This window comes from Saimiri boliviensis, chromosome 7 (assembly GCF_048565385.1).
Source record: "Saimiri boliviensis isolate mSaiBol1 chromosome 7, mSaiBol1.pri, whole genome shotgun sequence".
In the NCBI taxonomy this organism is placed as follows: Eukaryota; Metazoa; Chordata; class Mammalia; order Primates; family Cebidae; genus Saimiri; species Saimiri boliviensis.
Genome location: NC_133455.1, coordinates 40,484,873 through 40,556,961, shown reverse-complemented (window position 1 = coordinate 40,556,961; position 72,089 = coordinate 40,484,873). Strand labels below are relative to the sequence as shown.

Here is a 72,089-nt window from a genome sequence, read left to right as displayed (position 1 = left end):
TTTAAATGTTAAACCATTTACAAAATTTTAATCATATGTTACTTGTTTTTATTTATTTTTGTTTTTCACACTCTACAACACAACACTAGGCACAGAGTACATACTCATTAAATGCTTGTTAAATGAATATGAACATCATCCTCTATAGTATGTAGTGAGATCACTCAGAACTGGTCCAATTTTGCTAAAAACGATGGTGAGGCTCCAAAGGAGTTATGAAATTTGCCCTCATTCTGTAGATTGTGTATACTTGGTAAAAGATTCCATAAAATTTGTATCACTGCTTCCTTTTGAGGTTCCAATGTTACTAATTCAACATAATTGTAAGAGAACTCCAAAAATTTTTATTTTCTTATCTTGTAGTTAACAATCCATTTAAAATAGTGAGAATTACTACAATGAATTACTTTGGGATCTGAATAACATTGGACTGATTAATTCTCTCTGTTGCAATGACTATTTGAGCATTCAGACCTTAGAGTCATGACTATTGAAGTACAGAAGCCCAAATTATTACATGATGATTAAAGTGACTTTGCAGATATACTGTTCAATAAAATTAACACTGAGATCTGAAACACCATGTTCAAAAGTCAAATGATTTTTCCAAGACGAAGAGGGGAGCTTCATTTCAGCAGATAAAAATTGCAATAGTTCTATCTCTGAGTAAGGATTAGTTAATGTAGTTATTGAAAATTAGTGATCTGACTCTATTGCATTTATTTAATGTAGGAAGAAGCCTTTATAAGTGTTGGATGAGTCATGTTATAAGACTAAAGCCAAGCAAAATTAGAGCACTCCTGATTGAAGGTATTTTTATTGCAATGAGAAAGTTTCTTTCTGAGTATAAGACACACAAGTGTGGTCTAACTTCAGCATGGAAAGTAAGTCATGAATTCTAAGGCAAAAGCTCTTAATATCTTGAATATGCAATGCCATAGACATATTTAGACACATTTACTATAAGAAGCCAAAAACATATGCAATTAAGTAGAGGCAGTTAAATATATTTTTCCTTTACCTTCTGCTTGTCAATGATCTCAAGGACCAAATACCTGTTCCTTATATAAAGGGCATATATTTTTTTCTATTTTATAGAGAAATAACCTTATAAAAAACTACTATGAGTTACTCTTTAGTCTCTAGTGAGTTTTCTATTTTGTAGGTCATAGATTTAATAGGCTATAATGCTATTCAAACAACACAGATACTTAATACATCATAAAAAGCCTATAAGCTATGGGAAATTCTGAAAATACCTCAATGCTGTGGTCACAAACATGAACAATCTTCTTAACAGGAACTTCAAAGGTAAAATGAAATTACATTTCCCACTTATTTCCATTGACCAGTAACCTTAGTGTCCTGTGATTTCACCCATGCTTCTCATACAGATAATCTTCTATCTAGCCAGCCAACAATTCTCCAGTGGAGTGGCTCTAGAAACACAGCTCTTGAAAACATCATGGAGCTTTATCAATGATAAGGCCGAGAGGTTACAACTACTTTTATCATTGGACACACAAAAGAATCACCTGGTGCAGGTCAGAGATCACTTTTCTGGTGTTCTCGGTGTCAGTATAATGTGCCATTTAGTTAGGAGTCTGGTTTAAAGAGTGCACCTGGCAACAAAGCAATCAAGTGGCAGAACACATTATTGTGATTAATTTTGATAAATACAAATAACAGATTTTTCATTGTCATCTAATAATTATATCAATGTTCATTTTCATTTTAGAATTTGAAAAATAAGCAAAAAGATATAAAGAATAAAATATGACAGAATTCAGGAGGAGGTTGTACAAACACGAATGAAGGAAGCTTCTGTTCTGTCTTTATATTTCTTCTTATTTTTATATTTTTTTAAAGGAAAGGGAAAGTTTAAGAAATTTTACTTGTTAGAAATCTAAAATTTTATACTTTCTCTACTAAAAGTGACAAGTCAATTATCTTCTCCAAATAAATCATGACCACCAGTTGATAAAGGGGATGAGATGTTCACTCTGAATTTTTGGTGATTATAGACAGGCACTGATTGCATCAAATTCAACAACTGGCTTTTAAACGTGATGTTCCCTGTAATCACTCTTGAAAACAGGGTAACAAGATAGCATGCATTCTGAATTATTAAATGGGCTCTCTGCAAACCAGGGTGTTCTCTACCCTGCCTTACCCTAGGTTCGAACAGCTCTGAACAGCCAACTTTCCTTTCTCCTCACCATTGTTTACATTCTATGCATGAATAAGAAATGCTCCTATTCCCTTTTCTTTCTTTCCTTATTCTTTTGTTTCATTCTTCCAGTCTTCCTTTCCTTCTTCAAATATTTTCAAACTAGTAGTACATTTTTTGAAAGGCAGTTTAGTATAGTGGTTAGTATAAAGGCTTGGAGCTAAAGAGCCCTGGGTTTCAGACTGAGGTCTGAGACTTACTAATGGTACTCCCCTGGGCAAGTGATTATAGTTAACTCCAAGCAGGAGATTTTTCATCCGTAAAATAGTGATATCCATAATTACTTCCAGGGTTATTGTGATGACTAACTGAGATAATATAATTAAGGGACTGAATGGAGTAAAGCCTGAGTCATAGATACTATTATTGAAAAAAAATTGACAATAAAAAGAAACATTAAAATTATTTCATAGAAATAATATTTGTAATATTCTACGAAATAATTATTTCCTAGAAATAATAAATAATAATGGAGCCATTAACACACTGCAAAATTAGCTCAAGACATTAATAGGAATGGAATACAGACCTTTGTCACTCAACTCTAGGCAAACCTCATTTAGCACAGACACCCGGAAAAGACTGAGATAGGAAAAACAAAAACAAAAACAAAAAAAAACCAACCAAACAGACAGCTGCTAACCTGGCATTTAAAAATTGTATGTTTTTGCTTTTCATTTGTTCCAAGAGCATATATTAGAGAGAATATTCAGCCTAACAAGCTGAGAATTGATGGTATGGATCAATTGAGGTTATAAAATAACACAAAGAATAAATCCTCATCAGATCTTTCTGCTTTACAATGGATGAAAAAGCAAAGAAAGATTTAATCAGCTTACATGGGCCTGGGTGTCTCTTCCTTACTCTTAGAAGAAGGAATCTTGCTTTATTCCAGCTATTTCCTGAAGAGAGCCCTTCTCCCTCCCTCAAGTATTCAGGCTAATTACAACTGGTGAGGTAGTTTCTAGGCTGAATAAGAAATCAAAAGGGAAGGGAAGGGGGAGGGGGCAGTGGTGTGGATTTCAGAGAAAAAAAAAATAACTTAAGAAAAAGTATGTTCTCAGAGGGGGAGAAATTAGAGAATTAGGTCACTGATTTGGAGCCAGGAAAAATCCACATGAGTGGAAATTGGAGCAATGAAAGTATTTCATGTTAACACATGCAAAGGCTGAATGTGCCTGGCCCAGGGGATGTTCTTTTCCCTCCTGGACAGTGGCTGGAGGCTAAAGACCTCTAGGCTTTTCTATATCTTATTCATTCACTAATCAGCACCATTCAGCCAACAGCCACGTGGTCATATATGCGGTGCCCTGGAAAACTTGAGGTCCACATAGCAACGATTATAATCAAAACCACTAGAGATGCTCATTTCAGCTTCTAGAATATCAAGCTTCAAAGGCAGACATGCCTCCAATGAAAACCAGCACTTTCTTTTTTCTTTCTTTTCTTTTTTTAAGTTCTGTTAAGTCTAGAGTTTTAGATTCAAGTATTTGACAATTATGTATCAACAGAGACAGAATGCATTCTGCCTAATGCAGAGATATGAATGGTTAAAAGGGCAGGCAAAGTGTCATATGTCAGTAGACATTAGTTGAGGTTAAACTCTGCTGATGTGACTAGAATATTGACATCTCAGTTAAAGTCAATATCTGGAAATTGGTGGTGTGGCTTGGAATATGTATCTCCTTAATGACTTTCCATTATAATACGAAAATACCAAATAGCACTCCGCACATCTGAGAATCATAAACTCCTTTCCCTCATGCTTCCACCAAAAACTGTCAAACCTATTGTTATCCAAATTTTAGTTGAAAATGGAATGAAGCACAAAATACAATCCTAACATGCTTGCTCCCCACCAAGAAAGGCTACTTGTAAGGCTAATTAGGTTGCAACTGAGGAATTACTGGGCCAAAATTTCAGGGTGAAGTCCTATTATACTGCACAGGAAGAACAACATGAGTGCTGTTTTATTTGCCTGTTTACCTGTTGTCTCTGACTGCTGTGTTCTTCTTTATTTACCTTTCTGCAGCTTACCCAACCTAATATGGCATGTTGTAGTTGACTGGTAAGGAGCAATTTTCATTTTCTTTTGTTTATCTCATTAATCTGGGATATTAATGGCTTGCTAAAGTCTTATTAATCTGTTTTAGCTCACTTTGACTTTCTAATTTGGTGTATAGCACTTACAATTCTGGCTAGATCAGTGATTCTGAACCCTAGTTCTATGTGACAATTTAAGGAAGAGCTTTTCAACTACACGAATCCCTGGGCTCAATCTCTGACCAATCGAGTAATATTATCTGGACCAGGGGTATGGGAGCTAACCAGTACCCTTTAATACAAAAACGGCAAAACTCTGTCCCATCTACTGTGTTAGCTGTTTATTGCTGTGTAACAAACTGTCCCAATACTAATGGCTTGAAACAACGATGATTTACTATTTTTCCATCACTCTGTGAGTCAGGAATTTGGGCAGGGCTTAGCTGGCTCATTCCATATGATGTCACCTAGAGTCATTCAGCTGCATTCAACCAGTAACTGAATTGGGCCTGAAGGTCCAATGAGGCTTCACTCACCTGACTGGCACCTCAGTGATCTTCCACCTCCATTCCACATGACTATGCTGGGCTTCCTTACAGGATGGTGACCTCAGGTTAGAAAGACATTTTAGATGGCAGCTGGCTTCCAAAGAAAGGATGTAAAAACTGCTGTCCCCTTCCAAGGCATAGCTTGAGAAAATCCTAAATCATTTCTGCCAATCTCTATTTGCCAAAGCAGGTCCTGAGGCTAGCCCAGACTCAGGAGGAGGGGAAATAAACTCTTCCTCTTGATGTGAGGAGTAGCATACACATACAAGTTCTGAGGAATTGCTGGTCACCATACTTAAGAGACTATGGAACATATAGCCTCTTATGAGCCACCAGTTCCTGATCTCAAAGCCACGGCAGACATTTCTAACCCATCATGGTGGTTTCCCGTGTTGGTCCTGGGTATAGTCTGAGTTCTTCTCAATAGTGCATGATATGGTTTGACTGTGTCTTCACCCAAATCTCATCTTGAATTATAGCTTCCATAATCCCCACATGTTTTGGGAGGGACTTGGTGGGAGATAATTGAATCACGGGGGTAAGTTTTTCCCATGCCATTCTGGTGATAGTGAATAAATCTCATGTGATCTGATGGTTTTACAAAGGGCGGTTCCCCTGCACATGCTCTGTTGCCTGTCACCATGTAAGAAGTGACTTCGCTCCTCCTTTGCCTTGTGCCATGATTGTGAGGCCTCCCCAAGCCATGTGGAACTGTGAGTCCATTAAACTTCTTTTTCTTTATAACTTACCCAGTCTTGTATTTCTTTATTAGCAGCGTGAAAACAGACCAATACACTGCACCTCAACGGTCACTGCCAGTAGATTGGAGTTGCAATGTAGGTTAAAATGTTTGACAAACCTGCTGTATTGGAAAGAACTGAAGTTCTAATCTCTCCCTGCTGTGGTTTATGAAACAGAGTATTGGTGTTCCTCTGAAAGACCAGTGAGGTGCCAGTAGGACTCACAGCCCTGCCTGTGAAGAAAGTCAGGCTCATGACTTTTCACAGTAATCCTGTGAAGTAGGAATGGCAAGTTAAAAAAAAAAAACAAATTTCCTGGTTAGGAGGTGGAGAAATTGAAGTGTATTATACTCATGGCACCATTTTAGGTGCTGCAAAGGGCACAAAACTTACTTAGACGTTGTTGCAATTCCTAGTATCATCTTCTCGCAGAAGAAAGGCATTTAAACAACTAGCTCTAACACCTGACATAATGAAATGAAGGTTGTCAGAGAGGTGTGGACAAAATGCTCCTGAAGTCAAACACAGGAAAAATTAACTCCAGCTGGAGGATCTGGCTGCATTTCATGGGGAACAAGGATGATAGCAGGATAGATTCTTCAGAAAAAAATGGTCTGAACATTAGAGAATTAAGAGAAACATTGGGAAAACAGAGCAAATCATAATTTTCTTTGTAAAAACATTTCCCTTATGATTATACTATTTTTTAAAATGTCATTTCATGCCATTATATATTTTGGTTGCAAAAATTATTCTCCACCCCGCAGAAAAAAAAATTCTGTGTTAATTTATTCCTTGTTAGTGCTAAGCTTTAATGCATAATTATACATCTATACTATATATATATATATAAAATATGTAAATATGTGTGTGTGTGTGTGTGTGTGTTTGTGTGTGTGTGTGTGTGTGTGTGTGTATTAGTCTTTCTCTGTTGCCCAGGCTAGAGTTCAGTGGCATGATTATAGCTCACCACAGCCTTGACCTCCCAGGCTCAAGCAATCTTCCCACCTCAGCCTCCCAAGTAGCTGGGACCAGGTGCATGCCACCACACCCATCTAATTAAAAAAAAAATCATAGAGACAGGGACTTACTATATTGTCCAGGCTGGTCTCAAACTCTTGAGCTAAAGCCATTTTCCTGCCTCAGCCTCCCAAAGTCCAAAGTCCTGGAATTACAGCTGTGAGCACTGTGCTCAGTTGAAAAAATTCTATATTTTAATAAAGTCAGTTTCACAAGTTTTCTTTTTCAAAATGAACATCCAATTAAACCCATTATATTTCACAACTTCACTATAAAACTTAAGACCCTGCTTTTAGTTGATTTACAAGTGATATTTTTCTGGTATCAGTTTTTTCTGGGTAATAAAATTAACATATGAGAATTTACCATCATAGTGTGAATGCTTAATAAATATTCATCATTTATTATTATTTTAAGCAAAGTTTGTGTTTTAGAACAGTTTTAGATTTACAGAAAAATTATGAAGGTAATATAGATTAATCATATGTAGTAGACCTCTCTAATCTGCTGGGGGATACATTCTGAGACCCCCTCAGTGAATGCCTGAAACTGTGGATAGTACCAAACCCCATACATAGTTTTTTCCTGTACATACATATCTATGATAATATTGAATTTATAAATTAGACACAGTAGGAAATCAACAATAATGAAATAAAACAATTATAACAATATACTGTCATAAAAGTTATGTGAATGTGCTCTCTGTCTCTCTCTCTCTGTCAAAATACTTAATATTAATGTTTTTGGACCACAGTTGACTGTAGATAACTGAAACCATAGAGAGTGAAATCACAGATAAGAGGGGAATTACTGTATCCCAGGTTCAGTTTCCCCTGTTTGATCTTAAATCTGTATGGTACATTGTGTAGTACATTGGTTACAGTTAATGAACCCATGTTGATACATCATTAATAATGAATGTCCATACTTTGTTCAGATGGTCTTAGTTTTTAAGGTTTTTCCTGTTCCAGGATTCCATGGAAGATGCCACACTACATTTAATAGTCGTGTTGCCTTAGGCTCTCTTTTTGGCTATGACAGTTACAGACTTTGTTTTCATGACATTTGCAGCTTTACGGAATACTGGTCAGATATTAGGTATTTTGTAGAATATCCCTCAACTGGGATGTGTCTGATGCTTTTCTTATGATTACACTGGGATTATGGATTTTGGGAGGAAGAGTACAGAGATAAAGTGTCAGTTTCATCACATCATATCAAAATTACATGCTATCAACATGGCATTCTTGATGTTAACCTTGATTACCTGGCTAAGGTGGTATTTGTCAGTTATTTCCATTATACCTTTACTCCTTTTTCTCCCTTTCCAAACTTTACTCTTTGGAAAGCAGTCACTATGCATGGCCCGCACTTAAGGAGGAGGGAATGATGTTCCACTTCCTTAAGGTCAGAATGACTACATAAGTCATTTGGAAATCATTTTCATGGAAGATTTGTCTATTTGCTGCTGCTGCTTCTCCTCCACCTCCCTGTTTGTTTTCCTTATTTATAACAGTATCGGCTCATGGATATTTATTTTATATTTTGGGCTATTGTCCAATACTGCTTCGTTTTAATTGCTCAAATTGTTTCAGCTTTGGCCACTGGGAGCTCTTTCAGTTGATTCTTCTTTCCTTTCAACACATTCTCATTCATGTAAGGATGCTTCTTGTTGGTATGGCACTTTTTGTTTGTTTTGAGCACTTCCTTACTTTCTGGCACATTGAGATGCTTCAAGCTCAGCTTGTACATGTCCTGCCCCCATCCTAGACCATTTCTTCAAGGACCTTTGGTTCTTTGTGTTGGAGAATGGCATCAGAAACCAAGATCTAGGTGCAAGATGTGCTCATTCCTACCTGTACTGTTGCCTCTAGGCCTTCTCAGCTGACAGAACAAGAAGATATGTGTGTCTGCAAGCCCATGTATATTTACATATCTATAAACATTTATATATGTAACTATCTATATCAATATTAAGCTAAACATGAGTTCACACAGATGTCTCCAACTCTAAATCTATTACTACATAGATCAGTCTAGCCTCCTCCTCTTGCCCTTCTGTAATCCCCCAATTTAACAGTGAGAAAAGTAGCTCCAACTACCTGTCATCCATTTCCTTGTTTCATTCATGTATACATGTATAGTGGTATCAGAATTGTTAACCAATACCTAACTATCTAATAGAGCTTACGTACAATTTCTTTTGCTTTAATCTTACAGACTTCACTCATTTCCAAAATCACTCAGTTCAGCATCTTTCCCCCAACCCCCTTCAGTGAGGTTATTTCATGCATTGTAATACAGCTAAGTTGTTTTCTCATATTCTGCATTCTATTCAGCCTTCTAAATTATTTTTGTAATTTGCATACATTAAGGGTCTTTCTTTATCCTCTAAATTTCCATGAGTTTTGGCAAATGCATGGGGTTATATATTCATATTCAGTATGCCATTATTATTTTTGTTTAGCAAAGATGTATATGGTATTTACTATGTGATGGACCCTAGTCATTTGATTTCTATAGCAACCTTATTAGACAGACACCTTTATTGCATAATTTCTGCTTTAGGTATGAAAATTAAAGCATAGAGAGTTTAGGTAACTTCCTTAAGATCAAAAAGCTAGCATGGGTAGATCTGGGTTGAAAACCTAGGGCATTTGTGCTCCTAAGCACTGTAGTGCCCTACCTCCCTGGAGTCATGATTATTTCCTCTCCTAAATTTGATCTCATGGTTTTCTTCCATTCTTTTTTTTCCCTCCTGAAAAAATGTTCACCCAACAAAAGCTGACAGTTACTGTGAAGCTACTAGCATGCTGTTCATGTGAGTGGATGCAGATGACTGGCCTTTTCTGCTTTGGAATCAAAGGTGATTAAGTATCAAACTTGAAATCTAAAGGAAAGCCGATTTAATACAGCCTTTCAGTCTTTTGCAAATGGTCTTCCTTTCCCTGTCATTCTCAGAAAAAAAAAAAAGAAAAGAAAAAGAAAGACTCAAAAGCAGCCTATCTCTTTTAGAAATTCTAGGAGCTACTGAAAAGTGGATCATATTTTGGAGAATTGGATTCTTTTTGGGAAAAGAGGGTGCCTATGTTGGAAATATTCGTAAAAGCTTTCAAGGAGATACAAGATCGGGATAAGAAGCTTTCCCTATTCTCTTCTCAATGGATTTAGAGTAAAAACACAAGTGAAAAGAGTTGGCAAATTTATCCAAGCAAATATCACATGGGTATTAAGAAAGAAGGTCATCCAATTAACTAATTACTTCTTGCATATCCTGGAGTACTAATCAAAATCAGTTGCAATCAGAAATCTGGGCTCAGCGAAAGCAGGCAATCCAAGTTTGAAATTCACTTGGCTTTTAAAATCTCAAAGGCATAATTTACAGGTGATGGCTATGGTACAATTAAATATTGGCATGCGATATTTCTTGGAATTTGAAGACATTTTGCTTTTCATTGTATTCCCTATCCATTTCCCTGTTTCATTCCTGTGTTCATGTATAGTGGTATCAGAATTGTTAACCAATACCAAACTCGATCAGATACAGCACAGTGCTTATGTACAGTTTCTTTTGCTTTACTCTTATAGACTCCACTCATTTTCAGAATTACTCAGTTCAGCATCCTTCCTCCATCCCCTTCAGTGAGATTGTTTCATGCCTTTGTAATACAGAAATGTGTGCTGGATTTTTTTTTATAATTTTTGTAATACCTTTGTAATACAGAAAATTATGCTGCCAATCCCTGGATATTTTTCTGAAACTTCAGAAAAAAGTTCTACTGGATAAAAAGGTGAAGGGAATTAATGTTATTGAGTATTTATTACATACTCAACACTTTTTATGTATTTTTCATTTAAACCTCACAACAACCTCATCATATAGATCTTGCAGACCAAGAAAGGAACTTATTTTTAATGTAAAAGGAGGCTATTAGATGTGAAAAGCATGAGACTATGGGAGATATTCAGTCTCTTTCCCATACCAGCAGGTGGTAGAGTTAGGACTGGAACTCAGTTTTAAGTATTTTAGCTTCATGTTCTTTTATTTCACAACATCTGTCATTAACCTCTGAGGTCCTGCACCAGGTCTCACCGGATCCTCCCACTGGCAAGCTGGGTGGAAAGCGGTATAACTAGTGAGAAGGCAGTTATATGGAAGAACAGTAAGGGAGAGAAGAGGAGGGTACAAGGTAATGAAGTCTAAGCAGGGCACTGGCAGGCCAGGGAAGACTTGAAGAGCAGCCCATGTATGGTTTGGTGGACTTAAGGTCTCAAGTGTGATTCCAAATTGCTCTTTTAGATCCAGTTCATGGGAAGTTTCCAACAGCCCAGTAGGAGGTACCTCCCTTCCACTGGAGGAATCATGCTAACCAGAGAGCTGAGGTGTTCCAGACTTTATTCAGCATGGCAATATTTCCTGTCTTTGGCCTGTTTTCCTTGGTCCAAGCTCCTGAAAGATCTTGGCTTCTCTCTGCCAAAGGGACCTGGATCATCAGGCAATAATCCTCCCATTTATTGCCCCTGTTCTACATTTCTGACCTGTGACGATTTGCAGACCTTTGGACCAGCTTTCCAAAACCCAACATAGCTGCTTTAATTTTATCATTGTCCTATAATTTCATGGAAATGACTGCTGCAAAGCCAACAAATGACTAATAAAATCCCTCAGCCCACTCATTTTTAATGTCATTCTGGAACTCCAGAACAGAGACCATCTGGTCACAGTGCTTACTTTAATATAAAAGAGGAGCTGAATTGAAAATCACATTTCTGAGAGAACATTGAAAAGAGTCATCTGCTTGTAAACCCAAAGCACAGCACAAGCTGTGTTTCCTTGAGCAATGATAAAATACTCTAGGTGCTATTCAGCTTTGCACACACACACACACACACACACACACACACACACATACACACACACGGTAGACAAAGATCAGTCCACTTTCTACTATTAATAACTGTTCCATTTATTGAGTACTATCCTTGTGCCAGGCAATGTAAAAAACACCCAGATTAATTTTGCAAGAGTACTATTATTATACTCATTTTATAGGTGAAATAAATAGAAGTTAAGTAAATTTGCTCCAAGTCACACAGCTAGTAAATAACAGGCCAGGCTTAGGACTAAGGTCCATCAGTTTAGTTTAGTTTCTACACACGTGCCCTGATCAACAGATTTATTTGACTGTGTGTGTGTGTGTGTGTGTGTGTGTGCGCGTGTGAAAGCTACTCCAAGCAATAACTAATTTTTCAACTAGATAAAATAAGTTGTTTTTAATTTTAAATTTTTAAAAATTGTGGAACAATTTTATTTGTTTATCTTTATTTCCACAGGTTATTGGGGAACAGTTTTGGTTACATGAGTCCGATCTTCAGTGGTGATTTGTGAGATTTTGGTGTACCCGCAACCAGAGCAGTATACTCTGTACCATATTTGTAGTTTTTTTTTTTCTCACCCTCTTCCCACCGTTTCCTCCTGAGTCCCCAAAGTCCATTTTGTCATTCTTATGCTTTTGCATCCTCATAGCTTACCTCCCACTTATGAGTGAGAAGATAATGATGTTTGGTTTTCCATTCCCAAGTTACTTCACTTAGAGTAATAGTCTTTAATCACATCCAAGTTGCTGCAAATGCCATTAATTCATTTCTTTTTACAGTTGAGTTGTATTTCATTGTATACGTATACCAGTTTCTTCATGCACTTGTTGATTGATGGGCATTTGGGTTGGTTTCACTTTTTTGCAATTGCGAATTGTGCTGCTATAAACATGTGTGTACAAGTATCTTTTGTATAATGACTTCTTTTCTTCTGGGTAGATACCCAGTAGTGGGATTGCTGGATCAAATGGTAGTTCCACTTTTAGTTCTTCAAGGATTCTCCACACTGTTTTTCATAGTGACTGTACTAGTTTACATTCCCACCAGCAGTGTAGAAGTGTTCCCTGTTCGCTGCATCCATGCCAACATCTACTATTTTCTTTAAAATTTTTTGATTATGGCCATTCTTGCAGGAGTAAGGTAGTGTCAAATTATGGTTTTGATTTGTATTTCCCTGATTATTAGTGATGTTGACCATTTTTTCATATGTTTGTTGGTCATTTGCACATCTTCTTTTGAGAACTGTCTATTCATGTCCTTAGTCCACTTTGTGATGGAATTGTTTGTTTTTCGCTTGTTGATTTGAGTTCATTTTAGATTCTGGGGATATTAGTCCTTTTTTCAGATGTATAGATTGTGAAGAGTTTTTTCCCACTCTGTGGGTTGTCTGTTTACTCTGCTGACTGTTCATTTTGCCATGCAAAAGCTCTTTAGTTTAATTAAGTCCCAGCTATTTATCTTTGTTTTTATTGCATTTGTTTTTGGTTTCTTGGTTATGAACTCCTTGCCTAAGCCAATGTCTACAAAAGTTTATCCAACATTATCTTCTAGGATTTTTATAGTTTCAGGTCTTAGATTTAAGTCCATAATCCATCTCGAGTTGATTTTTGCATAAGGTGAGAGATAAGGTTCTTGTTCCATTCTCCTACATATGGCTAGCCAATTATTCCAGCACCATTTGTTGAAAAGGGTGTCCTTTCCTCACTTTATGTTTTTGTTTGCTTTGTGGAAAATCAGTTGGCTATAAATATTTGGTTTTATTTCTGGGTTCTCTACTCTGTTCCATTGGTCTATGTGCCTATTTTTATAACAGTACCATGCTGTTTTGGTGACTATGGCTTTATATTATAGTTGGGTAATGTGATGCCTCTAGCTTTGTTCTTTTTGCTTAGTCTTGCTTTGGCTATGGGGGCTCTTTTTTGAATGCATATGAATTTTAGAATTGTTTTTTCTAATTGTGTGAAGAATTTGTAGATTGCTTTTGCCAGTATGGTCATTTTCACAGTATTGATTCTACCTATCCATGAGCATGGGATGTGTTCCCATTTGTTTGCTACTTCTGTGATTTCTTTCAGCAGTGTTTTGTAGTTTTCCGTGTAGTGAGTGGTCTTTTACCTCCTTGGTTAGGTATATTCCTAAGTATTTAATTTTTTTGCAGCTATTGTAAAAGGGGTTGAGTTGTTGATTGATTCTCAGCTTGGTCGCTGTTGGTGTATAGAAGAGCAACTGACTTGTGTACATTAATTTTGTATCCAGAAACTTCCCTAAATTCTCGTATTGTTCTAGGAGCTTTCTGGAAGAGTATGTAGGGTTTTCTAGGTAAAAGATCATATCAACAGCAAACAGTGACAGTTTGACTTCCTCTTTATTGATTTGGATGCCTTTTATATCTTCTTCTTGTCTGATTGCTCTGGCTAGGACTTGAGTACTATGTTGAAGAGGAGTAGTGAGAGTGGGCATTCTTGTCTTGTGCCAGTTCTCAGAGGGAATGCTTTCAACTTTTCCCCATTCACTATTATGTTTGCTGTGGATTTGTCATAGAAGGCTTTTATTATATTGAGGTATGTCCCTTGTATGCCAATTTTACTGAGAGTTTTAATCATAAAGGGATGTTGGATTTTGTAGAATGCTTTTTCTGCATCTATTGAGAGGATCATGTGATTTTTGTTTTTACTTATTTTATGTGGCGTGTCATTTTTGTTGACTTGTGTATGTTAAACCATCTCTGCATCCTGGATATGAAACCCTCTTAATCATGGTGGATTATCTTTTTGATATGTTGTTGTATTTAGTTAGCTAGTATTCTGTCAAGGATTTAAGCATCTATGTTCATCAGAGATATTGGTCTGTAGTTTTCTTTCTTGGTTATGTCCATTCCTGGTTTTGATATTAGGGTAATGCTTCATAGAATGATTTAGGGAGAGTTTCCTCTTTCTCTATCTTCTGCAATAATGTCAATAGGATTGATAATAATTCTTCTTTGAATGACTGTTAGAATTCTGCTGTGAATCTATCTGGTCCTGGACTTTTTTTTGTTGGTAATTTTAAAATTACCATTTCAATCTTTCTGCTTGTTATTAGTCTGGTCAGGCTATCAAATTCTTTCTGATATAAGCTAGGAGAGTTGTATTTTTCCAGGAATTTATCCATATCTTCTAGGTTTTCTAGTTATGCACATAAAGGTGTTCATAATAGCCTTGAATGATCTTTTGTATTTCTGTGGTGTCAGATGAAATGAAACTCATTTCATTTCTTAGTGAGGTTATTTGAATTTTCTCTCTTCTTTTCTTGCTTAATGTTGCTAATAGTCTACCAATTTTATTTGTCTTTTCAAAGAATGAGCTTTTTGTTTCATTTATCTTTTGTATTTTTTGTATGTTTTTTTTCCATTTCATTTAGTTCTGCTCTGCTTTCCTTTCTTCTGCTGGGTTTGGGTTTGTTTTAGTTTTTCTAGTTCATTGAGGTATAACTGTCGATTTTTCATTTGTGTTCTTTCAGACTTTTTGATGTAGGCATTTAGGGCTATGAACTTTCCTCTTAGCACCACCCTTGTTGTGTCCCAGAGGTTTTGACAGGTTGTGTTACTATTGTTCAGTTTGAAGAATTTTTAAATTTCCATCTTGATTTCATTTTTGAGCCAATGATCATTTGGGAGCAGGTTATTTAACTTCCATATATATTTGCATGGTTTTGAAGATTCCTTTTAGAGTTGATTTCCAGTTTTATTTACTGTGGTCTGAGAGAGGGCTTGGTATAATTTCAGTTTTCTTAAATGTATTGAGGCTTGTTTTGTGGCCTATCATATGGTCTATCTTGGAGAAAGTTCCATGCACTGTTGAATAGAATGTATATTCTGCAGTTGTTGGATGGAATGTTCTGTACAGTATATAACTGTTAAGTCCTTTCGTTCCAGAGTATAGTTTAAATCCATTGTTTCTTTGTTGACTTTTTATCTTGATGACCTGCCAAGTGCTGTCAGTGGAGTACTGATGTCCCTGACTATTATTATGTTGCTTTCTATCTCATTTCTTAGGTCTATTAGTAATTGTTTTATAAATCTGGAAGCTCCAGTGTTAGGTGCATATATGTTTAGGATTGTGATCTTTTCCTGTTGGACAAGGCCTTTTATCATTATATAAAGTCCCTCTTTGTCTTTTTTGGGGGATGAGCAGAGGGCCATTTATTGACCTTGAGAGGGGTTCCCTCACTCTGCGTGGGAGGCCAGTAGGACCCCCTGGGACCCATGTTCCCTCCTTGCTTGGATTTAGGTGGCCCAGAACACTGAGGGGTTGGCCTTGGCTTCTCAGCAAGTTAGTGATAAGCAGGTTGGAGCTGGGGACTCCCGCCCTGGCCTGCAGTCTCGCTCTGACCCCAGGTCCTAGGCAGTCAGTGGTGGGGCCCAGGCTCGGAGACCCAGCTCTGAAAAAAAGCAGTGCTGCAAGGAGCCTGGGCTGGAGGGCCTGGGCCAGAGAACAGAGAGTTTAAGCAGAGATTCCCACAGGGACTTGCCTGGGGCCAGTGTCCCCTGACAGGGAAGCCCACACCTCTGCCCTGCCACATCCTTCCCCAATCTCGTGGCTGAAAAGCCACATCAGAATTCCTGTAACTCAGTGATGCATCTTTCCAGAACCGAGGAGCCAGTGACACACAGAGACAGAGGGGAGGGCTGCAGGAGAGGAGGCAGGAAAGGCCCTCACAGCAGGGCCCAGAGGAAGACCGACCCCAGGCTGAGCAGGTGCTCCACACACAGGGCCCAGGGGCTAATGGCCACCAGGACCGCTGCATTGCAGAGGTCTTCCTCGCACCAGGAGATCTTGGCGTTCATGAAGATGCTTAGAAATTTCCATGTCTGGAATCCGATGTCATTCTTTGGGCAGGATGGGAGGCAGAGCTTGTTCTCCTTTCTCACTTTATTGCAAAAGACATTCACTTTCTGGGAGATACAGACCCTATCTGGGAAGGGGCACAAGGTCACACTGCAGCAGTCCCCTTCCAAGACTGCCCAGCACTTGTAGCAGCACAGACCCTGAGCTCTCTCCATGCTTAGCACAGCCACCAGCAGGGACAAAGTCTTCACGGCATGGAGACTACGCATTCTAGGGTGCTGGTGCACAGACAAACCCCTGCGAATGGGAGCAGCCCTCAGCCACCTCACCCTCCTGGGGCTCACGTGAGTCCTACACAGCAGCAAAGCCAGAACATCTGGTTCTCCATCCCCCACCCTGTCCTCAACATGGCCACCCAAAGGAGAACTCTGTCTGCCTCACGCCCCCGCCCCAGTCCCCATTCCTCTCTCCTATCCTTGCCCTTCAATTCTCACCCAGAGTCCCACGCCTGCCCTCTTTATCTTTTTTAACCACTGTTTCTTTAAATGTTATTTTGTTTGAGAAAAGAAACAGCTACTCTTGCTCACTTTTGGTGTCCATTTGTCGGAAATGTCTTTTTCTATCCCTTTATCTTAAGTTTGTGTGAATCCTTGTGTGAAGTGAGTCTCTTAAAGGCGGCAGATAGTCGGTTGGTGAATTCTTATCCATTCTGCAAGTCTGTATCTTTTAAGTGGAGCATTCAGGCCATTTACACTCAATGTTAGTATTGAGATGTGAGGTACCACTCCATTCACCATGCTATTTGTTGCCTGTATACGCTGTTTGTTGTTGTTGTTCTTTGTTTTTTAAATTGTATTTTTATGTTTTAGGTCCTGGGAGATTTATACTTTAAAGTGGTTCTATTTTGATGTGTTTCCAGGATTTGTTTCAAGATTTAGAGCTCCTTTTAGCAGTTCTTATAGTGGTGGTTTGGTAGTGGCAAATTCTCTCAGCATTTGTTTGTCTGAAAAAGACTGTATCTTTCATGCTGGGATTACAGGCTCGAGCAACCATTCCTGGCCAAACTCACCGGATTTCTTTACGTAAATTTCAACCTTGTGATTCAACTTGGTTGCTCTGCCTCTGCTCTTAGCTGTTTCTTCTTACCAAAATTTGGTAGCCTGATTCAGAACTTAAAAGTTCTGAACTTCAGTTTCCACATGCCGCATCGGGTTTCCTTCAGGACACACTTTATGATATGGGAATTCAATTGTCCCTCCAGCTTGACTTTAAGGTTGTTGTGTTCTTATCATTAGATTATACTCTGGCTCTACTTATCTCAGTAATCACAGTTCATAGGAAGGACCCAAATCTCCTGCTCTGACAACTGATTTGGCCCACTTTATGGAGGATGTAGAAACCTAAAGTACTTGGTTCAGAATTACATAGCACATAACTGGAAAATTTAAAGACCCAGGGAATGAGAGAGAACTTCCTAAGTGTTCTTTAGTTATTAGGGCAAGTGCAGGTTAAAATAAAAATTAAACAGAAATCAAACATCATGGAAAGGTATGTTTTAGAAAGGAACTTAAAAGTCTTTTCCCTGCCAAATGTCAGAAACACTGTAATCCATTTTTGGAAAGGAATGCTGTCATTAGTGACAGTATGTCAGCTTGGATTTTGACCAGGTAAAACAAGTATTAAAATCAGACTTAACTTGTCTGAAACAAATTTATTTTCTTTCTCTTTTTCTCTTTTTCTTTCCTTTTTTCCTCTTTCTTTCTTTCCTTTCTCTTTTCTTTTTCTTTCTTTCTTTCTTTTCTTTCTTCTTTCTCTCTTTCTCTTTCCTTCCTTTTCTCCTTCCTTCCTTTCTTTTTCTTTCTTTCTCTTTCCCTCCCTCCCTCCCTCCCTCCCTCCCTCCCTCCCTTCCTTCCTTCCTTCCTTCCTTCCTTCCTTCCTTCCTTCCTTCCTTCCTTCCTTCCTTCCTTCCTTCCTTCCTAACAAGTCCCTTCTCTTACCTTCCTGGTTTATTACTGGATCTGCCATATTCCTAGGCACCCACCTAGGAAACTCATTGTCATCTTTTATTCTCTCCATATTGTCATGCAAACCAATGGCCAAATCCTGCCAGTCTTGCCTCTGCTACTCTCCTGTTTGCTCATGTCTTTCCATTTTCACTGTCATCATTTTTGTGCTTAGGCGATCTCACATACCTGTTGATCTATGTGCTTCTACTATAAGTGCAGGCAGATTAAGTTCTGACAGACAGTAACTGTCAGGTCTCTAATTCTCTTAAAAACTTCAATGACATTCCCATTCTTACTGGAATCAGATAGACTTCTTCCTCTGGCATTTGAGGTCCTCCATCCTCATGGCCCACTTTTCCAATTTTATCTTTTTGTGAGACAGAGTCTCACTCTGTTGCCCAAGCTGGAGTGCAGTGGCATGATCTTGACTCACTGTAACCTCCACCTCCTGGACTCAAGCCATCCTCCTACCTCTGCTTCCTGAGTATCTGGGACTACAAGCATGTATGCTATCTTGTCCAGCTACTTTGTGTATTTTTTGTAGAGATAGCATTTTGCCATATTGCCTAGGCTGGTCCTGAACTCCAATGTTCCACCCACCTTGGCCTCCCAAAGTGCTGGGATTACAGCTGTGCAGTACTGCACCTGGTTACAGTTTTAGCTGTTATTACTCCTTTACCATGCACACCATGAATCAACCATGCTAGCTTGTGTTTTTTCTTGAACATATACTGCCACCAGCATGTTAGCATGTGCTGTTTCTTATGCCTGGAAGGGCTCCTGTATTCCCACTTCTAATCTGCTCTTGATGGCATACAATATATCAAGGGTTGGCAAACTATAGCCTGAAGGCCAAATCTGGCCTGCCAGTCTGTTTTTGTAAATAAAGTCTTATTCGAACATAACTATGCCCATTCATTTAAGTATATAGTCCTTTAGGCTGAGCATGGTGGCTCACACTTGTAATCCTAGCACTTTGGGAAGCTGAGGCGGGTGGCCTAATATGGTGAAACTTCATCTCTACTAAAAATACAAAAAAATCGCTGGGCACAGTGATGAGCACCTGTAATCCTAGCTACTTAGGAGGCTGAAGCAAGAGAATTGCTTGAAACCGGAAGGTGAAGTTTGCAGTGAGCCGAGATCATGCCACTGCCCTCCAGACTGGGCCACAGAGCAAAACTCCATCTCAAAAAAAAGTATATAGTCCTTTATAGAACATGTGTGCTGAATTCTGCAATACATTCTTAGCCAATATTGATTACTCTGAGTATCCATTTCAACATGTTTCAGCAAAGATTGTTTGAGTTCCTACCACGTGCTAAATGTACAAAAGCAGAAAAGTTATGGCCCTTCACTCAAGGAGCTCACCACCTGAAAGTGATGACACAATTATAAAATTATATAATTTCTCTACCATATATCAAGTAGATGAACAGCAGTCCATGTAGGAGATAGATACCTGTTAGCACATAATAGTGGGTGGTGAACATTTTGGAGGGGCTGAAGTGCTAGGAAACAGAAGATTAAGAGCTGAGGGGCATTTGCAATTATGTATAGAAGTTGATCAAGGTGACAAAGGGTTAAAGTTACTCCAGAGGAACAGCAGGTACAAGGGGACGGACATAATCATGTGCTCTCTTTAGGAAACCTCAGGTAGGCCCTTAAAAGCAAAATGGAAAGAGAATGGGCTTTGGAGGCAGACTAACCTGGATTCGAATCCTGACTCTCATGCAGATTAACTGGCTGACTGAGCAAATCTTCAGATTCAATTAGCCCATTTTCTTATCTAGCAGTATTTAATGAATGAACCGAGACAACATAATTGAAAGTTTATGGCACATTGTTTGACACAGACTGTTAGGCGACAAAAAAAATTATTGGAGTTCTCATCAGTATGTAGCAAAACAAAAAAGTTTACATAGGTTAGCATGAGACAGAGTAGAGAAAGGCATGCAGGCCTCAAGATACAAAGACAGCTGTTTTTTCCACGGTATCTCTATTCTTCCAATAGTGCTCGTTCCTTCCTGTATTATACACAGTGGCATGCTGATCTAATCCTTTCTTTCCTGTGAATTCCTGGAGGGAAGGGACCTTTCCTTTTTCCTCTCTGTGTCTCTCAAAGTGCTTAGCACTGTGTCATATATAGAGCAGGTCTGATGAATATTTGTTGAATTTTTAAGCCTTAGATTATGAAAGGTACTTTCACAGTAATCAACCCATTTTTTTCTATGAAATTGAGACTAATGGGTTGTAAGAGGTTTCACGTGTTTGAGCTTTCCCAGATTGATGATTCCAGTTCTGACTTGCAGTTCCAAGAAGTGGTATTTGTTCTTGTTTCTTTTCTCTTTGCCTCACTCTCTCATTCAGGTTCACTTTTCCCTTTTAGAAACATCCTTCAGCCTCCCTCCAGGTGGTCGCTGCCTTTGTAGGCGTGGCTTCTATTTGTTGTTATAGTCACACCAAAATGCTCAGAGTTTGTATCAGACCTTTTTCTGATAGGTTCATGGGAAGGAAAATTAGAATAATCAGAAATGGATTATTTTAGGCCTTGAGAGGAAGCCAGTATGTTTTCAAATCCTTCCACAAAAGCAAACCTCATCTGCCATATATAAGGTCGGTGCTGTGGGTCACTGATGGTGACCATATATAAGGTCAGTGCTGTGGGTCAACTTGACTGGATTAAGGGATGACTAGATGGCCGGCGAGGCACTGTTTCTGGGTGTGTCTGGGAGGGTACTGCCACATCTTTGAGTCAGTGGACTGGGAGAGGAAGACCCACACTCAAAATGGGTGGGCACCAAACAATTGGCTGCTAACACAGCTAGAACAAAGCAGGTGGAAGCAGGGATCAGCACCTTGCTGAGTCTTCTCACTTTCTCTCTCTCTCTCTTCCCACGCCAGACCCTAGCATCTCTCCTTCTGTTCTTGGACATCAGAGTCCAGGTTCTTCAGCCTTTGGATTCTGGGACTTGCACCAGAGGCCTTCCCGGGATTCTTGGGCCTTTAGCCTCATACTGAGGGCTGCACCGTCAGCTTTTCTGGTTTGAGGCTTTTGGTCTTGGACTGAGCTAAGCTATGGGCTTCTCTCTTTCCCCAGCTTGCAGATGGCCTGTCCTGGGAATCTGCCTTGTAATCGTGTGAACCAAATCTCCCTATAAACTCCCTTTTACATACACATATATCCTATTGGTTCTACCCCTATGGAGAACGCTGACTAAAACAGGGTCCTAAAAAGAACACAACTCATAATTGTAGAATAATATTACAGCTAGCATATGCTGAAAACTTTCTATGTGGTAGACACTTTGTATAAGTTATGTTCATTGCTTATAACACCCATGCAAGTTACTATTCCACTTTACAGATGGCAAACTGAGGCACAGAAAGGTTAGGCAATTTTCACAAAGCCACACAGGCTAAGGGGCAGAGCCCAGCTCTGTTTACTTTGCTGGGGTTCCTGACAATGACCTTCAATTGCCCTGTAGCCAGGAAGGAAATTAACTTATCTTTTAGGTTTCAGCTTCAGCTCTCTGCTATATTTCTCCTTTCCAACATTTTCCGTGATGGTTTTCCTTGGAGTACTGAAAGCAAGGCTAACTACAAAATTTGCTGAGACCAGTGCAAAATAAAAACACAGCCCTTTGTTGAAAAAGGAGGAGGGAAAAAAAGTGCCCTTAAAGTTATTAAAATATAAAACCTTTTCCTTTCTTCTGTCTTCTCTCTTTACTTTTCATGGTTTATTATTTAATGTCATTCTAAGTAAAGAAAAATTAAAAATTTAAATTATTAGCATAAATTTTGCTGTTCATTTTTATATTGTGTGATGCCAGTTTTGAATGCAAATGTAAGAGCATATGCAGAATTACTGAAATGACACCATTTCTATTTTGCAGCTTGTATATGCATATGTATTTTGTTCTTTCCACAAGAGAAGAAAGGCTGGCCTGTTTTTATTTCCCTTCCTGATATATGCACATTCTACCAGTACTTTCTACCTGTGACTTATTGAGGAGTAAGGACTGAAAGGAGAAGAAACTATGGTTTGAGCTATCTTTCCCTTTCCTTCCATGTCATTTTCAGCAGAAGTAGCTAATACAGGGAAGTCACATAGGTAAGAAATTATACCATAGGATTCCTAAATTGCCAACATTTCTTAGAATTCCCTTGCCCTTTTTTTTGTTCAAAGCATACTCCGCTTCTGAAAGAAAGTGTGAGCTCTTGGGGCTGTCAGCATCCTCAGCTTATTCAGTTTTAAATGTTTTCTCATACTCACTTTCCATCTTGCTGATCTTGCCTGCTTCATGGGTCCACCAGAATTGTATTTATGGGACATCACAAACACTCAATGAAAGTAGAGTGGCCAGCAATGGCAGACACATATATTGTGCCTGTCTTCTCCGTTCATGTGCATTCTCCATTGTCTCATGGGACTCCATTTGCAAAACACGAATCGTACAATAAAATTATTGAGAGTTTCAAGTTGGTGGCACTAGAGCATTAAACCAAGCAAGTAGCCCCTTGAGCACAGGCCCTGGGTGACTGTGTAGGTCATATACCCATGAAGCTGGCCCTGCCTGGGTGATGTTAAGAGGTAGGCTCAAGGAGAAAGTTTCTACAAGCCAAACTGTGCAAACTTCCTCTGATCTCTTAGCACACTAAACCACTTACCAACTTTCTCCCACCACTGGGAACTTTCAACAGATCCCAGTTGAAAACTTTCAACTCAGTCAGGCTTTAAGAAGCAAAGGAAAGCCTGACATGGTGGCTCACACCTGTAATCCCAGCACTTTGGGAGCTGAGACAGGTGGTTTGCCTGAGGTCAGGAGTTTGAGACCACCCTGGCCAACGTGGCAAAATACCATCTCTATTAAAAATACAAAAATGAGCCAGATGTGGTGGCATGCACCTGTAATTCCAGCTAATTGGGAGGCTGAGGCAGAAGGATCACCTGAACTCGGGAGGCAGAGGTTGCAGTGAGCCAAGATTGCACCACTGCACCCAGCTTGGGCAGCAGAGCAAGACTCCATTTCAGAAAAAAAGAAGCAAAGGAAGAGAAACCTCAGGCCATTATCTCAGCTATTCAGAATCACACCTGACCTCAATAATTGTACAGATCTTTCCAGTGGCCATACATGTAATATATAGTGAGCAGATCAGGGTAGTTAGCAGATCCATCAGCTCAACTCCACACTCTGGTTTTATGCCCTGTTCTGGTCCATATGTAACTCTCATATCCCATCTGAGTCTATACCTTAGTGGAGGTACTTTCGGTAAAGTTCATACTTAAGCATAATACCCTAGAAAACAATTTTAATGATAGAAAGAAATCCAGTCTTAACTCTATTTCTAGCGTTGTGTGCATTTGCCTTTTGTTTTTATTCAGTATTCACCAAGCATTGGCCAAACAGCTTCTGCTATGAGGGAGATCTCTTTTAGGAGTGAGAGTATACAAAAGTAAAGATGTCATTCCTCTGACCTCGAGACAGCCATGGTGTGCTGCCTTTTGACACTGATACTTTGTACTAAATGTGTAATTTAAATTAAAAAATGTTCCAGGCAGCTCCCTCCTTTTGCTCCTTTTATCCCAGCAGTGTGGTTTCTGAGATAAATGTGAGGGCAGGTGCCCTGGGGTCATTTGCCTAGATTAGCCCTCTATGCTCTCTCTTTAAGAAGTGATTTTTAAACACAAACTGTACCCTATATTTAAGTAAATAAGGTACTCTCCTTAATCTTGAATGCTTGGCCAAAATTTTCAAAACTCTCTAACTATGGCTTTCTAACTGATTTCCAGATTTAACCTCAAGGAATTATACAAGGTTTCAAGTGTCCATGGCTTCTCCTATTTCCCTTAACTCCTAGTCAACCATTTCATTGCATTGAACTTCTCTTATCTTGCATTTTTAACTCCTTTTCTTAAGAGCATTCTTTCTTTTGTTTGTTCAGTAAACCCTTTATTTTTTAAATTGTTTTAACTCACACAGTAATTGTACATGTTTATGGGGCAGTGATGTTTCCATACATGTAATATATAGTGAGCAGATCAGGGTAGTTAGCAGATCCATCAGCTCCAATATTTATCACTTTCTTGTGTCAGGAATATTCGATACCCTCCTTTCATCTATTTGAAGCTGTATGTTACAGTTAACTATCATCATCCTACAGTGCTATAGAACACTAGCATTTACTCCTTCTGTCGTATAACTTTCTATCCTTTAACAAGTCTCTCCCCATTCCCCCGACTTTAGAGCATGTTTTTATCTCAGTGCCAAGGGTGACGAGCACTTCAACTTCTAAAATTTGAATTTGCAAAAGATCGGCCACAAATGGTTATAATCTGTAGACACTTTAATTTCGCTACTGAGATGACAAAAATGGTGAATTGAAAAATTATAGTTCAAATGACACTCTCTCCTGGAGTGGTGATGAAATGAGCGATGGGAGAGGGAAGAAATTACTCTTTGTTTAAAGTCACTTTGTCTGTGACTTGGGAAATTGGATTATCATCAGTTCTGCTTAACCATAGCCAAAGTTCTATTTATTTATTTATTTAGAGACAGAGTCTGGCTCTGTCACCCAGGCTGGAGAATAGTCACCTGAATGTCTGCTCCTTGACCTCTGCCTCCTGGGTTCAAGTGATTCTTCTGCCTCAGCCACCTGAGTCACTGGGACTACAGGTACATGCCACCATGTCCAGCTAATTTTTGTATTTTTTGATTGAGATGGGTTTTCACCATGTTGGTCTGGATGGTCTCAAACTCTTGGCCTGAAGCAATCTACCCGCCTCAGCCTCCCAAAGTGCTGGGATTACAGATGTGGTGTGAGCCACCATGCCTGGCCGCAAAGTTCTAAGTTATACTTATTAGTCATCCATTAATTCATTCATTCATCTGTTATTTCAACAGTTTCTTACGGTTTACCCTGTGTCAGTTACTGTACTAAATTCTGAGAATACAACAGTAAAAAAGACACAGCCCTGCCCTCTAGGCAGTCCTCACAATGCAAAGGTAATGTAATATAAGAAAAATAGGGGAAAGGCAGCAAATCCGTTCATGAGACAGATTAGGGAAGATATTTTCTTTCGGTTTTCTGTAGAGATAAGGTCTTGCCATGTTGCCCAAGTTGATGTAAACTCCTGGGCTCAAGCAATCCTCCTGCCTTGGCCTCTTAAAGTGCTGGGATGACAGGCATCAATCACTGCACTAGGCCTTAGGGAAGGTGTTCTGAAACAAAAAGTAGCTCCACATCTTGATCACTGGTTTTCAAATTTTAGGGAACCCTTTAATTCTGTAGCTGCAAGGCAGCTAAGAATCTTCATTTTACACAAGTATCACAGGTAGTTCTAATGCAGAGGTCTTAGGCATACTCTTCAAAAAAAATTCATCTTGGTTGCGTCGTATTCTTGTATGTGTTATTCTTGAAAACCAAAATGCAGTATTAATTATTTTCTTTTTGCAATGAGAAGCATACTTTAATAAATTGCATTACACAGAAAACCATCACTCACTTTTGTTTTTCTCCTGTAAAAAGAGTGTGAGATTTTTGTCATGATGTTCAACAATCATTTGAAGATACTCAGAGCTAGCAAAGGGTTTGGCTCAAGACCCACCATTACTCTGAAGACTTGAGCTGTGCTAATGGTCAAAAATATTTTTGTAGAAAAAAGTCACGTATTTTCTTGAGAACCTGGAAATGAATATATAAGAGAATGCACTTAAGTATAATAAATAAACAGGATATGGATTAGAGCACATTAACTTTAACAGAATAGTTCACTCCATTTCCTTAGCTTAGTAATTATTTTTCTAAAGATGTAGGTGCTCAGTAACATTTTAAATAAATAATTTTTTTTTTTTTTTTTTTTTTTAGACAGAGTTTCACTCTTCTTACCCAGGCTGGAGTGCAATGGCACGATCTCGGCTCACCACGACCTCCGCCTTCTGGGTTCAGGCAATTCTCCTGCCTCAGCCTCCTGAGTAGCTGGGATTACAGGCATGCGCCACCATGCCCAGCTAATTAAATAAATAATTTTTAAAACACTGAAGATGACATTTTTGAATTAACATTTTATTAGAACACAATCTAATTTATAAATCTGAACCATGAAGGACCCAGCAGATAATTACAGTCTTGAAGGCGCTTCAAATCTACCTTATTGGTACTGTATCAACCAGTCAACTAGGGGCCATGTTTAAATTTTTTAAACAGCCATTAAATAATTAAACAGCATAACAAATTATGTTTTAGATAACTGTCACAGCCTAATTTTTTGAGCATTCTTTAAAAAAAAGCTATAAATGGTTCATTAGAGGTATTTCTGAAGCCAAGAATACTAATGCAAGTCACATGGAAATCCTAAAAGGAACTTGGCATGAAACAGGGAATGAACTTGCTGCTGGAAATAGCAGATTAAACAAAAACTCAATCAATGTGGCTATAACTGAAGCCTATGTACATAGACACAGCAGACTTTTATGGTAATCACGCTAATGGTCTAACTTTCTCTGTTTACCTCGATTTTTATATGCTTTCATAAATGCCTTTGTTTAACCAATTTTATAATCAATTAAACTATACCTTGCTGTGCCATAAATAAAGAGAGTACTTCATGACGTTTAAAACACCAGGCCAAGTGCTGCATAAAAAAGTATTAATCTTTGCATCCTGTTTCCTATCTTTGTTGACACAAATTCCTTTGTCCTACAACTGAAAGAAAGCCATTAGATGTTTTATAGTGATTGCCACTGTGCCTGTTTCGTTTTCCTGAGATGTGTTTGAGAAATTTTAAGGTGGTGCTTGTTATTTCCTTCTTGGATTCCATTATTTTGTGTTCCAAGTAACATTACATATTCATTAAAACCCAACGTCTATGTGATGAAGACGTTATCGTATTCTCTTCAGTGCTTGCTCTTTCTTGGTGTTTTAAAAATACTGTTTTTCCATTTACATGACTTTAATTCAATCCCACGCAATAAAATCATCTTTGGCTGAGAGGGTATAATGGCAAAATTCCTATAATCACACAAGACTATACATTTTTATATGGTATGACTAACTGTACTTTTTAAGAAATGGAATGTTCTGGGGTTCTTTATTTTGAGGTTGAGCCAGATGGGAGCATGGCCCAAGGAATCTAGAAAGAATTAAATCTGAAATGCTTAATCAGCTTCAAGTCTGTTTATCAGCATTGTAGCTCAACTGAAAAATAGACCCTAGTTGCAGGAATGTGAAATATATTATTCCGGCTCAATCAAAACCGTTGTTTAATTCAGTGACTATTTCACTTAAATGATTTATTTGACTGGGGCAAGAAAGCAGAGATTGAAGCAATAGGTGTCAGTGAACTTGGTTTCTCGTTCCAGCTGCCACTACCAATTGTGTGGCTTTGGGGAAAGCATGTCACCTCTCTGTCCCTCTGTTTTCATTAAATGACAGGAGTGACATCCAGTAATCTCTAACATGTATCCTAGATGGAAAATTCAATAAGTCATTTAAAACTGTTACTCTATTAGCATCATTAAAAGGCAAATCAGAAAAGAGGATATTGAAGAAGGACATCAAAGACCTTTGCCTGTTGTCATGGATCTACTCCTTCTGTTATAAAATAATTGACTCATCCCAGACCACAAAGCTTACTCATTCGTGGGTTGACATCTTCACAACATCCTCAGGTTAGGGATGAAATGAAACTTACTCCAATCTTGCTAAACCAAATATACTAGACCTCATAGTATAGCTATTTTAAACATCAGATTCATACTTGGGAGTGGGTCAGTGCAGTAGCCTTTCTCCCTGGGAGTATTGCAAAGGTAAACAAAAAATAAACAAGAGAAATGGAGGATACGGAGGGTGAGGGGAAACGCAGGAGTGTAGCTTTAATTACCATCTGCAAATGTGCATATATCTGCAGGTGCCAGGGTCTATGAATTCAAAATCTCCGTAACCAATCAACCAAAAGGAGAACATTTTCACACATGTGAAAACTATATTACACTTACATTTTTAGCCTGTCTTGCTACATGCGCGCGCACACACACACGAATTTAACAAAATGAGTTGTAATCTTCAGAATGTGACTGTGATTGCTTCAATAAATGTTAAACATAGACATTTTAGGGCTAGGTTCACCCCTAATTTCATCCCAGAGGGCTATGGCTATTAGTATTTTGTAACTGTATTAGCATGGAGTATAACTCTAAAATATTTTCTTGTGTGAAATGAATATTTTAAAGAGCCAGCCCATTCAGTGCAACCATCATTCCATCATTTCCATCATAACTGATTTTCCTGTTAGACTGTATATAGGTCTTAAAGCTTTAGAAATATCACAACGTTTTTCACAGCTCAGAGATTCCATATTCAACATATAGTAGACTGAAATCCAAATTGGATTTTAAAATGTAACATTCAATACCAGAAGCAAATAAAAACATCATATTATTCACAGAAGGATTTCACAGTGGGCAGTGTGATAAAGAGGAGATGTCCTGGGTGGTTTACTCCCAGTTCTAATATAAACTCTGTGAACTTGGGAAATAATAACTAAACTTCAAGGAGCTCAATTCTGTCGTCTGTAAAATGGGTATGATAAGACCTTCCCTTCCTGATAACAAAACTCGTGTTGAGATCAAGAGAGCAAATTGATGTGAAATATAATGATTAGCCCACCTTTTTAGACCACACTTTGCTAAATCGTGGTGTTCACCTAGCTTGGTCTATTCATATCAACACTGTTACTAAAATTGTCACTTGGGGGTTCAATTATTTTAGGTATCATTAACAGCAACCGAAGGAGGTTTTTAATGATATCAATAATTGAAAATGAATATACTACAGAATGATAACAAGAAACAGTTCACCCTAAGCGAATTACATAACAAATAATTTTAGTTCTGGTGTTAGCATTCAATGTTTCCTTAGTGGAGAGTTGGCCATTTCTCTGCCATATGGGTTCTGGAGCCCTTCTCCTTCCATCTCCCAATTTTGCATCTCTTAGTGTTTGTCCTCTGTGCTTCCTGTAATTACTAGACTGACTGGAATGGTTAGTTCTCTATCTCTGGCCATTTGCACTTTGCAGAGAATTTCTGGATTCTGTGGAATTTGGATTGGTGAATTCTACCTTCCTCGTGTTCTTTGGAAAACTCTGGAATGCTGGTTCTTTCCTATCTGAAATGGAGTTTCTGCTGAATGTGCTTCCTGTTTTGCTTGGCTTTTATTTTTGTGATTATTATGTGTTAAAGGTGGTATGGGATTCCCTTGGATGCAAATATGTACCACCCCTGAGGTGTTTTTTTATGAGGAACCAACCTCTCTCTCTATCCTTCCTAGCCTGGTACTGCATTTCTCTAAACTGCTTTGCGAGGTTAGGAGGGTTTGGATAGACCCATTTGGGGCAAGAAAAGAAAATCATTAACTTGAATGACTTGACAATGGCACCTCTGTTACACCAAATTTATGGAATCCAAGATACTTCCTGGATACCCTCTTCTTTGTGACTATTATTATTGTAACTGTCATTTATTAAGCATCTACTATGTTCCAAGTACTTTAAAGTTATAATCTCATAGAATCCTCATAAGGATTCCACAAAGTATTTTATCTTACAGATGTGAAACTGCACACATAAAGAGATAACTTCCCCAAAGTGACACAGGTAGGTGTGGTCAGGATCGTGTTTTAATCCCAGTGTTTTCTGCTTGGGCTAAAGCCCTTGATTTAATCACACACCTCTAACATGCCCCTTGTTCACAACAACTGTAACCACTCAGGACTCAAATGAATAATTATTTCATGTCTATCTTTGTGGCATTTTTTTTTTGCAAAGTTAAAGGTTTTAATTAAAGTTCAGTTAAATTTTATTTCCAAAATGTCCACTGCCTTTGGTAACATCTTTTTAGCAATACAGTGATGGGGTCTTCCATTAAATTCCTTTAAAAAAGTTAACATTATGTGTTTGTTCTTAGCATCACAAGTTCTGAGTGACAAGTGGCATTCAAGGGCATTTAGTTGATGTCTGAATTTCCTCTGCAACATCTAACAAGGCTCACCTCTGTTTGAACAAAGCATCTCATTCTCTCCTTGGACAGTGGGGGATGGAAGATTGAGTCTCTGGTTACTAAGCGAAATGTCACTATTAGATTGGCAAGATAGGTGTTGGCCCAGCCAAGTCATATGGAATCAATATCTGGACATGTGACATACTTGAGTTACTAGGATTAGTGCTGAGAAATTTCTTTTGTCTCTCTCATCTGTTGAGAGTGTTAGCCACTAAAATATAGGAATGCAAACGTGCATCAGAGTTTTCTATTCCAACCTTTGCATTCTTCCCTCAAGGAGAAATAGTGTACCTTGGACTAGCAGGATTCCAAAAGACTGAGCTTTATAACCACAACATATTATTAAGCCTTTATTGATGATTAGCAGTGATAGTAAGCTAATGTTTCTTTATACACTGTCAGGCACTGTATTAAGCATTTTTAAGGTATTCTTTAATTTACTCCCATGAAAGGGAAATACCACCTACAGATATGATGAGAACTAAATGAGATAAGACAGAGCACTTGAAACCACGTCTGTCTGGGCACAGTGCGAGCCTCAGTGACTATAGCCATGATTATAATCAGTGAGTATAGTTCCTTACTCTTAAAGCAGAGGCAGGAGCGAGCTGGTAATGGATAATCGCCCTCAATATTAACTCACATTTTTTACCTGATACCACTTCCAATCTTCTGTGAAATCCTATCCAGACCCTGTACTGACTCCCCTGGCAATTTCAACAAGAAGTATTCTACCTTTCACTGCTGATCAAGTTTATTTTGGTAGAGGCTGATCTGCAGTCTGAGCACAAATGAAAGAGAATCCGCCACCAATAATAAAGAGTGAGCCTGGCCCATCATGATTAGAGACTGGCCCCTACATGTTGACACAACGGCTGGACTATTTGAACACTGGAATGAACAGGTTACAACAACTCCTGCAAGTCTCAGGGACTAATGTACAGACAATGACGTGAATTTTGCTAACAGACTGCAGATAATATATTGCAGGGAAACCTGTGGACCAGCGCTTAACACTCAGCATTAATTTGTTTACCCAAAAATTAGAGGAAGGAAAAGTTGATGATTTGCAAAAAAAAAAAAAAAAAAGAAAAGAAAAAGTTGTGGTAACAAGCTTAATCTTGGTGTGCAATTTTCCTCATTGAATTGCCGAATTTCTATCCACCACTGACCTTAATTTATAATAATATTTCCATCTGTCTCATCGCCAGCATAGGAAATGAGAAGAGGGTGGTCTTTGCCTTAACATGGTAAGAATCATCTGCAGCTAGTGGGTAATCTTTAAATTACAGTGTGCGATACTGGGAATGGAATATAAGCAAATAAAGAAGCTCATTACTTTTCCAGGTTTCAATCAACGGTTTATTTGTAAGAATGCTTTCAGCTAGCAACATTTTGAGTGGTAAGGTGATTGAAATTTTACTTTTCCAGATTTCAATCAACTGTATATTTATAAAAATGCTTTCCATTAGCAACATTTTGAGTGGTAAAGTGATTGAAATTTACCTAATAGAAAACCTTTCATAATGGTTTAGCAAATTTCAAGATTGTCTAGGGCACTCTGCATGGCCCTTGGATCACAGTGAATTAGTAATTTCATGTATAGAAATTGTCCAAAAACAGAAGGAAATCAGATGCATAACTAGAAACTTATAAAAACTGGGAATAACAGGAAAAGGAAACTTTGACTTCCTATTAGGTAGTTAGATAGTAAATAAAAACTTTAGTTTTTAAAAATTAACACATGTTCACAATTCTAAAAACTCAAATATGATAACAATACTTTTAATATCAACTTCTTGCCCTCTAATTCCCAAGTCCATTTTTTACTTTCAAACATTTCAGCAGTTTCTTCTATTTATTTCCATATTTGTACTATATATATAGCTATTTCTTGATTATTTTGAAAACTTATTGACCACTGAATAATGACTTCCTCCAGGTAAAACGAAGGTATCTTTCTTTTACATCAAGTCCTGTCCCCATAGGCTTAATGTGATTATATAAAAATTTCTAGTTAAATCAGTAGAAGTAGGACAGGCCACAAAGGCTGATCCAGGCCTAGAAACTGCAGAGAATGATTTTTTTTCTTGGCTAAAGTTGTACATACTCGAAATTACTATCAAGGCAGCAAACAAGCAATGCAAAAGACCCACCTAAGCATCAGGCGACACATGTATTGACTCTGGCTCTTGGTACCTCCCTTTGTTCCTCTCCCAAGGTGCAGCCTCGGTTCAAGGTCCCAGCAGTCCACACATTTTGAGGATTTGTCTAGATCAGACCAAACAGGGATGTGAGGTCGTTACTGATGAGCTGGCTTTGGTGATGGTAATGGGCATTAGCGCCATGCCAGCACTCCAGAGCTAATACGCTATTATTATATATTGGTTGGCTATAATGTACTTCTGTTCAAACAATATTTTTAGAATTCTGTCTAAATTTTTTAGAATCTATAAATTAAAAAAAATCCTTCTTCATATTGATCTCCTGAATACTAAAAATAGTATAAGGCCAACAATTATTCTTGGCACTATGTATGTAATTTAATCATTGAAAGCTACATGTAGATTAAGTACCATGACACCAGAAATTTTCTGAAGACTTTTTGTTGTTGTTGTTAAATTTGAGACAGGGTCTCACTCTGTTGCCCAGACTGGAGTGTATGCAACAGCACAATCTCAGTTCACTGCAGCCTTCAATTCTTGTGCTCATGTAATCCTCCCAACTCAGCCTCCCAGGTTGCTAGGAATACAAATGTGCACTACCATGCCCAGCTAATTTCTAAACTTTTTGTAGAGATGAGATCTCACTATGTTGTCCAGGCTAGTCTTGAACTCCTGGCCTCAAGAGATCCTCACTTTTAGTGTTGTGCATTCTATGGGTTTAGGTAAATTTATAATGACACACATCTCTATCATTACGGCATCATACAGAATAATTTCACTGCCCAAGAAATCATCTGTGATCCACCTGTGGTCTTATTATGTTTTTCCACAAACCTGCTTACAATCTTCTTTAAAACTTTATTTTAAATAGTTAATGAATTTGACATTTCTGACAACCTTTATTGACTTTTTCTTAGTTGACCATTATAGCCATAATATTTTTACTGAGAAAATACTCTCACATGTGCTGAGGTATTTTGTAATTGCAGAGTCAATTTTGCTCAGTGAAGGATATTCTTAAGGGAGTTACTGAATTGTATAAATATTTTAGTCTAATTATTTTAAAGGTACTATAGGATATCCTTCATTCAGAATGCCTCCTTTTTCAAATACATTTTAGGAGACAAAATATACTGAATACATTTTTTTCTATCTGCAATTATTTTAATGTTGTGTCAAATTTTGATGCTGCAAAATCATAGGCTTTTTAGTTTTATTTCATTCTCACAGGTAATATAAATTACCATTTTAAAGTGGTAGTCCTTGAAAAGATTTTTCTCACAAGTTGAGATACTTAAGAACGCAACTATAGAATTTCAAAATTAAATTTTGTTCACCATGCAAGCTACCATTGTTTAATTTATTCCATTCCTTCCTTGCTTTTGTAAGAACAAATTATATCTTTCTATATGAAAAATTTGTTTTTAAGAACCGTAATCACTAAAAACTTTAAGAGCCAGTTTGGTGCTCCATTTCTTTTGAATATTTTGACTGACGTTTTTCTAACTATTTCTGAAAATTTAGAGTTCTCATTTTGGTATTATTAAATTTAGACTTCTCATTTGATATTATTATTAAAAAATAGTTATTCAAAGGCTTAAATATTTATAAAATCTAAGATAAGCAACAAAGAGAGAAATATATACTTCCAGAATATAATTTTTTGTTTACGTTTTTAACATCAGCTTCATATAAACAAATATGGTTCACTTCAACTATATATATGTGTGTATGTGTATATATATGTGTGTGTGTGTATATATACATATATATATAGAACTACTTGTAAGTTTCAACAACTATAGCTTTGATTTTCCTGCTGCTTATTTAAAAGCAACTATGGATTATGTATGCACTATGACATGCTTTGGCTCTGTGTCTCCACTCAAATCTCATCTTGAATTGTAAGTCAAAAATTAGGGTTTGAGAACTTCCACCCAGATTTCAGAACATGCATGGAAATGCCTGGATGCCAGGCAGAAGTGTGCTGCAGGGGTGATGCCCTCATGGAGAACCTCTGCTGGGGTAGTTGCAGAAGGGAAATGTGGGGTCAGAGCCTGCACACAGAGTCCCTATTGGGCAGTGCCTAGTGAAGCTGTGAGAAGAGGCCCACTGTCCTCCAGACCCCAGTATGAAAGATCCACCGACAGCTCTCATCATTCACCTGGAAAAGCCACAGACACTCAACACCAGCCTGTGAAAGCAGCCAGGAGGGAGGCTATACCCGGAAAAGCCACAGGGGCAGAGCTGTCCAAGACTATGGGAACCTAACTCTTGTATCAGTGTCACCTGGATGTGAGACCTGTAGTCAAAGGAGACAATTTTGGAGCTTTAAACTATGATGTCCCCACTGGATTTTGGACTTGCATGGGCCCTGTAACCCCTTTATTGTGGCCAACTTCTCCCATTTGGAACAGATGTATTTACCTAATACCTGTGCACCCACTGTTTCTAGGAAGTAACCAGCTTGCTTTTGATTTTACAGCCTCATAGGTGGAAGGGACTCGCCTTGTTTCAGATGAGACTTTGGACTGTGGCCTATTGGATTAATGCTGAAATGAGCTAAGATTTTGGGAGACTGTTGGGAAGGCATGATTGGTTTTGAAATATGAGGACATGAGATTTAGAGGGGCCAGGGATGGAATGATATAGTTTGGCTCTGTGTCCCCATCCAAATCTCATTTTGAATTGTACTCCCATAATTCCCACGTGTTGTGGGAGGGACCCCCCATAGGAGATAATTTGAATCATGGGGGCGGTTTCCCCCATACTGTTCTCATGGCAGTGAATCAGTCTCATGAGATCTGATGGTTATAACAGGGGTTTCTGCTTTTGCATCTTCCTCATTTTTCTCTTGCCACCGCCATGTTAAGAAATGCCTTTTCCCTCTCATCATGATTCTGAGGCCTGCCCAGCCATGTGGAACTGTAAGTCCAATGAAACCTCTTTTTCTTCCCAGTCTTGGGTATGTCTTTATCAGCAGCATAAAAATGGACTAATACACACTATAATTCCAAGTGAATTTCTGCTCTATGAGTTTCATCATTTGCTTCAACAAATTTCATATCACATTATTACCCCAGAAGCAAACATTGTCTCTTCAGTGTGGAACGTTTTAATTGATTCTACAATAATATTCCTAATATTTGGCATTTTGCCTTTAATATTATAAAATGCAATTCCAAATGCTTTATTTTGATTATATGAAAAAATCTTTCTATTATTGGAATTTACTAATTTTTGTTTAACATTCAATGACATTGATATAAAATTGGCATAATTGAACTCTAGGAAGTTTATATTTTGCTAATGAAGCCAATACTTAAAAAGCCGTCGTTTCATCTTTAACATGTATAAAAATCACTTGAAATTATAAATGAGCAAAATTAACTTAATAGTCATTTGATCTAAATGAAAACTCATGCATTGTGGACTGACAGATAAATGCACTTTCTTTAGTAGCACGTGTTAAATTATCATCTTCAGGTACAGTTTGGTTTAATTAATAACTTTTGAAATAGATGCTGGTATTTATTAGGTTTGTGTCATCTGGCTGTCATGTGATTAATGGCATTACTATGGCTTCTATGATAAGAAAAAAAGGTGGATTAGTGTTGAGTCCACATTTACTTTTTCCCCCGATTGATGTTGGATTATTCATATGACATACTTTAGCCAACAGAATGTTGGCAAACCTGACAGGAGTCCAATCTGCATGTTATATGATCTTGTTTATGTTTTTCTGTAATCTTCATTGAAAACATCGTGACAAGCCAGGCATGGTGGCTAATACCTTTAATGCCAACACTTTGGGAGGCCAAGGTGGGTAGATCGCTTGAACCCAGGAGTTTGAGACCAGCCTGGGCAACATGGTGAAACCCTGTGTCTACAAAAAATACAAAAATTAGCTGGGCATGTTGGCACACACCTGTAGTCCTAGCTACTTGGGAGGCTGAGGTAGGAGGATCACCTGAGCCCAGGAAGTCAAGGCTTCTGTGAGCCAAGACTGTACCACTGCATTCCAGCCTGGGTGACAAAGTAAGACCCAGTCTCAAAAAAAAAAAAAAAATCAGGTAGCTGATTCCTTTCTAAGTCAGCCAAACCTCTATCCGCAGACTCTTGAGGATAAATATAAATGCCTCTTTATGAAGCCACTGTTTCAAAATGGTTTATACACAAAATTATGGTGACAATGCTAAAATAGATGGGAAATGTTGACATCTTATGCAAGTTTTCTGAAAAATGAAAATTAAGTACATCATTTTTAATTAAACATAAATTTTTGCTTAGTTTAGTTGACTAGGGCTAAAAGAGTTTATTGCAAAATAAAAAAAAGTTATCTAACAATAAGACAGCTTTAGATTGCTGAAATAAACTAAATGACAAAACCACTGACCAAATGTATTAAGACCACTCTTTATGTTCTCTTCACATAAGTGCACACTCTATTGCCCACACACATTTGGCCTACCCTTAACCTAGATTTCCCACATTCCCACTGCCGTACCTTCAGGGAACTTCAAGCATCTTGCAGAAACAGAACAACTAGGTGCTAGCTACACAGTGGCTAGCAGAGTCCTGGCATTGAATATTACCTCTGACTAAACAATGTGGGTGTCAGAGTGCATTTTCTTTTCTTGTCAGCAAGAAATGCTGTCCTCTGAAGGAAAACAATAGTTATATTGCATCAAAAAGGGTGAAGGCAGAAGAATCACTTGAGGCCAGAAGTTCAAGACCAGCCTGGCAACATAGTGAGCCCCCATCTCTACTGAATGAATGAATGAATGAATGAATGAATAAAATAAAGCAGGCAAGGTGATGCATACCTGTAGTCTTAGCTGCTCAGGAGGCTGAGGCAGGAGGATGGTTTTAGCCCAGGAGTTTGAGGTTACAGTGAGATATGATCACAACACTGCACTCCAGCTGGGGCAACAGAGTAAGACCTTCTCTCTAAAAAATTTAAGAAGTAATAAAATAATAAAAGGTAAGGAAGAGAAAGATAGGTAATTGCTGATTGTCTTTAAGGTTTAATCATGTATTAAAGTGAGTATACTGCTTATTACAAATGCATCTCATGTGCTTCAGATGAAACTCTTAGCAGAAGCTGCAACTATAAAATAGAGGCCTATAAAACCATCATGGATTATTGTATTAATAATTCCTCAATTATTAATTTGTTAAGAACTGATAAATAATAGACAAATAAAAAGGCAAATATGATTCCAGGACAAGTATATATTGGGATCATCCCAGGCAAACCATGATGGATGGTCAACCTATTTACATGTGACCTGTTTTTTCTCTCTAGAAGTCTTTAGAATCTTATCTTTGGCCCTCGTGATCTGGATGGCCATAATAATATGCTTGGTGTATTTCTTGTTTTTGTTTGTTCTATTATGTAAGGGCTCACGATTGTCATTTTAAAAATTATTTATTTGATAATTTCCTTCCCTCTGTTTTCTATGGTCTCTCTAGGATTCCTTCTTGTCGTAACTCATGAATACATCTCTTGGATGGATCCTTAGATTTTCTTTTCTTTTCTTTCCTAATGTTTTCATATTCTTGTACTGTTTTACTTTCTGGGAGATCTTCACGATTTTATTCTCCAAATGTTTAATTGAATGTTTTAGTTCAGTTAGCATATTTTACATTTCCTATGTTCATTTCTGTTCTGATGATTGCATTTTTATAAAGCATTCTTTCTCTCTCCGAGGACATTAATTATGATGTTGTAAAGATTTTTTCTGCTTTCTGCACTATTTCTGTATTCTGCAATTTCCTTTTTCTCTGTTTGGTTTGGTTCCTTATGTTTTTTTCTCAAACTTCTGGAGGTATCTGTTGTCTCTCTGAGTCTGTGAGGGACTAAATAGTCTGTGATGCACATATTCTGTGTAAAAGAGGCTTTTAACTGGTCAACTTTACAGTAGGCTAATCTGGCAGGGATCCAGTATTTTGCTCTGGGAAACCAAATTTTCAGTATCTGTAGATACTTTTTCTTGGATAGGATGTTCTAATTTCCCACCGAGGCAGTATAATCTTGATGTCTTGCATTCTGAAATATTATCAGAGAAGGAGGTTCGTTTTTACTCTTCAGTGTCTCAACGTTTACATAATGCTTCATTTTTGCACCATTTTTTGGAAGGCCATCATGTTTACCCTCCTCTGTGTCTGATCTCTCTGACTCCTGAGTCCCTTACAAGGTATTCAGAAAATAAGCATTGTATCTCTTTCAGAATATGTAAGGAATAGCCACTTGATATTTAGGGGTAAAGGAAAGGGTTTGGTATCTAACTGCTTCTTAAGCAGATTTTCAACAAGCCTCCAGTATTTCCTGCTGTAGTACCTAATGCTTCTCATGTCTGAGCCTCTCCAAGTTTTACAGTATGAATTAGCTACTTCTTGTTGGGTTTATCCTCTACTATCTAAAGTTTCAGCTCTTTCCCTATTTTAACCAATATCATGCTCGCTGTTTAAATCAGTTATCATCTTTCCAGTTTCTAAAATTAGATTGACAGCTATAATTTGCTTTTTTTCTCATTTTCTCTCCTTCTTTATGGCTTTATAGATTACTTATTCTTTCAATTTAACTTTGGTGGGGGTTTGGGAGAGAGTAAAGATAAATGCACATGTTCACTCTGCCGTGTTTAAGGGTGAGTTTGTGCTAGACTGCTGCATTTAATCCTTAGCAAGGTGGCCAGATTTAGCTAATGAGAATATAGGGGATCTCATTATAATTGTTTTCTATTGCTGCCATAACAAATTTCCACAAATTTAGTGGCTTAAACACCACACACATTTATTCTCTTATAGTTCTGGAGGTCGGAAGTCCAAAATCAGTCTTACTGGGCTCAACGTGAGGTATTTGCAATGCTGGTTTCTTTTGGAGGTGCTGAGAGGAGAATTTAACTCCATGTCATTTCCAGCTTCTAGGGACCACCTGTATTCTTTGGCGTCTGGCCCCTTGCCCCATCTGCAGAGTATTATTCTAGTCTTTGCTTCTATCTGCACATCATCTTCTATGACTCCTCCAGCAACTTCCATCTCATAAGGACACTTGTGATTATACTGGGCCCACCAGACAATTCCGAATAATATCTCCACTGCAAGATACTTAGCTGAATCATTTCTACAAGTCCCTTTGGTCATATAAAGTAACATTTACAGATTCTGGGGATTAGGATAGACATATCTGGGGCTATTTTCAAGCCTACTATGCTCAGTTAAACTTGAATTTCAGATAAATGACAAATATACATGAGGCCTATACTACTTATACTATAATTGAACTTGAATTTCTGATAAATGACAAATCTACATGGGGCCTTCAGTAATTATACTAAAAATACTTCTGTTTTTATGAAATTCAAATTTAACTGGACATAGTGTTTTATTTGTCAAACCTATGCTCAGAACAAACTTACAGAGTAGTTGATATTTACAGTTTAGAAGTAAAAACATTGACATTGGAAGGGTTAAATAACATATCCAAGTTCACACATATTTTAGTGGTAAGAAAACATTTGAAATCTAAATCTTTGACCTCAAAGTTCATGCTTATTTTATCCATCTTTTCTTGGTTTCTTCCTGTATTTCTCCTTTTTTTACCCCTCTCCCTCCCTTCCTTCCTTTTTTCATTGTGTAAATTATGCTTGCTGTAGACTGAATGTTTGTGTCCCTCAAATTCATATGTTGAATCCTAACCCCCAATGTGATGGTATTTGAAGGTTGGACACTTGGGAGGTGATTAGGTCATGAGAATGGAGACCTCATGGTGGGATCAGTGACCTTATAAAAGAGCTCACAGAGAGCTCCCTTGTCCCTCCTACCATGTGAAGTTACAAGAAGACTATGGTGGTCTGTGAACCAGAAAGCAGGACCTCACCAGACACTGTATTTGCTGGTTTCTTGACTCTGGGCTTCTCAGCCTCAAAAAACTGGGAAAAATAAATTTCTGTGGTTTATAAGCCACCAAGTATAGGTATTTTATAATAGCAGCCCCAATGGACCAAGATAATACTAATACTTAAATATATTCTCCCTGTAAGATATAACCATACTTTTATAAGAAACTGCCCATACTTCTTTGACCACACAAGTGTGAACCTGAAACTTATGCTTCAGATCCAATTTACACTTGTTTCCATGAATTGGTGAAACATTAACAAAGTAAGAATTTCATGTGGCTTAAAATATATCACTTGGCATACACAGAGAATGAAGTGCTATAGTTAATAAAATACTATACTTAATAGAAAATCAAATATAAATCATAAAAGGAGAACCACTTTCCAAATATCTAGACAAAAACACATGCTATTTAGTAGTATTTTTATATGGAGAATAATCTTTTCTTGGTGATTCAATAGCTATCATAGAGAAACTCTGTATTTTATTCTAAATACAATTAGTATGTTATAGATGTGTCAGTGTAATGGTAACAGTAAGCAGAATATTCTATTAAATTCCAATGAATACAAGAATTTCTTATGTTAAAATTATTAGGATCTCATGTGTTATGGTGATTTCTAGTGTATATATCAGGGGCAGCAAATATCTTCTGTACTAGATATTAAATAATTTCAGCTTTGTGGGCCTAACAGTCTGTAGAAATTACTCAGCTCTTCATTTTATATTGGAAATCAGCTATAGATAATATATAAGCAAATTAGAGAAGCTGTGTTTCAATAAAACTTTATTTAGAAAACAGGCAGTTGGCTGGATTTGACCTGAGGGCTACAGTTTTGTTGATCCCTAATCGATATGCAGATGGTCCCCAAATTTCGACCACATTTTCTAACATTTCTCTTTAATTCTATAATTATATTTCTAACATTTGCACTTAAGCCCAAAAGACCTAAAACAAAATCAGAATATCTTTCTAAATCAGATGGCTATACTACCAAATCTATTTCTCTTCTAATTTCTCTTTCATCTTTTGTTCTCCAAAGTGCATTTCTCTTCTTTGCTTTCCAACTCTTCCAAGCAGCTTTTAATTTTCTTGTTTCTACTTTCAAGATTCTTGTTTGTCCTTTTCCTACATTTCTTTTGTTACTGTCTTAGTTCAGGTTTTCATTAACTTGTCTGTACTCTCACTGTGGTCTCATGTGGAGCATTTCTACTTCTGTAACCTTTCTGGTTCTTCATACCTATGCCTGCCAGTTTAAGCTTCCTGTAGCATAGGACTGAACATAACACTTCTTAGCTCAGGAGACATCATCAGCTCCCGATTGCCCCAAAACAATGGTCAAAGTCTTTCATGATCTGGATCCACTCAATTTCACCAAATATTATTTCTCATTTGACTGCCTTATAAGCTCAAGTCCAGCTGAAGTAGACAACTTATTTTATCTTTCACACCAACCCTGTGCTTTCCATTCTTCCCATCTTGTATATTTTCTTGTGTTGTTTGCCTGTTTGTCTAGAACTGCACTGGCCAATATGGTAGATATTAGTCATCTAGTTCCTCAGTTGAATTAGCTACACTTCAGGTGCCCCATCGCTACCACACTACCACACTAGCGTGGTAGATACTAGCCAGATATAGCTACTGGAAAGGTAAGATCCTCTTTTAGACAGAGAAGATAGAGAACCTTTTCTTTTTCTCTTTTTTGAAACAGAGCTCCCTCTATCACCGAGGCAGGAGTGCAGTGGCACAATCTTGGCTCACTGTAACCTCTGCCTCCCAGGTTCAAATGATTCTCCAGTCTTAGCCTCCCGAGTAGCTGGGACCACAGGTATGTGCCAGCATGCCTAGTTGATTTTTATATTTTTAGTAGAGATGAGATTTCACCATGTTGGCCAGGCTGTTCTCAAACTCCTGGGCTCAAGCAATCCACCTGTGGCAGCCTCCCAGTGTGCTGGGATTACAGGCATGAGCCACTGCGCCCGGCAGAATATTTTCATTATTGGAGAAAGTTTTATTCAATAGCACTGCCCTAGAACTTCCTGCTCACATTACCTCACGTTTAATCCTGTAAGATTTCTATTGCCTAGTAATACTATCCCTATTTCTGGTGTGCTATGGCACACCACCCCTTTCTGTCACAGCATTTTATTGATGTTGCTGTTATGGGTGTTGCTGTTATGGCATGACTACCTCCCATCCTGAAATAGACTGACTTAAAAATATGCTATGCTCTGTACAGACTGCTATTTTCATTTGTTTCTTTTAAAAATTTCTTTAACAATTAATCCCAACCCATTACATAGTAGGTATTCAAAAAGAATTTGTTGACAAGCCCCATTGAAATATTCTTTAAAGTTTTATAAATAGGGAAATGTTTCTCTCACAAAGAGTAACGATTTTGCTTCATACATTTACCAGTTAGAATTAGCGTGAAATTTGGGACAGGGAAACTGTGTTTGTAGGAATGATATTATATTTTAGAAAATCTAATGATAAATCAACATGATTTTCATCAATTGATTTTCATTGGCTTTGGGAGGCAGCATAGCGTAATGAAAAGAAGATGGATGTGGGGACTAGACTGCCCTACCTTAGAATCCTGTTTCCATCAATTACTGACCCAACTTAGCCAAGTGACTTAATTTCTCAAAGCCTCATGGAGATGGTAATAGCTACCTGTGTTAGCTGAAACTCCTTGATAGCAAATGATAGAAATAGAATCAAACTAGCTTTTTAAGAACAAAAATATTAAGGGACTCATGTAACTGAAAGTGTCTTCAGCATGGCTGGATCCATGTGCTCAAATAATGTTATAGCTCCATTTTCAGGCAAACCCTTGATATGTAATAGTGAGACGGCCACTAGCAGCTAAAGCCTCACATGCCTTTACAACCCAGTATCCAAGAGGAACAAAAGCACTTTCCCTTAACTCTAGCAGTCATTCCAGGGGTGTTCTCTCATTGATCTGTCTTTAGTCAGGAATATCCTTGTATCAACTGTGGCTAGGATATGAGTGGTCAGATAAGCCAAGCCTGGATCAAATTGATATGGGAGGGGGCAGAGAAGTGCTGGATAAAGAAGGGTGGGGTCCCTGGCGAGAGCTCCACCCTTGGGCCTGTTCCCATAGACCTAAATGAGGATTGACATTTCTGTTTTCACACCCAAAAAGTTGCCTTTTGGCCTGCCATGTCCCTCATCCTGTGCCCATAAAAACCTGAGACCCTAGCGGACACGCACGCAAGTGACTGGATGTTGAAAGGGGCAGAACAACACATCAGCAGACACCAGCAGACCAGTGATGATGGAATGATGCATATGCTGAGGGGAACATGGCTGAGGGCAGTTGGAGGAGAGTCTGGTGCCTGGGTGGCCTGACTCCGGGGGAAGACCACTTTCCCACTCCATCCCCCATTCATCTCACTAGGAGCTACCTTCATCACCCAATAAAATTGTGCACTCATCCTCCAAGCCCACGTGTGATCCGATTTTTCTGGTACGCTAGGGCAAGAACCTGGGATACCGAAAACCCTCTGTCCTTCTGATAAGGCAGCAGATCTAAATGAGCTGATGAACACAAGCCGCCTGCAGACTCCTGCAGATGCTGCAACATACACCCACTGGGGCTTCAGGGACTGTAAACATTCAACCCAAGACGCTACTGTGGGGACGGAGCCTAAAAACGCTCCCCAGGACCTGCCCGTCCACATGCACCCCCCTAGGTATTTAAGCAGATGGGCACCGAAGGAGTAAGCCACACTCCTGTTGCATACCCCGTGAGATGGGTAAGAGGACTTTCAAAGTCACCACACTGAGGCTTGGGGCAAGGTGAACAGTCAGGCCCACCAAACCCTATGAATGATACAGAATTGCTATGCAATGGAGGCTGGCTGCTTCTTTAAAGAAAGAAACACAGGACGATCAAAAGAGGTTATGTGCTCTAATTTAAGGGGTGTTACACTGCACCATTCCAGAGGGCACTCCTACTGTATCCCATGTGAACAGTGCCTGCTTGAGTTGGGCAGCACAAAGGATCTCTCTCTATTACAGGTTTGGAGGCTTGCTGGAGCGGGGTGACATATAGGGTCTCTCTCCGTTACAGATTTGAAGTGATGGTTAAATGTTATAATACAGATAGCATGCCAAGCAATAAGTAGATCCTCGAAAAAAAAATCTTTTTAGTTTTTGCACCCCTCTTTTCCACTGTAACTGAGAAAAGGACATATTATTCTACACTGATTAAGATGTGGATTAGACCACTCCTGACTTACTACCACTTGTTCTGAAATAACAGAAAGAAATTATGGTTTCTTCTAATAATCTCACCACATATAACATTTTACAGTCAATGCAAATGGTCATGACTAATAAGATTAAATAGTTTACAGATGATCCTGCATTTAATTATTAGTACCTCTAGAAATACCATATTAATCCAAGGTTGCTTTGTAAATGTCTTATAATTAAAATATTATGGTAGATGGAAATCTGGCCTCCACTGACCTTTACTTCAACCAGAAAAGTTTCCTAGTTGTTAGTTTCACATTCAACAGATTAACACTTATCAGTTTATCAATACTAAAAATTAGTTTTTTTTGTTAATGCAGAAGTCTTCAAAAACATATATAATTGGGACAATATTTTTCCTACATAATCAAGTCCAGAAATAGGTAATGCAAGCTCTGGTGGGATAATTCCACTAAATTATTAGATACTCACATTCCTTCTGGCTTTCTGTTCATATATCTTTAGAGTGCAGCCTATCTTCATGTTTTTAAGAAGGCTGCCAGACGTACGGCCATCATGTTGACAATTCGCATAGTCTGGAAGGAGAAAGAGCAGAAAGGTACATGCCATTTGATTTAGACCGCTTAGAAGAACGTTCTTGGACATCTCATATTGTATCTTCTTTTGGCCAGCTCTTTGTAATATAACCATATATGTAAAAGAAACGTGGGAAATCTAGTTTTTATTGTTACATGCTGAGCATACTACTGTTCCAAATAAAAACTGGGGATTTATTAATAAGAAAGAAGGGGACAGTAAACATTGAGTTGGCAACTAGTAATTAGCATGATTTCTAAGATGTTGTTTGCATAAAAGGTTCTAATCTTTAAAGAAAAACACCTAAAAACTCTTGATGTAATCAAACTCTGGGACAAGAAGGCTCATGATTCCATTAGCTCAATGGTGTGATGCTCAAAGAAGGCAAAATGGTGGTGGCATTCACATCTTAGTTTTAAAAGCGTTAAACAACTCTGTTTATTATGAACATTTTGAATAATAAGTCATAGTCCATGGACACCCTTCACTACTTCCCTAGGATGCTTTTGAAAATGGAGTTAGTAGATTTAAGCATGTTTTCATTTGACAGTTCCTTCTCACAGTGTGCCTATACCCATTTAGACCAAGAGGGGTGTTAAAATGCAGCCAAACAGGAAGTGGGCAGTGTGTGCCCTGCCATATCTTGGAGCTGTCACTGAAGCCCAGGCTGCCCTCTGGGAGGTCCTGAACTGGGCACATGTTTCAGCCCATTCAGCTCTCATTTCTTTCTTCCCCTTCATGGCCATGGGGTAGTGATTATGTCAGCAAGGCAAATGGCTCATTAATGTGGTGGGGAGCCAGACTGAACATTTGGAAAACACCCACATATTTAAATGGGCCAAAATGAGCTTTCTGCTCAAGCTGCCAGCTGGTTTGCCTATAACATCAGCTTGCTCAGAAGAGGGAAGGAAATCATTTTTGCCAGTACTTATTCAGGTTGAAAAATTATGCTTTACTTTGATTTTAGCAGTCTCTCAAGTGAAGGGTTGATTGCATGATCTCTTTTCTTTACTGCTGGCTTCAATTCTACATATTCCTCTAGAGCCAACTTGTCTTATCTTCTTCAAGTAGTTTACCAGACGCTGAAGGCCTTAGCAGTCTCTCCTAAAATGTGACTCCATTCATTGATAGCACAGACCATGTATTTGGGATTCATCACACATTGCTTTGTTGTGTTAGTTGCCTTTTTCTGTTTGGATCTCCCATCTCCCTAACTGAATTTAAGGTCTCTAAGGTCTAGGGAACCATATAATTTATTATCCAAACTGGAATACTTTTGAGAATATAAAGATGTTATTAATAATTACATTGGGACACCTCACACAAACCTAAACTGCCTGAGCAAATTATGATGTCTGGCAACTCTATTAGGGTTAAAGGACATTATTTACTGCTTTTCTCTGATCATCCACAGAGTCTAATGTAATTCACATGTAAACAGACAGCAAACTCTTAAAAATAAGTAGCTTAGCAAAGCAACAAACAATTCCTCTTACAACAGCTATAAAATAGGTGGAAAATGTGAACAGGTTCCTACTAGTGGGAGATTTAATAGATCAATATAGGGAGTAATCACAAGGTAGAAGCCTTTAAATAATCAGATAAAAACTGTTCACAGTAGAAACCAGCCCCAAATTTATGTTCTTATCATTATGAAGCCATGGGGTCCAAAGAGGCACTCTTACCACAAGAATAGAAAGGGAAAAGTGTTTTTGATAGGCATTTTTGTAAAGCGTGTTCTTTTTTCAGAAGTATCAGGTGTCCTAATCATTAGGCTAACATCCACATGGGATGATGCAAAAGGAAATAGGGAGAAAATCAGATAGAAAAATAGACTCATAATCAAGACACCATAAATTCTCTGCAGTTAGTGCCCTCTCCTAATATAAAGCTTCCACGTCTCCAATTCCCCTCTTTCTCTATTTCCTACATTCTCAGATTCATACATGTCACCATTTCAGCTATGACATAAAGACATTTTGTCAGACAGAAGAAAAGTTGGGACCTTCTCTCCCTGTGTCTCTTTCTTGGGGAAAACTTTTCCAGAACTCTCCAAAATGACTTCCTTTGATATTTCATTGGCCAGAATTGGCCTCATGACTATTTCTAAATCAGGCACCAACAAGGGAAAGATTAGGGAATTGTCTTGGACATAGCATCCTGACACTGGTAGGCGGGGGTGTCTTTTCCTGAGGTCTCAATTCAAACAATCGCTTCAAATGTTGTTAAAGATAACTTCATTTTTAATCAGATACTCTGCCCAGAGTGTTAGATCAAGTTATAATCCTCTTGTAATGTGGATAGTAATATCTGAACCACTAGTTCTCTGTACTAGTATACATTTTTGTATATATCCCAGAATTTTTTGTAACTTTCATCACTGCTGTTGAAAAATGACATAGGGTAATATTTTCCTTCTTCTTTAACTCCTACTAAATCTACATCTATCTAAATTTCCAAATCATTTGTTTATGTCTTTTTTTTTTTTTTTTTTTTTTTTTTTTTGAGACAGGGTCTTGCTTTGTCACCCAGTCTGGAGTGCAGTGGTTCAATCGCATCTCACTGCAACCTCCACCTCCCAGGCTCAAGCAGCCCTCCCATTTCAGTCCCCAGAGTAACTGGTACTACAGGCACACACCACCGTACCTGGCTCATTTTTGTATTTTTGGTAGAGATGGGTTTTGCCATGTTGCACAGGCTGGTCTTCATCTCTGGACCTCAAGAGATCTGCCCACGTCAGCCTCCCAAAGTGCTAGGATTACAGGTGTGAGCTACTGTGCCTGGCTTGCTTTATGTCATTTTAAAATATAACACTTGGAAAAATCTGCCCTATTTTATATGTATTGGCATGCTATTCTTTTTTTTTTTTTTTTTTTTTTTTTTTTTTTTTTTTTTTTTAGGCGGAGTCTCCCTCTGTTGCCAGGCTGGAGTGCAATGATGCAATCTCGGCTCACTGCAACCTCTATCTCCCGGGTTCAAGTGATTCTCCTGCCTCAGCTCCGAGTAGCTGGGACTATCGGCACGTGCCACCACACCCAGCTAATTTTTTTGTATTTTTAGTAGAGATGGGGTTTCACCGTGTTAGCCAGACTGTTCTTGATCTCCTGACCTCATGATCCACCTGCCTCCACCTCCCAAAGTGCTGGGATTACAGGCATGAGCCACTGAGCCAGGCCTAGGCATGCTTTTCTTATATCCTTCTTCTACTGTACCCCATCACATTATAACACAATTGTCTTGAGACTTGACAGAGTCTTTCTAGGCTGACCATGTAATTTTTGAGAATGAAGAGATCAGTGGCTCTAAGCAGACAGGGCACTAGGGCAACTGGCATAAATCAGGATTGTTCTGGGCAAAAGAAGATGTATGTCCCTCCCCACTTCCATTTAACATCACCCTCACATTTTAGATGCTATTTGAATATTGGCTTATGTAAACTGAGTCACTTCCTATTGAAAGTATTTCAAGCTTCATTAAAGTCCCAATTCCATTGCTTTGTCCACAACAACTGGTTTTTCTTGCTGACCCATTGTAATATAAATTGTGGCTCAAGTCCAGAACTAAAGGCATTTCTCACTTCTAGCTTTAGAAAGAAGAGTACGAGACTACTAATAAATGACACACTGTTTCCCTGATTCCTTACATTCAAATAGTTCCTTTAGACATCTGAAACATGTGAGGCTCCTTTAGAGAACCTCAGACTTAGAATTCTGATTTATACACATGACACATTAAGAGAAAACTAACCTACAGTGGCATTACGGCATCAACAGTCAGACTGCAGACGTAGTTTGACGAAGATCCCAGCACACACTGGATTTTAGAAATACGTTCCTTTTTTCGGGATTTTGGAAATCCTAGAAAAGACCAAGATTTGGAGTCAGATCACCTGTGTTTGAATCCTAACCTCCATTACTTCTTTTCTTCAAATGAAATCTCATCTGAATATCACGGATAATCATAGTACCTCTCTGTGTAGAGCCTCTGGGAGAATTAAATGAGATAATGTATGTGTAAGTGCTCCAAACACCAAAGCTCTGTATGAATACATATTCTTCTTTTCATCCCTATTTAAATCAACTCTTTCAATTCTGTCTTTCTCAAGTAGCCTGAGGCTGGGTCACCAGAACACAAATGTACAGTTACAAGGCTTAAAAAAAAAAAAAAAAAAAAAAAGCAAAACAACTGGTTGTTACATGATCCTTGACAACAGTTGGACAGAACTTTTTCTTAAATTAAATGAAGTGTTTTGGCAGCCTATACGTGTAGCCTAAAGCATAGCAAGAGAAAAGAATTATTTTCCTTAGGGAGAGTAATTTTAACAGAAGTTCAACTTACACATTTTTAATATCTGTTAATATCTGTATTTTGAATGTACTGCTAAGTGCAAAATGAATATAATTAGTTATGGGATATCTTGCCCTTGGCTACAGTACCCATTAAGCTTCAGCATAATATATCATTCACAACCTATTCATACCCTGTGGTATATTTCAGGACTTCGTATACTGTAGTCTCTTAAAGCAAATCGTGTATATAGTTTCAGAACCTAACAGTTGTTTCTTCAGAAGGGTTAGAAGTGGGTGCAGCATATCTGTGGCCTTCAAGTAATTTAGATAGTCATAAAAATTCCTTATGTACAGGCGCTATACCTTTTTATATATAGGTCACTAGCATGTAAATGAAACTGGCACAACAAGGTAAATGTGTATAAAATAAACTACAGAAGAGATAGATTTCTGATGCGCTATTCAGTGATGCCATAGATAGCAAATGATGATTTTGGAGTATTTTAGAGCCCTAATGTAGAATTTTCAATTTCCCCAGTTTATCCTCCAGAAATGATCACTGTGGTATACCTGTGATTATTGAATGGCTATTATACAGATGTAAATGGGCATACCATTCCTGATACCTTCTAACTTTGTGATCACTGTCCCCATGGAGTCCTGCAGAATAGCTAGAGAAAGGCTAAGTAGCTCAGAGTCTGAATCAATGGGAAGCTGTTTAATAATTGATGTTATCAAGTATGTTCACATACATTGAAAACCAAAAAAATTTGTGATTTTCCTGAATTCTTGATGCAGTCTAGAACAGCTTACTTTACAAAGTAAAGAGCACAGTACAGACAATAAGAGTTCTGTTTGTGAAGACTAACACAGGAAGTGAAGCTACGTCTGATTCTACAACATGGTTAGAGTTTCACAGACAAGAAACAAGATCTGTAGCTTGATAATTATTTAAATACAGACATATGCGCAATCAGTCTAGAAGCTCCCTGAAGGCAGGGATAGGTCACCCATTTTTTGTCTATCGCTTCTTTACATTTCTCTAAGATGCATCTTGGACACAATAATCACTGTGAACATATTTGATAACATCAATTATTAAACTTGGGAAATTGGAAAATACTCCAGTATCATCCTTTGCTATCTACTGCATCACTGAAATATCTCATCAGAAATCTATCTTTTCTGTTATTTATTGTGCCAGTTTCATTTACATGCTAGTGGCCTATACATAAAAAGGTGTAGTAAGGGTTGTTTATCTAGTTTTAAAAGGCTTAAAAAAAGACTTTTTTAACTTGTAACTTTTTAACCAGTTAAGTGGTATCTTAGGAAATAGGGAGAATGCATTTCAGTTTGTTACACTTCTTCATTTACTGAGTAAAAACCATATGCCAAATACCACATCCCTGGAGAAGGTATAAGGAGTCTGAGTGTGGTACAGCTCTTACCCCCAAGAAACCATAGCAGTGTGGCTAGGGGGAAACTCAAACAAAAGAGCTTATCAGTTGACAAAAATGTACAGATATGCATTATATTCATCATTGCTGGGTATTATACAACCATTCCTTGCCACAGTTGTGAAAGGACTGTTTGATACTATAGGTCTAAACTGAACCTGTTTGGTATCAGAAGCATACGGTGGTAATTAACTTCCAATAATTGACATTCCAAATTATCTCCACCTAAACAGTCCCAGAAAAATGATTCCATTTCAGTTGTTTCGATTCAATAGTTTGTTAGGTAGCTGAATTGTTTTTCAGTTTCTGGTTGTGGTTTGTGGATCCAGCCTACAAGAGTTCAACTAAATCTTCTCTAATACTTCAACATGATTATATGAGTGTATATATGCACATATAAATACATAAATATATGTGGTTTGTATGCACATACACACACATATATCTGAAACTTGAAATACACCATTTTTGTTCTCTCACGGTTCAATTATGGAGCACAGATCTACTGGTCAGGCTGTTCACCCAGCCTACTATAGTCAGCCGTCTTTAGGAGAGTGTGGCTGAGTCCTCATCATGCAGGCAAGAAAAGGAATATTGGAAAGTGCAATGGCCCTGAAAGTGCTCAGATATTTACTGCACACCATGATGACTACATCTGAGAATCTGTTCCTCCTTTATTCTATTTTTTCTTAAGAAACAGGCTTCTCTTTAGGAATGAATGTGTGGAAGCAAAATGACTAGTTTGTAACAGGCAGTACTCAAAACTGTTGTGAGCACAATGTAGAAGCCCAACAGTGAAATTGCAAACTGAGAAGAGGAATCAAACAAGGGCAGAAAAGCAAGCGTTAGGCTTGAGAATAAATTATGCATAGGACAAAATTGGTACTCATTTTGAGAAGGAGAGGTGAATTTAAACAGTCAAGTAATAAAAAGTCATTGTTCAATAGAAGCTGTCTAGTGTAACGTTTAACAGCATGGACTCTATCCCCAGAGGTGGGTCTGAAACCTGAATCTCCCACATACAAGTTCTGTGACAGTGAACCAGATCTTATATTCTCTAAATTTCTCTTTTGTTTTGTTTTGTTTTGCATATAGGGAGAGGAGTAGATACTGTCTAAGGTTGTGAAAAGGATGGTTCATACTAACCGTGTGTAGCATTATGAGTACACACTATGTGTAAGCATGTTACATGAATAAATTTATGAACCCTCATATTAATCCAATATGCAAGTGACTGTACTGTTATTACTATTCCTAGGTAATATTTAAGGAAACTGAGCTTTGACTAGATTAGGTGACTTGTCCAAAAGGATAAAGCTTAGATTTTTTTGTTTTTGTTTTAGGTAGCATAGAGACTTTTTTCACCTTTTAGATTCAGTGGGTACACATGCAGGTTTGTTACCTGAGTATATTGCATGATTAAAGCTGACATTTGAACATGGCAAAGTGACTCTAAAGCTTATGGTTAAAGGACTATACTGTCATATTGCCATGTAGAGAAAGTGCTTATCAAAGCTTAGCATATAGTAAGGCTTCCACATGCAATAAAGAGCCAACTAAAACAGAACAATTAAACATTAATTGAAGAGGAAAACCAAATCACCCAGCAGGAGGAAATTGACCGGCGCTTTCTCCCAAGTGTATCTCACGATAGAGGTATGCAGGCATGAGACAATGCTGAGAGGACTGACAGAGCTCAATTCAGGAACAAGTGATGAACTCCTCAACAAAGTCCCTCAGGAGAGTACTTTCTTTCCTCCCCTTTCAAATGAGGCTGACCTTGAAGTTGTGCCTAAATTGCTCACCACAGTCTCAGGCTCAACTGGCTGACCCATCTGTCCAAAACACATGCATCCTCAAGTTCTCCCCATTTCATGGGGTATCAAAAGTAGGGACCTGAACCTCATAAAGTTAGTACAGGCTGGGGTGTTCACCATCCTCATAGCTGATTCACGGTTGCTTTGCTTATTAAATTGCCTCCGATCTGGTCCGCAGGCTGTGAATGTGAATACCTACTTAGGGCTGACTTTGAATCCAATTGGAACAGTAGACTTCATTACTACACTTGAAAACCTAAAAATGTTCAAGGGGAGGTGGAAAGGGGGGAAGGCAGGCAGAGGGTGCTAGGTGCTTTGTTCAAACCACCAGGGTCTCCTCTGTCAAGATGGAAGATGGCTGTGGTTGAAAGTTTCTGCCCATCTTTGTCCTCTGAAATTATTTGTATTACACAAATCAAAAAATGGAACGTGCCTGCCTCCTCCTCATTTGTCTCCCCTCCCCTGACACCGGAACGAAAGCATACTCATCACACAATAGTCCTTGTTGAACACAGGACCCAAAGAAAACCTGCTGCTCCAAATAACTGTCACATTCTCATGTGCTCAGTCACAGGAATAATTTCAGTTTCTCTCTTCCCCACCATTGGAGATGAGGTTGAGGTCACGGGAGAGAAAGAGCCCTGTCTTGTCTCCCAACAAGAGGGGTCTGTGCAGCTGCTGGGCCCACCCCAGACAGAAGGCACGCGGCAGCTGAGGCTCTTTAGAAGGCTTCCCACCCACTTCCTGAGTCTGGCTTTGATTTCTTAAAGGGCAGATGCACTTATTCCAGAGTGGCTCCCTGATTCAGCTGGGGGGGTGGGGGTGGGGGGTTGGGGGGAGGAAATAAAAGGCTAAAGCAACCATTTCCTTTTCTGTAGCTCCTTTGCTTTGTCTCAGATCCTCTTTTCTGAGTTATCTGCTACCAAGTCTGTCTGTCCTTCCGCTCAGAGCCGAGTTTTGTTGAGTGCTAGATAATCACCTATCTTAATTATAAACAGCCTCAGCTCAGAGGAATGGTTTTGATAGGAAAGTCAACACCAGGAAGCAAGATGGGCAGGTAGCAAAATGGAACCCAAGCCAGTTTTCCAATAAAAAACAGAAATATATATATATATATATGTGTATATATATATATATATATATATATATATATATATATATATTCGTAAGTAAGATTCAATTCATCCTCCATGTAGTAGCAGCCTGGAGGCTCCCTGAGAACTGATCTCTGCCTACTTTCCCCTTTAAACTTTTTTTTGAGATAGAGTCTCACCCTGCCGTCCAGGCTGGAGTGCAGTGGTGCAATCTCAAGATCACTGTAACCTCTGCTTCCTGGAGTCAAGCGACTCTCCTGCCTCAGCCTCCCAAGTAGCTGGGATTACAGGCACATACCACCACGCCTGGCTTTTTTTTTTTTTTTTTTTTTTTTTGTATTTTTAGTGGAGACGTGGTTTCACCTTATGGCCAGGCTAGTCTCAGGCTTCTGACCTTAAGTGATCCTCCTGCCTCAGCACCCGCAAAGTGCTGGGATTACAAGCTTGAGCCACCATGCCCGGCCACCCCTTTAAATTTTATGCTTCAGTAACAGTGTTGATTTTACCTCCAAAATACAGAGTTGTTTCATGCTTCTGTGCCTTTGTGGACTCTTCTCTGTGCCAGAAATGCCTTCTCACTGTGTCTTCCTGGAAATACCTTATTAGACTTTTAAAAACTGAGCAGACATCATCGCTTCATCTACCCTCAGCCATTCTCATTTAATTGGTCTGGGATATGGCCTGAGCCCTGGGAGGTTTAAGTGCTCCCCAGGTGATTCTAATCTGCACCAGAGTTTTACAATCACTGCTTCAGGCCAGCGGTTTGCAGACTTGAGCAGGCATCAGGACCAGCTGGAGGGCTTGTTAAGGCACACAGTGCAGGGTTCACCCCCCAGTGTAGAATTCAGTCGCTCTGGGGCCTGAGAATTTGTATTTTTCTAATTTTGTTTTTGTTTTTGACTTTTTGTGTGTGTGTGTCTTGTTGCATACCAAGTTTTTTTTTTTTTTTTTTTGGTAAGGGATTTGCTAATGTTTTTGCTATTAGTACTCACACTGTTTCCTTTTTTTAAGAAAATTATTTAAAGCTGACAAAAATTTTATCTATTTATGGTGTACAACACGATGCTTCAATATGTACACATTGTGCAATGGCTGCATCATGCTAATTAATATATGCATTACCTCACATGCGCATCATTTTCTTATTTATTTTTGCAGTGAGAATTTGTATTTCTAACCAGTTCCCAGATAAGGCTGATTCTGCTGGTCCTGGGATCAGGTGTTGAGAATCAAGGCTCTATTCAAACTCTGTAACTTGCACAGGTTCCTCCCATTGCACTTATCACCCTGCATTGTCATCAACTTATTTGCATGTCTACTTCTGTCTTTTGAAGGTAAGGACATTAGCTTTTTTTATCGAACTACAGAGCACTGCACCTGGTATATAGTAGATGCTCAATGTGTGATCACTTAATGAGTAAATATTCAGTGTCTAGTTGACACAGAGAAAGTCATGTACCAAATATATGTGAATCTTTTTAACATAAATTATTTAATCTAATAAATATCTCATGCATCTAAATTTAAATCTAGAAAGGGGTTCCCTAAGCCTCTATGAATTACATCTTGGATTTTGGTGACAGGATTGGGTTGGTAAAGTACTCCTCAGTACGTGAGGATAAAAAGGCCTTGTGCAAAAGCAGATTGGATTACATTACATCAACAACACCTCTTTTAAAACTGACATTTAATGATTATCTCTATCAATAAAGGCCTTTTAAGAGCTCTCCATAAAATGTTGTGAAAAATGAGAACATTTAAAATACAGACAAACAATGGGTCCCATTCATACAGTTTCTTCACATTATTTCTCCCGTATCATGGATCTCAACCAGGCTCACTCACTCTTCTCCAGTGAAGCTGGCACATGTTAACCATATTGATCATCTGATTACAAATATAGACTGTGGCAGGGAGTACTTACAAAAGGAACCCATTTGTCCCTGTGGCTTTTATGTAGGTATCAGACTTAATACACACCCAACTACAAAGCAATAGAACAAGGCAGTAAATGTTATTCCCAAGGAGATTAGACTCCTCCTATACAGAATAATGATTTCGTTGTTTCATATAACCTTATAAAGTAAGTCCAAAGAGAAGTTTTTAAAAGTTTCCTAATCTTTACTAATTTCTTAAATATTTATTCCTCAAGAAAAATAAATTCTCTCTATTCATTGACTCGTAGAATATTTTTCAAAACCTAATAAACCTAATAATGTGTTGGCATAGGTCTTTCTGCACGCAAAACCCGGACCGACATCTTTCTGAACAAAATATGTGTTGTGTGTGTGTGTGTGTGTGTGTGTGTGTGTGTGTTGCTTGCTGTCCATTTCAGCAGCCTTCTACTCTGATGACAACCTGATTATTCTGGAAAAAGCAGTTCCTGTCCTTAGTGGCGCAGCATGTAGTTATTTGGAATTTCAGTAGTATCCAGGTAACATTCTTCATTGAGTCAGTTGGGAAACATAAGATGAGAAACTCATCCTTCAAGTTTCTGGTCAGTATTTCTTGATTAGAGCTCTGGGTCTCTGTGTCCACTCTAATTGTTACCTAGAAACAGGGTCTTTAGATTCTAAAAATGTCAAAATACATGGATATTGACTTTTTGAATTAAGTAGATTACAATTGAATTCCTTTTCAACAGTAACAGGTGGCCAATGGGTTGAACATGATCCAATCGAGAATAAAAGATTCTGTAGATTGCACCTTTCTTTCCAAAAATAAAATTTTGAAAAGTACAGATTTGCCTAAAATGTATGGGTAATGCATTCAGAGTTCAGACTGACCATGTTTAAGTTGTAAAGCCTGTTGTATGAGCAGGCAGAAACAGATGCCATAGCTGTTCCCTGCCAGGATGTGCTTCGTGTCTTTTGTTGGTTGGTTGGGTGGGTGAGTGGGTGAGTGAATGGTTTGGTGGTTGTTTGGATGGGTGAGTGAACGGTTTGGTGGTTGGGTGGTTGGGTGAGTGAATGTTTTGGTGGTTGGGTGGGTGGGTGAGTGAATGGTTTGGTGGTTGGTTGGGTGGGTGGGTGAGTGGGTGGTTTGGTGGTTGGTTGGCTGGTTGGGTGGGCAAGTGGGTGGTTTGGTGGGTGGGTGGGTGGGTGCGTGGGTGGTTTGGTGGGTGGGTGGGTGGGTGCATGTGTGGTTTGGTGGTTGGGTGGGTGGGTGACTGGGTGGTTTGGTGGTTGGGTGGTTGGTTGGGTGGGTGAATGGGTGGTTTGGTGGTTAGGTGGTTGGTTGGGTGGGTAGGTGGGTGGGTGTGTGAGTGGGTGGTTTGGTGGTTGGTTGGGTGGGTTGGTGGGTGGTTGGTTGGTTTTCAAATTATCATGACTGCCTTCGTTTTTTTGTTTCTTCCTCCTCAATCTTAAATGAGAGACCTATGAATGTACCCCTGGTTGGCTGTTCCCAAGCCTGCAGGGCCCAAGTCAGGAGTGCAAATGGGGGCCAATATGCCTAATGTCTAAATATTTTAAAGTTATGACTGACGCATACAGATTGCTGGATAAAATAGATTCTATCCTTTCCCTAATCCAGTACATCTTTCTAATGACAAAGTGTTTTAAATATAAAAGCTATTGTTTTCATATATTTGAAAATCTATAAAATATCAAAGATGACTGAACTAATACTGTACATATCTGGGTATTCTATTGATGGGCTGCCAAAGTTTGGGAGAAGATTTAAGTAAAAATATAAATGATTCAAAAAGTATTTCATATGCATTTCTTAAAATTTATTTCTCTGCTTTTATTTAAGTAAATCACAAGTTTGATTCTATTGATAGTCATGATCTAAAGTACTAAAAATTAAAATGTGATTATGTCCAAAATATTCAGTTTGAGTATATTTTAAGCAAAAATATAAAATAAAGCAAACTTAAAATATAAAAATCTTTTTTTTTGGTTTTCAAAAAGTTATTTTTCTTCTCATTCAAATTATTTCATAACTAAAAGAGAAATAGGAATTATAATTAAGAGGTATCACAAATATGAATAAAGATTATTAAATAACACTTTTGGCCGGGCACGGTGGCTCAAGCCTGTAATCCCAGCACTTTGGGAGGCCGAGGTGGGTGGATCACGAGGTCAAGAGATCGAGACCATCCTGGTCAATACGGTGAAACCCCGTCTCTACTAAAAATACAAAAAATCAGCTGGGCATGGTGGCGCGTGCCTGTAATCCCAGCTACTCAGGAGGCTGAGGCAGGAGAATTGCCTGAACCCAGGAGGCCGAGGTTGCAGTGAGCCGAGATCGCGCCATTGCACTCCAGCCTGGGTAACGAGCGAAACTCCGTCTCAAAAAAAAAAAAAAATAACACTTTTATTTTCTTAAAAAGTAATTAAATGTCACTAAATGTGTTTATAAAACTTAATCACACTTCCACAGGGCAGCGTACATTTACTTATCAATGTAAAGAACCAATATCTTGCTGTGCACATGCTTTACAAAAGAATTGGACAAGTTAAAATAATTTGTTTTTATTTTCCTTATCCAAGCGTGCCTGTCATTCGAATGCTCCCTGTCTTCCTAAACTTTTTCTGACTTCCACATTAGCAGAAGCACGATCCACAAACCTTCATGGAATGTGGATGTAGTTTTTGTTGTTGTTTTTCTTAGGACATAGGTCAACTAATTTGAAGAGGTATGTCCCTGGGGCCTGAATGGTGTGGATGTTTTAGGATTTCAGTAGTGCTGTGATGGCTCTGAGTACAAGATTCCAATTCATAGAGGCCCTAATGTGTTCGCTAATGAATGTAGCGTTTCTGGGTTTGTTACATGCAGGGCACTCTAGGGCTTGGTATTCATCGGACATTTATTCTCACATACCTCTGCTTGGCTCAGGCCTTTAGAGACATTCAGATTCTCACTTGGATTATAGGAGTAGCCTCATTTCTTCTAAACTCAATTTATCCTTGTGACTCAGGAATACACATAGGTGAGTGAAGAATCATTTTCTCCCTCTTTCACACCCAGATTCTGAGACTACATGTGAATAAATGAAATAAAGCAAATAAAAACATCATCAAATGTACCTGTGTCTAATGAACCACTCAGCCTCTTTTACCCAAAATTCATCATACAGAAACTGAAACTGCCAAATTTGGCAAGAGCAGTTGTGGCCTGATTCCAGCTACTGACAGGTGAATAGTATTCAAGACCCAAACATTACTTAATGACTAGTGCCTATCATCACTGCACGGCTAGGTTCAGCTACAAAGCATAAAATCATAGCCAATATTAATTAAGCATTCATTATGTGCCAGGTAGTTTGCTAAGTGCTTCATATGTATGATCTCACGTGGTCCTCCCCATTGTCTTGAAAAAGGGCTGAAGCTTGAGGGAAGTTAAGTAGCTTGTCTAAGATAACATAGCAGGGAAGTAATAGCAATGGGATTGAAACTCAGGTTGTCCAAGGTGAAAGCCTGTGCACTTAAATACGATTCCACTCTGCTTGCCTCTTTGTTACCGGCATCAGGCATAGCGATGGGAAGGTCTGGGACCAGGTAAGGTCAACATAGGGGAAACTGAATCGGCTGCCAAGTTGCACCCCAAGGGAAGCAACCATCAACCTAGTATGACAAATCCAAAGGAACACACCAACCTTGTGTTTGATTTGTATTGATGTCACTTCCAAGGAACTAGGTTGGTGTGTGGACATCACAGCAGAGTATAGAATCTTTAGGGTGATGCTTGAAATAAACTCATTGGGCTGGAAAGGCAGAACTCCAGGGAAGATAAAAACAGAAATAACATTATTGGGCACTTCCTACATGCTAAGCCTTTCACACCTTCTGCTCATTTAATTATTGAAACAAACTTTTACCAAATGGGAAAAGAAGTTGTGTAATTTGCCCACGACCAAATAGCCAGTAAGAAATGGAACCAAGAAAAAGAATCTAGATTCACTTGATTTCAGAGTTGGAGATATTATTATTAAACAAATCACATTGCCTTTCCAACACTTCACTGGACCCAGCTAAAGAACTAAGTGAGAAAACAGTAGCACAAAGTCCCACCCTCATACCTAGTTTCCTAGTCATGTTAAATGATGCCAGTAAAATGCTCTGCAGGTTTTGGGGAAAGGCCTTGACTCGGGGCAGATGGATATGTCCAGGAGTAGCAGCCAAGGCTAATTAATTCCAGAGTCCACTCATGGGTAGAGCTCATAGCCCCGTACATCTGACCTAGGTCAAGATTGACTCACAAATTGGGCTGTTTTGGGTCCCAGGACACAGACCTCAGTGATGAGACAGATTAGGGCCAGCAAATACTGAACTGTGTCCTGTTGGTGGGCTCTGCTGGGATGCTTAGCCTACTTGTGCTTCCAAGAGTGAGATCATTATTTTTTTTTCTTGTAACCTAGAAAACCCTTGTAGCTCTTAAAGCTATACCATGTGATACCTGTCCATGACCAGACACACACCTAACAGAAGAACTTGAGACTCAGATGGTCCTTGAAGCAGACAAGGACATCAAATTACTAACTGCAAGTGTGTAATAGAAATCCATCTACTTCGGATAAAAACCCCTTTCTAGAACAACAACCAAAAGGTTGGGTATTACGATGAATATTTAATTAGGAAATGGCCAGAAACAGTGATGAAAAGGGGGGCTTAGAGAATATTAGAAGCACATTGCTTCGGATACATAAATAGGAAAATTGCAAGAACTGGAACCTGTAAGCAAAATTCCATGGAATGTTTGATTCAGCTGCTGAATTGCCCACAGCTGTCTGGGATATTCTCTTTTGGAACCAGGCTTCTTCTTTGTCTGTAGAGGTAATCTGTTCCTCTGTGTTCTTTTATTTTTATTTTTTATTTTTTTTATTTTTTTGAGACGGAGTTTCACTCTTGTTACCCAGGCTGGAGTGCAATGGCGCGATCTCGGCTCACCGCAACCTCCGCCTCCCGGGTTCAGGCAATTCTCCTGCCTCAGCCTCCTGAGTAGCTGGGATTACAGGCACGTGCCACCATGCCCAGCTAATTTTTGTATTTTTAGTAGAGACGGGGTTTCACCATGTTGACCAGGATGGTCTTGATCTCTCGACCTCGTGATCCACCCGCCTCGGCCTCCCAAAGTGCTGGGATTACAGGCTTGAGCCACCGCGCCCGGCCCTCTGTGTTCTTTTAAACTTCAATACACATTGTCACTGTGATGGACAAAGTTATGAAGACTGCCTGACTTACATCTACTTGGTGATGGGCTCCAAAAATGAAATGAAATGTGTGTGTGAGGAGGGGGAGTCATTCTTTTCTATTGGAGGTCCAATTAATTGGGTGGGTAACAGAGAGAATATGAGGCTTTACATATTTTAGATATATATAAAATATATAAAGGATGCAGAATTCAAATCACTGCCATTTCATGTCAAGCAACATTTATAGGGCACCTACTATGTGCAAGACGCTGCAGAAAGCATGAAAACAGGTGAGTCACAGTCCTCGCTCTCAGGAAACTAAAAATATAGTGTCAGAGATAGAGGTGAACAACTAGCAATAAAGTCAACTGCAATAAAATAAGATCTAGGATACACGGATCTAGGATACACATACAAAGGATGCACTATGAGGGCAGAGAAGGAGTCCCTGCTAAGGAGAGGTAGTGTTGATGGGTGTATATGGAGGGGAGAAGGTCATTCCAGGATGAAAGAAGAATAAGCCAGTGAAGAAGTCCCAGAAAGTTCAGTCAGAAAGGGAAGAAGAGAACCAAGAAAGTGTCATGATAGCCAGTAAATCTGCTCAAATCTCCCTATTCCCCAAATATCATCCACTGTCTCGACTTCATGTCAACTCTGTGCCCAGTTCTCCTCTTCCCTGCCTAGCCAAAGTTTTTACTGCTTTGTTCTTTTCTTGGCAAACTAAATCCTCAGCACCTTTTGATGTAGTGAAAGGTGTGCTCTTCCCTGCCTTCCCCATCTCGCTCAGCTAAAACTGATTTTACCTGCTAATACTCAAGATTCATGCATGAGGTGTGACCTCTCTTCCAATATGCCTGGGACACCACGTAATGACCGCTGATATTGATCGGACTGCTGCTATGTGCCAGGCGCTGCTTAAGTGCTTCATACAGTATGTATATAAGGGACCCATACCTAAAGATGGCCCTCAGTGATCCTCACCTCCTGGCTGCACCCTTGTGTAGGCCCCTTCCACATTGTACCGGGATTGGTCTACATGGCCAGTGTGAGACTTCAGAAGTGTCAGATGCCACTTCCTAGCTTAGTTGTAAAAGATTATGGCTTCTGTCTTGATTTTTCTCTCTCTAGGAGCACTCACTCTGCAGAAGTCATTAGGAGCCCATGTGGTAGAAAAATGAAGCCTCCTTCCAACAGCCATGCAAGTGAGCTTTGAAGTAAATCATTCAGCTCCTATCAAGTCTTTGGATTGCCGTCCTGGCTGAGAACTTGACTGCAACTTCATGAGCCAGAGCTGCCTAGCTAAACTACTCCGGAATCTGTGATCCTCAGAAACTGAGTGAGAAAATGAGTATTTGCTGGCTTAAGCTTTAAGTTTTGGAGTAATTTGTTATGAACAATAGACAACTGATACAGTATGTATGTCTATATTACTTTATTGTTTTGTGAGTGTAATTCACATAAGATAAAACACACAGATCTCGAGTGTTCGGTTCTGTGAGCTTTGATCATTGTATACAGATGTGTAACCACTACTTTAAAAAGATATAGAATATTTCCATCACCCAGAGAAGTCTCTTGTCTCCTTTTCCGACTAATTCCTACTCTTCTATCAGAAAAAAACCCACCATTTTGGTTTCTATTATGTAGTTTAGTTTAGCCTATTTTTGAACTTCACATAAATGGATCATCCAGTATGTACAGCTTCGTGTCCAGCTCACCATAATGTTTTTGAGATTTAACTGAGTTGTTGTATGTATCAGCAATTTTATCCTTTAATTTTATTGTTGATTGCTATCCTATTTTATGAATATACCACGATGTATTGATTCACACTCCTGTTGATAGCCATTTGGGTTATTTCTGGCTTTTTATTTATTATGAACAAGGCTGCCATCATTGTATGTCTTTTTGTGGACATAAGTTCTCAGTTCACTCGGGTAAATACCTAGGAAAAAAAATGCTGGATAATATCATAAATGCACATCTAACATTATAAGAAACTGACAAAGATTTCTTGAAAGAGTTTTTTCATTTTACACCCCCACCAGTAATGTATGGGAGTTCCAGTTACTTGACATTCTTTGTAACATTTATCCTCATCAGTCTTTTGATTTTAGTCGTTTGCTGGGAGTGAAATGGCATCTCATTGTGGGTTGGGTTTTTCTGATGAGCTGTGATGCTCAGCATCATTACTGGCCACTGACATATCTTTTTCTATGAAGTCTCTGTTCAAGTTTCATCATGGGTGCCACCTGGAACCTTTGCTGACAGTATGTTTCCTAAAATCACTGCTTGTTAAAGCACATCTGTTTCAGCTTTTCCCTTGCCCACACCAGCCTTTCCCCAGCACCCTTCTCTTCTAATAGTCTTGCCTCCCTCCCTGGCCGTCCCTGTCTCCACCTTCCATTTTGCTCTAGACTCAACAAATCTTGCCTGGAAAGCTGCTGCCCCAGTAATAACCTGCTAAAAATCTACCCCAGTTCTGGCAAGATCTCTGCTCACTGCAGTCTCCACCTCCTGGGCTCAAACAATTATAATGCTTCAGCCTCCCAAGTAGCTGAGATTACAGGCATGTGCCACCATGCCCAGCTAATTTTCTTGTACTTTTAGTAGAGACTGGGTTTCCCCATGTTGGCCAGTTCTAGAACTGGGCTCAATGTAGGAAAATTAAAAAGAAAAGAGCAATGGTAGGCTGGTAAATATTTAACAGCTGGCTCCCTGGGGAAAAAAAGTAATTAATTAAAAAGAAACTTTTGCTCGTGGGAATAAGTTTATCAGAACTACATTTGTATTTTCTTAATTCTTAAATTTTTTTCTACATACATGGCTAACATATGGGTATATAAATGGTTTCTTAATTGATGTTTTCATAATTTTTAAATTTTTATTGATCTTAGTTGATTTTTAATTGTCTGAATTTTGTTAGACTTACACATTAATTCTAATAAATCTATATACAAATAATTTGCATAGATTTTCAACATATACAATTATATGTCAAATGGAAATAATGAGAGATTTACTGATTTCAGTCCAATTTGTATACCTTTCTTTTTTCTTTTTCTCTCTTTCTTTTCTTTCTTTTTTTTTTTTTTTTTTTTTTTTTGAGATAGAGTCTGTGGAGTGCAATGGTATGATTTCTGCTCACTGCAATCTTCACCTCCTGGGTCCAAACAATTATCATGCTTGGGAGGCTTCCCAAGTAGCTGGGATTACAGGCGTGTGCCACCATGCCTGGCTAATTTTTTTGTATTTTTAGTAGAGACAGAGTTTCACCATGTTGGCCAGGCTGGTCTCAAACTCTTGGGCTCATGTGATCCGCTTGCCTCAGCCTCCAAAAGTGCTGGGATTACAGGCATGCGCCACAGTGCCACGTTACTTTTATTTTTTCTTATTCAATTGCACTGCCTGGGATCCTCAGCGCCAATGTTGAAATGAAGCAGTAAGAGTGAGCCTCTTTGTTTTGTTTTTTATGTCAAGAAAAATGTTTCTATTTCACCTTAAAATTTGATGTATACTATAGACATTTTGTGGATGTTCTTTAAAGTTTATAATTTTTTTAAATTTCTAGTTTGCCAAAGATTGGTTATTATGGAAAAAGTAAATAAATTTAAAACACCCTGATGTATATGCCAACTTTCAGTGCCGTAAATACTCCCACCATGACCAGTTCCAAGCTATCAGTGTAACTTCACTAAAGGTGGAGCTGGAGATGCAGAGAGGCCACCTTATGAACCATGTTTCCACCTGATAATTGTCTTTCATAAACCCATAGGAACCTTCCTCCGACACCACTGGTAAGGGCTAAAAATTAATTTGGAGGAATGACTGACAAATAAGAGAACAGCACAAAATAACACATAGTTAAGTCTTGGTGTTCATTGCAAAACTGTAAACAGATTAGAAGAAAAGAAAATACCAAAGGCTCAAAGTAATGGTTCTCACCCTTGTCTACATGTTGGAATAAACTGGAGAGCTTCAAAAACATTCTAATGCATGGGAACTACCCTCTAGATATTTAGAATTGGTCAAAAGTAAGGCCAGAGCATTATTTTTTGTGGTTTGTCATTTTTCTTTCTTTTTTAAAAACCTCATCAGCAGATTGGACCTAGATGATTTTAAACTGTAGCTGGTTCAGAACCACTGGTTTTAAAAAGGATGAAGGTTTTGACAAATTTGGATAATTGGGGTAGTGTGGGAAGGTACCCAAGCAAAAGAGGTGGAACAAATAAATGAGTGGTAGACGCTTCAGGAAGATTGAGAAAACTGGCTAGACAGGAGCTGGGCAATCTTACAGGAAAGTGACAAGAAAGATAGATATTTTTAAGCTGTAGATAAAAGGTTCTTCCATGAGAACCTGGCCCCATCTCCATGGAACTCTAGGTTTCTAAAGAAAGTGAGCCTCAAGTTTCCAGCAGAACACTCTTATTTCCCATGAAGGCCGATGTGGCATTCCCAAGTCAGACCTTGAGAGTTGGCGACTTGTACAGGAAGATTCCTCTGCTTCAGACCCTGGCAAGCCAGGAGAGAATTCAGGCTCCTGGCATATTGGGCTTAAGCAGATTTCATTTGAAAGAAAATTCAGTCTAGTATGTCTTAGTTCCAGTAGGTCAGTACTCTTCCAACTCTGATGTCCATGTGGATCACCCTGGCATCTTGGTAAAATTCAGATTCTGATTTCAGGGTGGGGCCTGATGGTCTGCATTCCTAACCAGTTTCCAGGTGCTGCTGATGCTACTGGTCCTTCTACCAACTTAGGGTCAGAAGGCTGACGTTAACAAGGCATCATTTACTTTCGGCTTGCTTTACAAGCAAAGCACCTTGCTTAAATTGACTTCTGCTCCCCTATGTGGCTGGGGATTTGGGCCCATTCTACAACAGAAATCTGCCCTTTACCCCTGAGCCTTGGCAACCTTTAACACAAGCTCCCCCTCCTGTCTTGCGACTCGTTCTAAGTTATCTTTCTATTAACCTTCTAAATTGATCTTCTCAGCCCTGTGGGAAATTCTTACTTGGATAAGCAGACTTAGGTCCAGATGACCAATATTCATCATTTCTTGGGCTCCCGCTTAGGTGTCACACACACTTGACACATATGACCGATGTTATTATTTCCATTCCTCAGCTGAGGAAGCTGAGGCTCAATGAGTAACAGAAAGTTACTCCAAACCTCCAAGTTAGTGGCCACATCAGGATATAATCCAGGTTAGTTTGTCTCTCAAGTCACGATTCTTCCCGCTTACAGTCGCTTTGAGTCCACTCAGGCCCAGCACGGCAAACCACAGTCTGCTGACCTGGCTCCCACACCTCAGCTGAAAACTACACCTCTATTCTGGGGACCTGCAATTTATTTTTATTTCATTTTACTTATTTATTTTTGAGACAGAGTCTCAGTCTCAGTCTCTCAACCAGGCTGGAGTGCAGTGGCATGATCTCAGCTCACTCCACCTCCAGCTCCCAGGCTCAAGCAATTCTCCTGCCTCTGCCTCCCAAATAACTGGGATTACAGGCACCCACTACCATGCCCGGCTGATTTTTGTATTTTAGTAGAGACTGGGTATCACCAGATTGAACAGGCTGGTCTCAAACTCCTGACCTCCAGAGATCGTCCTGCATTGGTCTCCCAAAGTGCTGGGATTACAGACTTGAGCCACTGCACCCGGCCAGGACCTCCAATATAAAGTGCATGCTTCCCTATCAGAAAGAGCAAATGGAGCTTGTTTCAGACATGATGCAAAACAACACATGTATTTACTGAGTTGAAAAGAATTTGAACACTCTTTTTCAAACTATCCTGATATAGTTTGACTATATGTCCCGACCAAATCTCATGTTTCGTTGTAATCCCCAATTCTGGCGGTAGGGCCTGGTAGGAGGTGTTTGGGTCCGAGGCAGATTCCTTGGCTTGGTGCTGTCTTTGCCATATGAGTGAATTCTCATGAGGCATGGTCTTTAAAGGTGTGGGCGCTGTCTTCACCTTGCTCCTGCTTTTGCTATGCAACACACCTGCTCCAACTTTATCTTCTGCCATGACTAAAACTCCCTGAAGCCTCTTCAGAAGCTCAGAAGATTCTAGGGCCATGCTTGTTACAGCCCGAAGAACTGCGAGCCAATTAAACCTCTTTTCTTTATAAATTACTCACTTTCAGGTATTTCCTTAAAGCAATGCAGAAACAGCCTAATATGCACACTCTCGGTTGAATTCAATAAATATTTAGTGAGCATATACCAGGTGCTGGGCAGTGCTAGGCATCTAATGATACAAATAGGAAAAGAATTGGAAGAAATGCAGATACAAGTACATTTCATGTTGGCCACTGTGCACTGTCAACTTTATACTAGGAGTATGACAGTACGAGTCAAATGGGAAAATAAATTAATTTTATGAGGAGGGGAGAAGGATGTGGTTCTAGGTATTTATTGACCTTAGGGGGTTAAACATCAGGAGTTATATCATCTCTGCCTTTTCATTAATAATAAATAATAGCTAATCATTATAGCAAACATGTTTTGAACACTTGCTACATTCCTGGCACTGTCAGTCACTTTCCGTGCATTACTTCATTTCCTCTTCACAATGAGCATAGGAGGCGAGTCCTGTTATGCCCTCGTCACAGATGAGGAATTGGAAAATTAGAACTGTTTACGTAACGTACCCAAATCCCACAGCTAGAAACTGAGAAAGCTAGAATTCAAACCCAAGTCTGTTTGATTGCAGAGCCCTAGTCTTGATCCTCACTTTGAGAAAATGAAGCTGAATGGGGAGCCAAACAGGGTTGGGATGAAAGAGGAACCATCATTTAATGAGCAGCAATTATGCATTAGGCCAAGTGTGCGGGCTAGGATGCATCACATCTCATTAGAAATATATCTCCAAAGACAGATCCCGGATAGCAAAATGAATTTATTGGGTAATACTGGGGAGACCATACATTCTGGCTTGCTCAAGGTAATTGGAGTATGGGAATACGATTAACACCTCTGTTACTCTCCAAAGCTCCTACATCAGTCAGTAAATTGTATGGTCACCCCAGGCAATACTATCATGTAACACCACAGAAAATTGTGTTCATCCAGGGAGAAGAAAACGTCCTGAGAGTTTAAAAACAAAATGGTTATTAAGTTGTTCAGTCTTTTTCTTTATCTGTCTCCATCTCCCTGTCCAGTTTCCACCCACTAAACAATGCATTCTCCTGTGTTTTACAGCACTTCATTATGCCCTTAATGATTCTAGACCTTGTACATCCTCAGCTTTGGTTTCAGGACATTGGTGACATGATGCCAATTGCAGTTTGCAACAAAGCATCGTAAGTAGTAACCCAGATCATCTCCCGGCCGCTGAATATTGACCCAAATGCTGGCCATTGCTTTTGGGATCACTAACTCTCTCTTCAAACCATCCAGCAGCTGCAGGAGTGAAAAAGTAGTGTGAGACAATAGCATCTGAATTTACCGACACTTTGATCACTCGAAGCCTTTACAGATAAATTATCTTCTAGAGCAGGCGTCCCCAAACTACGGCCCGCGGTCCACATGCGGCCCCCTGAGGCCGTTTATCCGGCCCCCTGCTGCACTTCAGGAAGGGGCACCTCTTTCATTGGTGGTCAGTGAGAGGAGCACAGTGTGTGGCGGCCCTCCAACGGTCTGAGGGACAGTGAACTGGCCCCCTGTGTAAAAAGTTTGGGGACACCCGTTCTAGAGAATAGGTACTCCTCAAGTGTACACTTATGCTGGGGATCAAAGGGTTCTTGCTTGTAGACCCTCTGGTGCTTCGGAAAAGAGAAAAAAAAAAAAAAAAAAAAGGAGGTCTGAGTTCCTGTCCCAGCCCAGCCTGTGGGGTCTCTAGAGAACTCAATACTACCACTCTCTTACTCCCTAAAATATGGATGTTGGGCTAAGCCACAAGCAGGCAGGCAATCTACTGCAAGCTCCATTACATTTATTTTTCACAAAATTCCGTGGGGTAAAGAAAGTTTCCCCAAGGATTTTGCTTCACTCTAACAATGAGAGAGAAAAGAATTTAGGAGGAGAGCATAATTCCATTTAAAACTACATATAAATGATATATTGTGATCATGTACATACAGTGATCAATATCTAGCCCTCCCAGTTTTCAGAACCTCTTCCCACACATGGGCTTGTGTGAAGCCGAGCAAAGGGAGCAAGAGCTTTGGGGTATGGACTTAAGTCTGAATCCTGGCTTTTCCACTCACTGTGTTGCTTACCTCTCCAAGCCTTAGTTTTCAACATTTCCACTAAAGGGCTTTGTTGTGAATGGAGTTCGATAATAGAGGTAAGGTCCCTAATACATGGTATACACTTGAAAGATGATAGCTCTCCCATCATTTACAGCACGACACACACAGAAGACATTACCCAGGTGTTTGCTGAAGAGCTAGCTTCATTTTGCAGATGAGAACACTGAGATTCAGAGAGGTCAACGGACTTGCCCCAGGTCACCATTAGCAAGAGGGCAGTTTTCTCATTACAAATCTGTGCCCCAAGCAATTTTTTTTATGCAACCTTTGGGTTTGGAGTTGTGCTTCTAAATATGTCAGATACCAGAATGAAGAAAAATATTCAGGGAGGTCTGTTCTTTGAAATCAGCCTTTGATCTTCACCAAAACTGCCTTGCAATTTTCAAATATGAAACCTTTGCAAAGTGCATTTTCCTCAGAAGCCTGTGTTCAAACCTTGCACTTCTGTGAAATAATTGCTTTAGGCCTTAAGATTGTCGATTTGTGTTTGTGTTCAGTCATTTGGAGGATGTTTCTGAAGTTATTATCAGTCACTGTCTCATCCATAGGCTGGATGAAAGGGTTGGTATCACAGTCACGTGGCTTTGCTAAAATGTCCCATGTCTTAACCTTTGTCTGGCAGCAGCAGAGCACACCAGAGAGGAGGGCACTGTCGGAACACCCCTGAATGCCTTAGCCTATGCCGGACTATGTATTCCTTGCCTCTGTCCCTGCAGGCCATCATCGCTGACGAATATCAAATTATACTTGTAGATTTGCATTTCCTTGTCAAATGATAACATTCAGATAATTGTGTTATGGCTTTTAGGGACACATGATCAATTTTTATAATACATCAGGAAGATTCTTGAAGAAACTAAAATTTAATCCTTGTTCAATTCTATTTTCTGCTATTTTTTTTTTTTTTTTTTTTTGCTTAGGACTATAAAATATGCTGTCTTCCTGATTTATCTATTTTTCAAGTTTTTCTTCCTTTTCATTTGCTTTAAAGTTAATTTTTTTTTGAGACAAGCTCTCACTCTGTTGCTCAAGCTGGCGTACAGTGACCCAATCTCAGCTTACTGCAACCTCTGCCCCCCAGGCTCAAGCTAGCCTCCCACCTCAGCCTCCTGAATAGCTGGGACTATAGATAGGCATGTGCCACCATGCCTAGCTAATTATTATTATTTTTATTTTTGTAGAGTTGGGGTTTTGCCACGTTGCCCAGGCTAGTCTCGAACTCTCAGGCTCAAGCAGTCCACGCACCTCAGCCTTCCAAAATGCTAGGATTACAGGTATGAGTTACAGTGCTTGGCTAGCTTCAAAATGAACTCTTAATAACTCCCAAAAGACATTACTGTTTTCAACAATGATTTAAAAAGCAACAACAAAAACTGATAAAATAGGTTCATCATGATTCTGGGAATCTTCAGTCCTGAGTCTGAATTCTAACTCTGCTGTGTGACCCTGGGCAAGTTATTTAATGCTTTTGAGCCTCAGCTTCCCAAATTGCAAAAATAATTACAGTAGTACTTATATTTCATTGTTTTGAGAACTATATAAGATAATGTTTGTGAATACATCTATCTCTAATGACTACTGAGAAGGAAAGAAGGAAAAAAGGGAGGAATGGAGGGAGAAAAGGAGGGAGGAAGGAAGGAAGGAAGAAATTTTTGTAGAGAGGAATCAATTACATCATGACAAAGTTGTAGACAGTATCATGACTGAAATGATCTATTTAGAAATCATTCATAGGTTTCTCCTAATTATGTCTTTGAAATTATGCATAAAGGTAACTTAAAAAATATATTTGGTGTTATGACTTTCCCTCAATCTATTTTGATACTCTTGAGGAACGGGGACTCTATGTAACTCCTAGCAATGCTTACTCTTTGAAATTGATGGCTCTATTGATTAAAAAATAGCAGCTTTAAAAGTCCCCTTTTGGGAGTCATCTATAACTTTTCTGATACATTTTTGTGACGCCTGCAGCCAAGTTTCTTCTTTACATTTGTCATCTTCCAGAAGTAAACTCAGATTGTGTTACTGGGGGCCTCACACATGACGTCAGGGAAGTGATTACAAAGAATACTGGGTGGAAGAAGGGAAATCGAGCCAGTTTAAATGTCATGCACTAGTTCATGTATTCATTCATCAAACATTCATTGGGCATCATCTTCAGTGCTACCAGAAAGTTCATTTTAAAAGGTACACTTTGCTCCTGGCCAGAGACTTTGTAACGTTGACTAGAACAGAAGGTCATATTAATAGCCCTGGTTATACAAGGTAGCCTGAAGGGAAGGTTTAAATGTTGCATTTTCAGGGATTGAACATACAAGGACAATAAACTGAATTGACTAAAATCGTTCTTTTGAAATGAAAGCATTGACTTCTAGGTTTCTGAATTTCCTGTTTAAAATATATGAACAGTACTGATTGAACTCAAGAAAGTTTTTTTAAGATAAGTGAAATTCAGTGGCTCCTCTGCTCTCAGGATGCAAATGTAGGGATGCTAAGGTAAGGTGCAACTTAACGGTGACAATAAGAGCGACAATAGACAAACAGTCACTTCCACAGCCTTGAGTTGTGGTAGGGGTATCTGACTTTGCAGAATTTCAACAGAGTTTTTCTCCTAAGCCAGAAGCTTGGGAGAGAATGGCCCCAAACCCAGCATGCGGGATTGCAGAAGCTGCATTTCTCCTTTTCTCTCCACTGCTGGTACTACGTGGCATGGATAAGAGCGTCGTGTGTTATGTGTGGTTCCATTAAACTTTCTGCCACACTCCTCTTGGTGCTCTGAACACATCCAGGGAGGAAA

General features: G+C 38.9%; 1 protein-coding gene and 1 long non-coding RNA gene across 2 annotated transcripts; both read right to left on the bottom strand.

Annotated features, from left to right (window-relative positions):
- Nucleotides 1-16,125: 16,125 nt before the first annotated feature.
- LY6S (lymphocyte antigen 6 family member S) lies at nt 16,126-16,577 on the bottom strand. The gene has a single exon (XM_074402437.1). It carries the CDS (start codon nt 16,555-16,557, stop codon nt 16,156-16,158), a length of 402 nt encoding a protein of 133 aa, XP_074258538.1. The 5' UTR covers nt 16,558-16,577; the 3' UTR covers nt 16,126-16,155.
- Nucleotides 16,578-32,157: 15,580 nt separating this feature from the next.
- Nucleotides 32,158-45,227, bottom strand: LOC141585092 (uncharacterized). The gene is made up of 3 exons (XR_012518382.1): nt 45,135-45,227; nt 37,339-37,462; nt 32,158-32,618 (listed from the first exon to the last, which is right to left on the bottom strand). It is a non-coding gene; the product is annotated as an uncharacterized LOC141585092 (long non-coding RNA).
- Nucleotides 45,228-72,089: the final 26,862 nt, after the last annotated feature.

Excerpts from the sequence above, each read along its gene's own strand:
- LY6S (XM_074402437.1), bottom strand. The coding sequence starts at position 16,557 with ATGCGTAGTCTCCATGCCGTGAAGACTTTGTCCCTGCTGGTGGCTGTG.